General features: G+C 41.8%; 1 protein-coding gene across 1 annotated transcript; it reads right to left on the bottom strand.

The window, feature by feature from the left end:
* Nucleotides 1–15,723: 15,723 nt before the first annotated feature.
* n4bp1 (nedd4 binding protein 1) lies at nt 15,724–45,554 on the bottom strand. Its single transcript, XM_060923840.1, has 7 exons — nt 45,048–45,554; nt 38,599–40,061; nt 31,599–31,729; nt 18,007–18,103; nt 17,675–17,782; nt 17,454–17,555; nt 15,724–17,334 (listed from the first exon to the last, which is right to left on the bottom strand). Exons 1-7 carry the CDS (start codon nt 45,357–45,359, stop codon nt 17,037–17,039), a joined length of 2,511 nt encoding a protein of 836 aa, XP_060779823.1. The 5' UTR covers nt 45,360–45,554; the 3' UTR covers nt 15,724–17,036.
* Nucleotides 45,555–72,089: the final 26,535 nt, after the last annotated feature.

The following is a 72,089-nucleotide window of genomic DNA, read 5'->3' as shown; positions in this document are numbered from 1 at the left end:
CAGTGTTCCTAAGCTCATGCAATGATTTCCACGCTGGAATCAGGTCTGTTTTTAATGCAGTGTCTCCTGAGGTTGTTTTTTCAGCTTTGACCCTTGTGTACAGCAATTTCTCTGGATTCTCTCAATCTGTTAATGATATTATGTACCATAGATGATGTGATCCCAAAATTCTTTGCAATTTTACACTGAGGAATGTTATTCTTAAATTACTGCACTATTTGTCCACACAGTCTTTCACAGAGTGGTGATCCCTCCCCGTCTTTACTTCTGAGCAACTCAGCCTCTCATTTTACTGACCTGTTGCCAGTTAATCTATTTAGTTTTTTCTTTTAATGTTCCATAACTTTTCCAGTCTTTTGCTGCCGTTGTTCCAACTCTTTTGAAACATTGTTGCTGGAACTACATTCAAAATGAGCATATATATTTTTTAAAACAATAATATTTCTCAGTTCCAACAGTTGATATGTTGTCTTTGTACTATTTTCAGTGAAATATAGGGTTTTCATGAATTGCAAATTATAGCATTTTTAAAAATTTACATTTCACACAGTGTCCCAATATTTTTGGAAACAGGGGTATCTCTCTCTATTATATATATATGATGTTTTTTTGAAGGTGTGAATGGTTGTCTGTGTCTATGTGTCAGCCCTGTGATGACCTGGCAACTTGTCCAGGGTGTACCCCGCCTTTCGCCCGTAGTCAGCTGGGATAGGCTCCAGTTTGCCTGCGACCCTGTAGAACAGGATAAAGTGGCTAGAGATAATGAGATGAGATGAGATGAGATGATGTTTTTGACTTCATATGAGTAGTGAGACCAGCTGTGATGTATGGATTGGAGACCGTACCCTTAACGAAGAGACTGGAGGCAAAGTTGGAGGTGGCAGAGTTGAGGATGTTAAGGTTTGTGATGGGAGTGACAAGGTTGGACAGGATAAGGAACGAGCACATCAGAGGGACAGCACATGTGGAGAGCTTGGGAATTAAGCTAAGAGGAGATGAGACTTGATTTACCTTGATTTACCTTGATCCTCCTCTTCTACGTCTTACGGCGATGTAGTTGAGGAGATGACGGGGAAGAGAGTCATCTTCTCACTCGTATAATCCCCCACTCGGTGCTTGAGGAACCTGTCCAGATGCCCCTTGAACTGGTTGATATCTTCTGACATCACTGCTTCTGTAGGAAGTCTGTTCCAGTCGTTGACAATTCTTCTGGCAAAGAAGTATTTCCTTACATCCAGTCTGGAATGCAACTTAGCTATTTTGTAGGGATGGCCTCTTGTTGTCCTACTGTGTTCGATAGTAAATATTTCTTTGGGATCTATACATTCCATTCCTTTAAATATTTTAAACACCTCTAGAAGATCCGCCCGTGCTCACCTTGTCTCCAGTGTGGTAAGATTTACTGCCTTAAGTCTAGACGGATAGTCTAAATGTCCAATTCCAGGGATCATTCGGGTGGCTCTACGCTGTACACTCTCCAGAAGGTTGACATCTTTCTGCTGCCATGGATGCCATGCTTGAATCACATAGTCCAGGTGGGGCCTTACAAGTGTTTTGTACAAAGATATCACCATAGCTTTGGTTTTGTACTTGATGGACCTTGCTATCATACCCAAGATGGAGTTGGCTTTCTTTGCTGCTCTGGCGCAGTGGGAAGCTACATCCAGTTTGTCGTTGATGAAAACACCTAAATCCTTCTCTTCGTGAGAAGTTCCAATTGGTTCATCTCCCATAAAGTAGTCATATTGTGGGTTGTTGTAACCATAATGCACACATTTACATTTATCAGCGTTAAATAGCATCATCCACTCCTTACTCCACTGGAATAACTTCCTCAGGTCCGCCTGTAGTTTTTCAGCATCACGGTATGTTGCAATGTACTTGAATATCTTAGTGTCGTCTGCAAACTTCAAGATTTCACTACAGATTCCTATATCAAGGTCATTAATGTATATAACAAAAAGAACTGGTCCTAGTACTGAACCCTGTGGTACTCCACTCCTCACTGGCATCCACCTTGAGTAAGAACCATTCAGCACTACTCTCTGCAGTCGCCCAGATAGCCATGATGATATCCACTGCTTCACTTGCCCTGTTATGCCGTGAGATTCCAACTTTAAGGCCAGTATCTTGTGGGGCACTCTGTCAAAGGCCTTACTAAAGTCTAAGTATATTGCATCAACTGGAAGTCCCTTGTCTACATAGTATGTTACTTTATCCAAGTACAGTAGTAAATTTGTGAGGCACGATCTGCCACACACGAACCCGTGTTGTGATGAGTAGATAAGTTTATGGGTCTCTAAGTGTGTGACTATGGCATCTCTTATTATAGATTCCATAATCTTGGATATCTGCGATGTCAAACTGACAGGTCTATAGTTGCTTGGTTGGGTCTTCTTCCCCTTCTTATATATGGGTGAGACATTTGCTCGTGTCCAGTCCTCTGGTACCTCCCCCTTGCACATGCTTTCTGTGAATATTATGCTCAGAGGTTCTGCTATTACTGGAGCTACTTCATGTAACACTGTAGAGTACAGATTATCCACCCCTGGCGCTTTATATGGTTTGAGATTCCCTAATTTCTTGTGAACAACTTCCACAGAAAAATTTACATTTTGTAGGCATTCTTCGACTGTTTTTTGAAATATCTTCACTGATTCTGGCAAGTTCTCTACATCTTCATCTGTGAATACTGAGCTAAAAATGTTGTTTAAAATACCAGCCTTCTTAGCCGGATCTGTGATAATATTTCCGTCCTTGTCTTCTAATGGCGCAATACCATCTTTTGTTTTGGTTTTTGACTGAGCGTAAGCATAGAACGACTTGGGATCCTTTTTAATATTGTCCGCTAGTTTCTTTTTAAAATTTCTCTATGCTCTTTTTATCTCATTCCTGGCTTTATTTAGTTGTTTCTTGTATATCTCATATTGTTGTCTGTCCCCAGTTTCTCTATATCGCTTCCACTTATGGTACATTTTGCGTCTTGCTGCCTCAGCATGACTTGTCATCCATCTTGGTTTCTTCTTTCTTCTTTAGGTCGCTACTGAGATGGTATGGACACATCCTGAGAAGAGATGCAGAGCATGTTGAGGATGGAGCTGCCAGGCACACGAAAATGAGGAAGGCCAAAGAGGAGATACATGGATGTGGTGAGAGAGGACATGAAAGTGGCAGGTGTGGTAGAGAAAGATGCGGAAGACAGGGAGCAATGGAGACAAAAGATCCGCTGTGGAGACCCCTAAATAAATAAATAAATATAATGTTTTTAGATTAATGTCACTGCTGTAGATGTTAAAGTTTGAACTAATTTTAATTACTTTATATACTGTTGGGTAGTTTAATCTACAGCAAAGCATCATATTCTATAAGATCATCATATGTTTATAGCATCGTTGTCCTATGGGAACCATGTACTGTATCTCTAAAAAGTCAGTTTTTCATGAGCTCAGAAAAACAGCCCTGTTTTCAGCTTTGTGGCACTTTATTTTCCAGAAAATACAAAAGGGTTTGAAAGGGTTTTATTTAGCTTAAGAAGGACAGTTTTCTCAACCCATAAATAAACACTTAATGATTCAGTTTATCACAAATGTTCAAAATTCCACTTTTGGAGATACATGGTTTTCACTGGACAGTGAAATTTATGAAAATTTATGATGTTACACAATTTTTCATACAATTTAGGAAAAATTGTAAGCTTAAAAGTAACTAGTAGCTAAATTTGTCAGAAATATAGTGGAGTAAAATGTATAATATTTGCCTCGGTGATATATTGAAGTAGAAGTATAAAGTTGCATAAAATGGAAATACTCAACTAAAGTACAAGTACCTCAAATTTGTACTTCAGTACAGTGCTTGAGTAAATGTATTTAGTTACATTCCACCACTGGACAGAAGCTACAAGATGGATTTTCAAAACCAAATCTATAAAAAAGAAACTCTTTTACAGGAAAAGGTCAAGACAGAATCTTAAAATGAGAGAGAAAAATGTAGCAGAAACATATTGCTGTTTTCAAACTGCACTCCGAGGTGTACAAGCTAGCGATAAAATCTTTAGGTGCAGCTATAAGACGAGTTGTGGCTCTGCACACTCTTAATATGTGTACATGTGGAACGAAGCACATATATTTCACCAAATGCCACTCTCTGCCCATAAACAGACCTACTGTGTACCAGCAGCATATATGAATGTGTGTGTGTGTGGTTTTTTTTTTTTAATGGATACCAAAAAGTCCATTAAAAAAAAAAATTTAATGGATACCAAAAAGTCCCCCATCCTAGAACTGCCACCTTATTGTGGTGGAGGGGTTTGTGTGCTTGAATGATCCTAGGAGCTATGTTGTCGGGGGCATTATGCCCCTGTCAGGGTTTCCCAAGGCAGACAGGTCCTAGGTGACAGGCCAGACCAAGAGCAGTTCACCAAAACCCTTATGGAGAAACAACCAAGGACCGTGACGTCGCCCGGTATGGCACAGCCGGGGCCCCACCCTGGAGCCAAGCCCGGGGTTGGGGCTCGCATGCGAGCGCTTGGTGGCCGGGCCTTTGCCCATGGGGCCCGGCCGGGCTCAGCCCGAAGAGGTGACGTGGGCCCAACCTCCTGTGGGTTCACCACCCACAGAGGTAGCAGTAGGGGGCTGGTGCAGTGTGGATTGGGTGGCAGTCGAAGGCAGGGGCCTCGACGACCTGATCCCTGGACACAGTGGCTAGCTGTTGGGACATGGAATGTCACTTCGCTGGGGGGGAAAGAGCCTGAGCTTGTGCGGGAGGTTGAGAGGTACCAGCTAGAGATAGTCGGGCTCACCTCCACGCACAGCTTGGGCTCTGGAACCCAGCTCCTCGAGAGGGGCTGGACTCTCCACTTCTCTGGAGTCGCCAGTGGTGAGTGGTGGCGGGCTGGTGTGGGCTTGCTTATAGCTCCCCAGCTCAGCCGCCATGTGTTGGAGTTTACCCCAGTGAACGAGAGGGTCGCCTCTCTGCGCCTTCGGATTGGGGAGATGGCTCTTGCTGTTGTTTGTGCCTACGGGCCGAATAGCAGTGTAGAGTATCTGGCCTTCTTGGAGTCCCTGGGAGAGGTACTGAGGGGTGCTCAGACTGGGGACTCCATTGTGCTACTGGCGGACTTCAATGCTCACATGGGCAACAACAGTGACACCTGGAGGGGCGTGGTTGGGAGGAATGGCCTCCCCGATCTGAACCTGAGTGGTGTTTTGTTATTGGACTTCTGTGCTAGTCACGGTTTGTCTATAACAAACACCATGTTCGAGCATAGGGGTGTCCATAAGTGCACATGGCACCAGGACACCTTAGGTTGGACGTCGATGATAGACTTTGTTATCATTTCATCTGATTTCCGGCCCTATGTCTTGGACACTCGGGTGAAGAGAGGGGCTGAGCTGTCAACTGATCACCACCTGGTGGTGAGTTGGATCCGCTGGCGGAGGAGGAAGCTGGACAGACCTGGCAGGCCCAAACGTATGGTGAGGGTCTGCTGGGAACGTCTGGCTGAGCACTCTGTTGGGGAGGTCTTTAACTCCCACCTCCGGGAGAGCTTTTCCCAGCTTCCAAGGGAGATGGGGGACACTGAGTCTGAGTGGACCATGTTCTCTACCTCCATTGTGGACGCAGCTGTTCGGAGCTGTGGCCGCAATCCCTGAACCCGGTGGTGGACACCGGAAGTAAGGGATGCCGTCAAGCTGAAGAAGGAGTCCTATTGGGCCATGTTGACCTCTGGGACTCCTGAGGCAGCTGACGGGTATCGGCAGGCCAGGGGTGCTGCAGCTCGGGCAGTTGCGGAGGCAAAAACTCAGAACTGGGAGGAATTCGGGGAGGCCATGGAGAAGGACTATCGGTCGGCCTCGAAGAAATTCTGGCAAACCGTCTGGCACCTCAGGAGGGGGAAGCAGTACTCTGCCAACACTGTTTACAGTGCGGGTGGGGAGCTGTTGACCTCGACTGGGGACATTGTCGGGCGGTGGATAGAATACTTTGAGGATCTCCTCAATCCCACTGTCATGTCTTCCATTGAGGAGACTGAGGCTGATGACTCAGAGGTGGACTCGTCCATTACCCAAGTCGAAGTCACTGAGGTGGTTTGCAAGCTCCTCGGTGGCAAGGTGGATGAGATCCGCCCTGAGTATCTCAAGTCTCTGGATGTTGTGGGGCTGTCTTGGTTGACACACCTCTACAACATCGCGTGGCGGTCGGGAACAGTGCCTCTGGAGTGGCAGACTGGGGTGGTGGTCCCTCTTTTTAAGAAAGGGGACCGGAGAGTGTGCTCCAATCACACTTCTCAGCCTCCCAGGGAAGGTTTACTCCAGGGTACTGGAGAGGAGAATTCGACTGATAGTCGAACCTCGGATCCAGGAGGAACAATGCGGTTTTCGTCCTGGTCGCGGAACACTGGACCAGCTCTATACCCTTCATAGGGTGCTCGAGGGTTCATGGGAGTTTGCCCAACCAGTCCACATGTGCTTTGTGGATCTGGAGAAGGCATTTGACCGTGTCCCCCGTGGTATTCTGTGGGGGGTGCTTCGGGAGTATGGGGTTCGAGGCTCTTTGCTAAGGGCTGTCCGGTCCCTGTACGAACGGAGCAAGAGTCTGGTTCGCATTGCCGGCAGTAAGTCAGACCTGTTCCCAGTGCATGTTGGACTCCGGCAGGGCTGCCCTTTGTCACCGGTTCTGTTCAGAATTTCTAGGCCCAGCCAGGGGCCTGAAGGAATCCTGTTTGGGAACCACTGGATTTCATCTCTGCTTTTTGCGGATGATGTTGTCCTGTTGGCTTCTTCAAACCAGGACCTCCAGCTTGCACTGTGGCGGTTTGCAGTCGAGTGTGAAGCGGCTGGGATGAGAATCAGCACCTCCAAGTCCGAGGCCATGGTTCTCGACCGGAAAAGGGTGGCTTGCCCTCTTCAGGTTGGTGGAAAAGTCCTGCCTCAAGTGGAGGAGTTTAAGTATCTCGGGATCTTGTTCATGAGTGAGGGAAGGATGGAGCGTGAGATCGACAGGCGGATCAGTGCAGCCTCCGCAGTGATGCGGTCGCTTTACTGGTCCGTCGTGGTGAAGAAGGAGCTGAGCCAAAAGGCGAAGCTCTCAATTTACTGGTCGATCTACGTTCCAACTCTCACCTATGGTCATGAGCTTTGGGTAATGACCGAAAGAACAAGATCACGGATACAAGCGGCCGAAATGAGTTTCCTTCGCAGGGTGGCTGGGCGCTCCCTTAGAGATAGGGTGAGAAGCACAGTCACTCGGGAGGAGCTCGGAGTAGAGCCGCTGCTCCTCCACATTGAGAGGAATCAGCTGAGGTGGCTCGGGCATCTTTTTCGGATGCCTCCTGGACGCCTCCCTGGGGAGGTGTTCCAGGCATGTCCCCCCGGGAGGAGGCCCTGCGGAAGACCTAGGACATGCTGGAGGGACTATGTCTCTCGGCTGGCCTGGGAACGCCTCGGTGTTCTTCCCGAGGAGCTGGCCGAGGTGTCTGGGGAAAGGGAAGTTTGGGCTTCCATGCTTAGACTGCTGCCTCCGTGACCCGGTCCCGGATAAAGCGGAAGAAGATGAGACGAGACCAAAAAGTCCTTGTGAACAAGGCCTTGGACCTCCAACCCAGAACCACATGAAGGAGCTTCAAGTGAAGGAGTGTGCTAAAATTAAATGAGTGAAAAGTAATTGAACAACATGGAACTCCATTATGAAGGGTATACCCCAATCAGCCATAACATTATGACCACTGACAGGTGAAATGAATAACATTGATTATCTCATTACAGTGGCACCTGTCAAGGGGTGGGATATATGAGGCAGCCAAAGATACAAGTCAGTTCTTGAAATTGATGTGTCGGAAGCAGGAAAAATGGGCACGCGTAAGGATCTGAGTGAGTTTGACAAGGGCCAAATTGTGATGGCTAGATGACTGGGCCTGAGCGTCTCCAAAATGGCACATCTTGTAGGGTGTTCCTGGCATGCAGTGGTTAGTACCTACCAAAAGTGATTGAAGGAGGGGCAACCGGTGAACCGGCGACAGGGTCATGGGTATCAAAGGCTCATTGATTTGCATGGGGCATGAAGGCTAGCCCATATAGTCCAATCCCACAGAAGAGCTACTGTAGTACAAACTGCTGAAAAAGTTAATGCTGGCTAAAACAGAAAGGTGTCAGCATTAACTTTTTCAGCAGTTTGTGCTACAGTAGCTCTTCTGTGGAACTCACCTTCAAGAACTGACTGTTCTCTTGCTGCCTTATATTTTCCACCCCTTGACAGGTACCATTGTAATGAGATAATCAATGTTATACATAGGGCGGCACAGTGGTGTAGTGGTTAGCATGGTCTCCTCACAGCAAGAAGGTCCTGGGTTTGAGCCCAGTGGCCAGCGAGGGCCTTTCTGTGTGGAGTTTGCATGTTCTCCCCGTGTCCGTGTGGGTTTCCTCCGGGTGCTCCGTTTTCCCCCACAGTCCAAAGACATGCAGGTTAGGCTAATTGGTGGCTCTAAATTGACTGTAGATGTGAATGTGAGTGTGAATGGTTGTTTGTCTCTGTGTGTCACCCCTGCGATAACCTGGCGACTTGTCTAGGGTGTACCCCGCCTCTCACCCATAGTCAGCTGGGATAGGCTCCAGCTTGCCTGCGACCCTGTAGAACAGGATAAGCGACTAGAGATAATGGATGGATGGATGTTATTCACATCACCTCTCAGTGGTTTTAATGTTATAACTGATTGGTGTAAATCTTTGTTGAAATTTAGAATGCAGCAGTTGTAGTAGAGGACCTGGGTTCGATATGTATGCACATACTGTAATTTAGAAGAGGATAACTCAACTGTTATAGGCTAATTTGAACCCATGGAACAACTTGGGATGTGTGCCAAAATCGCTATCCGAAGCGAACAGGCCGAAAATTACCAATCCAAGATGGCTGCCGGTAGCCATATTGAAAATATAAATTTTGGAACCACTCACCACAGAAGTATGTGCAGTACCTCATTTTATGGGTTTTTGGGTATGGGGAATCCATTAGTGACATCCTTTTCATGATTGAAGGAAAAGGGAACAAGCTATGGTCAAGGGCAAGGTAAAAAAAAAAAAATTGGCTAAAATGGCAGTTTCACAGAAAACATGAGAAAAACAGAATAACCCTACCTCAAACATGAAATCATGGAATTGGGAGACCTATGCACATAATTTAGGAAAGTATAAGAAAGCAAGCATTTGATTAATATAAAGAAATTGTATTTTCAATCATACTATTATGATCAATGAAATGTCAACTTAAAGTGAAAATTACAAAACAAAACTTATTACTTCAGTAGGAGCCTAAATGTTTAACAGCCAACAATACAACTTTTAACATCATATTATTACCGTTTATGTGTCACTTAAACCAGGGTCAGGAACACGAAGAGTAACACAATAATAATACCGTAATACCGGCAGCCATCTTGGATTGGTAATTTTCAGGCTGTTCGCCCTGGATAGCGATTTTGGCACACATCCCAAGTTATTCCTTGGGGTCAAATTAGCCTATAACAGTTGCGTTATCATCTCCTAAATTATGTGCATACACGTCTAAGCCAGGTCCGAGACTATTCAGGAGTAGCGCTTTGTGGCCTGTGTGCTCATTGCTCACGTGTGTACGTGTGTGTTCACTGCTTCAGATGGGTTAAATGCAGAGAGGAATTTCATAAGTGTGTGATGTATAAAGTTGTGCTTTCTCAGGATAAACCCTGGATCCATCCATCGCCACTCCAACTAGGATAAAGCAATTACATACTGAAAATGAATGAGTTCTGGACAAGACAGTGACAAAGTAATGAGAGAGGAAAGAGAAGATGGATAGATGAGAGAGGAAGAAGATAAGATAAGAAAAGAAGAAAGAGAGAACTTGGTGAGATTGTTAGAAAAGGTAACAGGATATAGAAATAAGAGAAGAAAGATATTTATTAGCATGAGGTCATTTTGTCTGCACACATAAAAGTAATCATTGTACAATATAAACATTATAGTCGAAAAAAAAAACGTTTAGGCTATATTCTGCTAAAACGTTTCAAGCTGCACAAAAAGGCTGATGTATTCCAGAAATTGATGAATAAAGATTTTTTTGTTCTGTAAAAAAAACATACACGTCTTGTAGACTCTCTCACAGGACCAATTACAAACATAACTTTCTGCCAGGCGTGGTTCCCCTGCAGTTTTAAAACTCACATTTTTTCCACCTCTGCCCCTGCTGTCAGACTCCGATGCATGCAAATAGTGTTTAACCAGCCTGACTCTCAGTTAAAATGAATAGGTGCATTTGAAAAACGCAAACTTTATGTGCAGATGTGGCACATGCATGCCAACATTTTAGGATCAGGCAAATCTGAACTAAAAAAAAAAAAAAAAATTCATAACAGTATGAGACATTTTATCTCACCATGGGTCACAAATACAGTACAAACTCCTGATCTTGTCATAGTATCGTTCCCTCCTTCGAAAGGGAACACTATGCAAATGCTGTGAGGGTGCAGCACTTTGTGTAGACTTGTTCCAGCAAATCTATGCATGAGTGAATGAGGTGAGTGCTTGGATTATACAGCCACAAAAAATGAGCAGCCTTTCATAGCAAAGCAGCCCTGCTTTCTTTCCAGCTTCCAAAGTTGCCAGCTCAGCCCTGGTGAGGAAATGACATCATTGTTTGCGGCTCTACAGCAGATGGAGGGAAGGAGCAGCCCCTCCCTGAGCCAAACCAGAGTGCCACATGATGGAGTTAAAACAGTGTGTTAATTTAACACACAGCCTTGTCGACGTTCTCCTTACATAGCCTGCAGAATAGTCACAGGATCTCCCCACTCTCCATGACAGCTGTCTCTACTGTATCAATTGCTTCATCAGCAAACTCATGAATGCACCCATTCACTCGTCTAAATTGTCCACATAATACCTCAGCGTTAGTGTGTATGTGTAAGGCTGTGGAGTGGGGAATGTTCATAGGTACAAATTTGTGCTGTTTCATAGTAAAGATTCTTGAAGAAGGAAGATTCTTAAGGGAGGCTGGTTCTGATTTTTATTCTTTCCTAAATGTGAGGTGAATTGGTGAAATCCACACATCATCCAACGCCTGTGCTCTTAATACTTGCCCGGGAACTTGTTTCATTCGTAAATCCTGCCTGCCCCTGGTCCCATCCTGATAATATGTGAAAACACTGAGTCTATTCACTAAACTCTACACAGTAACATGCTTGCTTATGAAGCCATGTGTCTGATTAGTCACAGTGCTTTCTGTGTAGACTTTAAACCACTTGTGGTTCAGTCTCTGATTTCTGTGCATGCTGCAAAATATATTGCATCTCCGCAGGAATGTTCTTGATTAAAGAATAAAGATGGCTATTACGTCCACCCTTGTTAATGTCAGTAGATGTGAGTTTTAAATCAAACAGAGAGCCTGGTATTTGATTACTATGAGAGAGAAAGAGAAGGTAAGAGATCTGGGGTAGAATCGCAGAGGGAGGAGGTCTTGGGAATGCAACACTCCTGAGAATGTTGAGCTGTTATGGAATGTTCACGGTATTTGAACCTTCCTCCCAGAACAGTTCGCCATTTTTCTTTGCCATACTGGGTAAAGACGAGAAAGGAAAAGTTGATGATTTCTTCAGGATCTTGCTCTCTCTTTGACCAAGATACTGCCTTCTCATTTAGAACATTTTTATTGCAGTCTCGACTAGCATTAAGTCAACTTTATTTTCATTGTCCTATATAGAATTACATAATGAAATAGTTATAGGTTCTCTGACTCTGTGTACACAGAAACAGAATTAAAAAAAAAATGATTATAGCAATGCATGATGCAGTTATGACCTGATCCCTATCAGTTTTGCCCATAAACACTCAGAAATAAAGGTTCCCAACTGCAACGTTCCTTGCCACTGAGGTGTTACCATCAAGAGTACATCTTTTGCACTCTCACAAAGCTTTTAAAGGTACATTTCAGTCTATTACTTCTTTTCAAATCAACACAACTTGAGTAACTTTGAGAATTTGACATTTTTGTGCATTTTGATTCCGAGGGGAACGACCGAAGGGAACGCATCCTAGGTGACAAACAGGATACACCGTGTATGTATGTGGGATTTAATGTGTCAACACAGGGAAATGTTGAAATAAGTTCATTTCCTTTGAGCTGCCAGTTTCATAAGACATAATTTATTTCTACCTCACAAGAGGAGCTCATTAGAATTATTCCGCCCCCTCATCCGAGTATCTCCACTCATGCCTTGAAAACTGCCTTTGTGAATGAATATTCATAAGGAAAGTGCTACCTAATTGGCCAGATGTATATGGGGGTGGGGTGAGCAGTGGCTCATTATCATTTAAAGGAACAGGCACTCAAATCGGCTGTTTTGAGCAAGGCTGTTCAGACAGGGCGAGAAAGGAGCTGTGGGGCTTCATCCTCGTGGTGTTTTGACCAAAACACGTCACAGACCTCAGGAAACTGTGTCAACCTGTGGAAAAGGGGGTATAACTGATAATTAGCTACTGCATCTCATCTCATTATCTGTAGCCGCTTTATCCTGTTCTACAGGGTTGCAGGCAAGCTGGAGCCTATCCCAGCTGACTACGGGCAAAAGGCGGGGTACACCCTGGACAAATCGCCAGGTCATCACAGGGCTGACACATAGACACAGACAACCATTCACACTCACATTCACACCTACGGTCAATTTAGAGTCACCAGTTAACCTAACCTGCATGTCTTTGGACTGTGGGGGAAACCGGAGCACCCGGAGGAAACCCACACGGACACAGGGAGAACATGCAAACTCCACACAGAAAGGCCCTCGCCGGCCACGGGGCTCGAACCCGGACCGTCTTGCTGTGAGGCAACAGCGCTAACCACTACACCACCGTGCTGCCTAGCTACTGCATAACACAACAATTGCAGCCCTTGGTGGTGTTTTCAAGGTGGTAGTGCCATCATATGAGAATAAAACTTCATTAACATGTATCCCTAAGAGTTCAGTCTAAGAGTAAATAAGATAATGGAGTGATGTGGTTTATGTTTCTGCCTGATTGTAATGCAAGAATTATAATTAGAGTTTTTAAGTTTGAGATACCATCCTAAATTTAAGACAGACAATCTCTATTGGAGCAGAGTTTTAAATCAGAATCTAGAAAGTATAAGGCAAACAAGTTTTAAATAAATGTAAAAGAGATGATCATTACTAAGGGATGGACAAATAAAGCAAAAGGAACTAAAAACTTGATGTTTAAACTGGAGGGCCATACTATAAACTGCATCATTTACAAGTTATGACTTAAAAATCTTTAAAGATTTCATTTATTGACATGGAACAAGGAAATGCACCAATACTGTGATGGTATCATAGTGCATTCTGTCTTAATGATCTCATTCTAGTCATTATACCTGGTTAGTTCCAGTCCCAAAAGGTAGGGCTTTTTTTTTTTTTTAACTTCGTAGCACAAAGCAGCTGTTTTGCATAGTAAAGTTTCAGGGATAATCTTTTACACGATTTTTGAAAACCTATGCACAGATTAAAGCAGGGACAACCCCCACAGCCAAAGTGACAAAACCAATTTTCCACTCAAGCTTTAAGCCACCCACATTTAAAGAATGAGCAAACTGAAGGCTAAACAATCCATTCACTCATATTATTGAAAACAGTATGGCAAAAATAAAACGATTTATAGTTGTTCCATATCTGTAAAGGAAGTCCATGGTAGCAAATCATGGTAGATTTTTCCTACTGTAATAGAGAGAACAAAAATGAAGGCGGCAACATCTCAATGTGCAGTGGATATCTCAGACACCTCATCAACTACCAACAAATATCTCACTTTTTTCTTTCTAAAATACTTGAACACCTGATAGACAATCAACTCTCTTTATTATCCAGAAGGACATCCAAAATCCTAACCAGTTTGGCCACTAGATCAGCCAAACTATGGTTAGTCCTTATTGTCTTTGACCTTTCAGCAGCCTTTGACATAATCACAAGACTCTCCTGTACATACCAACAAGCCTTAGAAACATTGGTCCATCATGGCAGTGGTTCTTTTGACCTGCTTCTTACCTTGGGTGTTGGTCATATCAGGTGACATGGAGATCCAAATTTGCTCCATGCACTCTCCACTGGGGTCCCACCAAGCTCAGTCCTGGGCCCTCTTCTATTCTTCCTCATACTCTTTCTTTCTGTGATGCAATATCCTCACACAAGTTTTCATACCATTGCTATACCGATGACTCAACTCATCCTCTATTTCTTTCCCTTAGACACTCATTTTTACATGGCTCTTAGCATGTCTGGCAGGCATCTAATCACAAATAGCAGCTCATTACTTCAAACTAAATCAGAGCAATACTGCACTGTTGTACGAATCCCTAGAGATTTATTCCCACATCAAGCTCTGGAGAACCCTCAGGATCATACCATTTGACAGTGCACACATCCTTGGAGTAGTTCTGGACAACCAAGTATTCAGTTATGCTCACATTGTTAACCTGACTCCATCATGCAAATTGTTTTTTACCAACATTAGGATCTGGCCAGGGCGGCATGGTGGTGTAGTGGTTAGCGCTGTCGCCTCACAGCAAGAAGGTCCGGGTTTGAGCCCCGTGGCCGGTGAGGGCCTTTCTGTGCGGAGTTTGCATGTTCTCCCCGTGTGTTTCCTCCGGGTGCTCCGGTTTCCCCCACAGTCCAAAGACATGCAGGTTAGGTTAACTGGTGACTCTAAAATGACCGTAGGTGTGAATGTGAATGGTTGTCTATGTGTCAGCCCTGTGATGACCTGGCGACTTGTCCAGGGTGTACCCCGCCTTTCGCCCGTAGTCAGCTGAGATAGGCTCCAGCTTGCCTGCGACCCTGTAGAACAGGATAAAGCGGCTAGAGATAATGAGATGAGATGAGATGAGGATCTGGCCATTTATCTCTACAGAGGCCACTCAGGTCATCCCCTTGTTTGCCATTCAACCCCTGAACCTATCCAGAATGCAGCTGCTTGACTTGCGTTCAACCCATCCAAGATCTCCCATTTCTACATTCCTTCCACTGGCTTCCTGTAGGTGCCACATCAGATTTCAAATAGTAATTCTTGCCTTCAAAGCCAATAAATGGACCAACACCCACCTAGATGAAGATATGTATTACATGCATCTACGCACCATGCTCCCTTTGAGTCTCTAGCATGGCTCGACTTGATGATACAAGGAAGATTGTACTCATTGTACTTACTCCTTTCTAACACTTAGTTTGATAGGCTTTTTAGACCCTGATCTATTCATTCTAGCATGCTAGCTTTTTGAGGGGAATTACAAAAGCACTACACTCTACATGAAGGTATCTACCAAATGCTGCAAATGTAAATCCTTTGTCTCCATATAGTACTGAAGGGGCTGTTCTAAGAAGGGGTTATGCAAGTCATTCACGTCTAAGCCAAAGTCAGCTGAGAGCATACGTCAAGAAACAGCAATGTCGCCCCCTACTGATGAAAAACACATTCTGATTACTAGCAGAAGCATCTACCAACATGATTTAAATATGATTTTGCAGATTAAGCTCCACTGACCTCATGGTTTTTCTTAGACAATTGATGCAATTTATCAGATTATGAGATTCTGAGCAAAGACAAAGAGTGTATTGCTCCCATGTCAGGGATTAATGATCATTGCTCTCCAAGGGCCTGCTTTTCTTCAACATGTATAAAAGCAAAAAGGGCAAAAAACCAAAAACAACTCATTCACTTTGTACATGATGAACACATAAATGGCCTTTATTAACACTGCCTTCCGCTGAAGAAAACAGCAGTCTGAACAGCTGCACTGTGAGATACCCACAGCTCATCTGAATAATGGGTTGTTTTGCACAGGTGTTCTCCTTTGTGAGTTCAGAGGAATCTCAGAAGTCACAAGATCATATACAAATATGCAAATTATAACCCACTGTCGCACACAGTCAACACAAGATGGAAGCAAAGCCACCGATGTGCAACATTTCCATTGTGGCTCCAATTTATGTCTAAAAGTTATTTTTCCCCCCTAAATCTGTACAGGAATTTACTCTCATCAGAGAGCGCAGAAAAGCTGGTTTAAACTTCTTAGATTCATCCATTCATTTACTGGTCAGCCACATAGTTTCATGTTTTAATTCACTGCCTGTTGAGTTGGTGCATTATGCAGTTGAGAAATGGCAAGGCACTGCCAGAGGATTGAGTAATGTGAATTTTTCTAAGAATTATGTACAGACTGCATAAAAGACAGTCATTTAGGTTTGGATAGCCAAACAGATTTACAACTGAATTAGAATAGGTAAAAGTTGAATACTATATGTGTAGGAAGCCACTAATTTAAGAGAATTTGAAATTTTGAATTGCCAAATTCCAAACTCACCCAAAAATTTAAATTCATGCTTCAAAAATTTAATAATTACTTTAATAGTAATAAAATTAAGTCAGTTGCCATAATTGCATTAAAACTGAGGATTTATTTTTAACTCCCCTAACCATAACCCATAATAACTAGTTGCAAACAACATGGGCACTTTATTGCATCTTCAGTTTGACTCAAATGGGTCAATGTGCCCAAAATCTTTGTTAATGAAACTGACAGCAAAAACAAGCATCTGTCCTTCAGGAGCCATTGCAGCAAAACCAGTTTAAACACACTGTGCGGCTAAAACACCTTTTAAAACAAAGATTTTTTTTTTCAAATGATAAATTATGAGAGGAAGAGTTGTAATAAATATGTACATCAAATATATGCCACATGGACTTTACATTTCAATGTTCATTTAACGCAAGTCCAAAACGAAGTGTATCAATTGTGCTTGTAACTACGTGGGAGGGATTCTGTAATCTTGAATGCAAAGTAGTAGCAAGAACAAGATTCCCCAAAATAAACAACCCACTTGTAGCAGTCATTAGATCACAAAGTATTTATTAAAAAAAAATAAAATAAAAAAATAAAAAAATTTAAAGTTATGTTCACCATTGTTCTGTAGTCACATTGACATGAAACACAGCTTTGTGTTTGTGCATGTGGTCTCAACAGTGATGTGTTCAGCCCAGTAAGAGGCCTGAGAGAGCATTCAGGTCCCTCATGTAAGGGTTGTCATTGAGGATGCGGTCAATGCGCTGCTTTTGGTCAGGGAAAATGTCGTACAACTTCCTCTTTAGCTCTGTAGTTTCTGAGGATGAGCGCTGTGGAGGAGGAGAAGGGGACGGACGAGGCGGATGCCAGTCGGGTGGGCCGGAATGGGGCCAGTGTGATGCTGATCTGGACTGAGTGGGTAATGGGGCACGTGTTTGGGCCTGCAGGTCCATCCTGAGTGGGGGCATGAGAGGACTTGCAGTGGATCTGGACAGAGGATGAATGAGGTCATAACGTTTTCAAGCACATTTGCTAAGGATTAGATTAGTTTGTCATTGTAACTGTAAGCCATCAGTGTGTGTGTGGATAATTTTGGGGCAACTCACCGGCTGTCTTTGCGCAGGAATTGGTCCAAGACAGGCCCATGTCTTCCCAAAGGATCATCTGGGATCATGAAATGATCCTCTACGAAGGTGAACTGCAAGAGTCTGAATGCAGAAAACAATTCATATCTAGCTTTGTCATTTATGTCTCACTTAAGCCTTTGCTGGCTGCTAATACACACATGAATATGGAGACCGATTTCCAAAATAAAGGAAACTTCTACCTCTCCTGTATGATCTTTCTCCAAGCCTCAGACTGTGTAACAAAATCTCTCAGGTTGTCATTAGTGACAATGATGCCCCCTGTCTTCTCTGCCAAATGAAGCAAGAACCTGGAGAGAGCAGGGAACAAAACACCATCAACAGATGCTGCAATTTAAGTTCAGCTTTCAGCAAGTTAATCAATCATTCTTTGAAAGGATGAACATGGTTAGCATTCTTCTGTGGTATTCTCTGTAAAGATGCATCTAATGGGATGATTCTGTGAGGATCACCTGAAAAAAAATGAATGGAAATTTAGATAGCATTAAGATTGACCCCTTTCAGGAGCTTATACCTGTCGTCATGCGAAGTTATCCTTTGCCCACAGACCTCTCTAGAGGGAGTGAAAGACAGCAACCGCAAGTCCTCCAGCTGATTAAGGAAGTGTTGTTCTATAAGGAGTAAGGAAAAGTATAATTAAAATCTTTCAACCAGAAAACCCACACTGGAGTTAACTCGAGCACTGCAAAATGTGAAAATACATATTTAATAACAAACGTTAAACAGGCTACATGTATGAAAATTGTTATATTTATTCATTTAAACGTGCAGGCAGCTTTCCAACAGTGGAGAGACCTGTGACAGTTGAAAGACATTAAAAAGGAGGTGGGGGGGGCGTCGTGGCTCAGGTGGATAAGGCGCCATACCATAAATCCGGGGACCCGGGTTCGATTCCAGCCTGAGGTCATTTCCCGATCCCTCCCCGTCTCTCTCTCCCGCTCATTTCCTGTCTCTACACTGATCCAATAATAAAGGTGAAAAAAGCCCCCAAAAAATCTCATCTCATCTCATTATCTCTAGCCGCTTTATCCTTCTACAGGGTCGCAGGCAAGCTGGAGCCTATCCCAGCTGACTACGGGCAAAAGGCGGGGTACACCCTGGACAAGTCGCCAGGTCATCACAGGGCTGACACATAGACACAGACAACCATTCACACTCACATTCACACCTACGGTCAATTTAGAGTCACCAGTTAACCTAACCTGCATGTCTTTGGACTGTGGGGGAAACCGGAGCACCCGGAGGAAACCCACGCGGACACGGGGAGAACATGCAAACTCCACACAGAAAGGCCCTCGCCGGCCCCGGGGCTCGAACCCAGGACCTTCTTGCTGTGAGGCGACAGCGCTAACCACTACACCACCGTGCCGCCCTCAAAAAAATCTTTAAAAAAAAAAAAAAAGGAGGTGGAGGCTGCTCCGTTTCTGCTTGACAGATGGGTAACATTAATTTTGCCATGTTTCACAAAACCAGTAGGTCAGTATTGTTTTGTCCTGTTTGCTAATGCCAGTGATAGCCAATCCCAGCTGGTTTGCTAGCGGTCTGTCAAGTAACATTAAATTACCTGCCAAGGGGCATTCAACTTAATTTCTAGTTTGCCAAGATATGCTGCTGTTATGTTAGCTATAGTAGCAGGAGAGTTGTGAGGATCACAGTCTGGAGCTGGTGTGCTAGCTCTGGGAAAGTGTCTCGTCCTCGTTGCATGTTCGTGCAACTGTAGCGACAGTTTGCTAGCCCACAATCTAACTGTCGTTAGTTACATTAATTGCTATGTCACTGTTCGCTCTATATCATGGTGTTTGTCTGTACAATGTTTGCAAAGACCTAAAACCACAAAATTTGCTTGCACAATGGGATTGATGCATAATTCAAAATGCTACGCTAGGTAATATGACCTTCCTTGTTAGCTTAGCTACAAACCTACAGTCCTCTGGAGTCACTATTTTTGTAAGCAATCTAAACAACTGACTAATTTTTACTCCATTGTATTTTGAATGCTGCGTTTGTGTGCTTTCATGTTGTTCATGTCATTTTATATTATAATGTTTGTTTTGCTTCAGCTACGAGAAACAGAAATCCACTTCCATGCTGCATAAGGCTGGAATGTCTAGACCATCTCTACCGTCTGCGTCGAGCACTGGCGCTCAGTCTTTGCCTGAAAGGTGGGGTAAATGGTTTTAAATTTATGGAAGACAATGGATTAAGCCATATCTCTCTCTTGGCCAGCTATCCCAGTTTTTTTTAACACGTTAACACAGATTTTTGTTAACACTTAAGAGTGTTAATTAAATTCTACAGTGTAGAATCTGATTAACACTCCTAATGGCTCTTTCCATTCTGGGTCTTGCATTCTGCTTAATCATCATCTTGTGCTCAATGATGCATACTGATAGGCATCCGATTGCCATCTACTGGTGAGAAGCAGCTTTACTGCTCAAACATGATAAAGGGGCAGACAAAGTACTGAAAAGTTACCCCTGAACAATATTTAAAAATTTGTAAGAGACCTTATAGATTTGTTATGTTGAATGGTTGGAGGCAGGTAATAGTACGTTTTATCAAAAAATAAAAAAAGGGGGGGGGGGGGACGACAAGAAATGTCTTGTTTAGGCTTTCCATTACTTCTGGCACGCTCCCTGTAGCTCAATGTTTCTCATTTTTCTTTCGATTGCTGTAATATTATACAGTGGTGCTTGAAAGTTTGTGAACCCTTTAGAATTTTCTATATTTCTGCATAAATATGACCTAAAAAACATCAGATTTTCACACAAGTCCTAAAAGTAGATAAAGAGAACCCAATTAAATAAATGAGACAAAATTATAATACTTGGTCATTTATTTATTGAGGAAAATGATCCAATATTACATATCTGTGAGTGGCAAAAGTATTAGACCAGTGGCGAGGAGCTGAAAATAAAGGGTATACCCCTCCAGGCGGTAGAACAAAGCGGGACCTGTTTTATTTGAAGGGTATGGGTGTCTACTTCATAAAAAACATGGTTGTACAAAATTAATATTGTAACAACATATGGTCCTTATTTGCCGGACCATCTGCAAAATTTTGTATCGCTAAACCAGAGGCATTTCCTCTGCAATGAATGCACATATTGATGTGTGGGCATCAATATACTGCATCATTTAGGTCCATGATATGCTAATGCAACCTTTCTGGGCTTTTAATTTGATTTTCATCAATTTATGGGTGTACTAACCTCTTAGAATCCAAATATTTTTGAGTTTTTTTCAGGTTGTTCGTTGAATATTTCAATTATAAATGATTAATTGTCAGGAAAATAAGGGAAAACTTATATCATTCTATAGTTTTAGATGTCTTTTATTCAAAAATACCAGTTTGAATTGTTCAGAATGGGTACAACACTGCCAATTAACCCTTTGTTTGCGACTGCGCATAAACCCGGATTTAACATTGAAATCACAATTTGAGAAAATGAAGCCGATATTTTCTCTATGGATGAGTTGTACATTACTAAGGAGAGAAATCATTATTTCAAAGATGCAAATGTAGTCTGAGACATGTTTTCAAGCAATTTAACCCCTTCCTAGCGAATGCAGGTTGATCGGGTCATTGGTCATACAAAACATTGCCGACATCTTTGATCGTGAAATTAGGTTTGCTAGCATAAGATATTTTTGAAAAGCACTCTCTTACTAAACATCTGCTTCCTCTTCTATAAAAACCTGTTGATGTTTTTGTATTGAAACAATACACACACATTATTTGGATGATGTGTACAACACGAAAACGAATAGAATATATTTTGTTCATTTTGTGCAGATCTGGGGATTCTTTTGTGCTGTTAACCCTGAACAGTTACTAGTAAATAATAGGCCTTCATTTCGATCAAACATGACTTTCAATAATTATAACCCTTTTTATTCTCAGGTTGAAATCTAGTTCACTCATTATGTCAAGGGGTGGTCAAGTAGAGATTCATGTAGAAAATGCCATGCTGTACGTCATTCACATCTCTGCCAATGTCTCCTGATCATGGGGGACATTCGGACAGGAAACACACTCACAAATGTCAATGCAGAAGAGCCCTGCCGACACACAAACACACTTGGTACCTTCTGAGCAGTTACCGTCCGTACAGTAGAGGTGAGTGATATCACGGACTTCGGCTGGTGCTGATTCTTTCGTGTACAGAACCTGATGCAATCCTGGGATAGTGACCAGACTGAGGTTTGGTGGCCACAGCAATTACATAATCCAGCGTTGGCTGCCCATAGAAACACAGAGTTCCATTCATTGTACATGAAGCTGTACATGGATCTGGCGTTGGAGAGGTAGAGGCTTAGCAGTGGAGATTTGAGTAGCTGTTTTCTGAGCTTAGTCAACAGGCCGGCTCTGCAGCCTCGCTTTCGCTTCCGGCGCCGCCTCCTTTGCTTTGCTTCCGATAACAATCCACGGAGACCCCGCTGGTCTCGCTATCTCGTCCGGAATGTTTTTTTTTTTCTCCTCCGGAATGTTGTGCATGCGATGGAAATCGCTACAAACCGTCATTTTCTGCTGGAAACCAATGTCCAGTAAGTCCATACGGTTGTAGTGGATATTGAAGTCCGGTACAGACGAACAACACGCAAAAATACACACAAAAACAAACATGCACAGGTAGCGAGAGCTTGTAGCCGCAGCCGTTGTAGTAGAATTGTATATAGTAGGGTTTTCCAGAAGAAAAGGTAGAAGTAAAAGCAGAAGTAGAACCAGAAGTAGGAATATGACGTTTGACCGACAAGATGGCGTCTGTCACAATCTGGATCGGCTGTGACGTCACATGCAAGTGCTCCATTGGATTAGGTCAGGACTTTGACTTGGCCATTCCAAAACATTAACTTTATTCTTCTTTAACCATTCTTTGGTAGAATGTGTGTGCTTAGGGTTGTTGTCTTGCTACATGACTCACCTTCTCTTGAGATTCAGTTCATGGACAGATATCCTGACATTTTCCTTTAGAATTCACTGGTACAATTCAGAATTCATTGTGCCAGCAATGATGGCAAGCCGTCCTGGCCCAGATGCAGCAAAACAGGCCCAAACCATGATACTACCACCACCATGTTTCACAGATGGGATAAGGTTCTTATGCTGGAATGCAGTGTTTTCCTTTCTCCAAACATAACGCTTCTCATTTAAACCAAAAAGTTCTATTTTGGTCTCACCCATCCACAAAACATTTTTCCAATAGCCTTCTGGCTTGTCCACGTGATCTTTAGCAAACTGCAGATGAGCAGCAATGTTCTTTTTGGAGAGCAGTGGCTTTCTCCTTGCAACCCTGCCATGCACACCATTGTTGTTCAGTGTTCTCCTGATGGTGGACTCATGAACGTTAACATTAGCCAGTGTGAGAGAGGCCTTCAGTTGCTTAGAAGTTACATGCCTTACTCTTGGCGTGATCTCTGTTGGTCAACCACTCCTGGGGAGAGTAACAATGGTCTTGAATTTCCTCCATTTGTACACAATCTGTCTGACTGTGGATTGGTGGAGTCCAAACTCTTTAGAGATGGTGTTGTAACCTTTTCCAGCCTGATGAGCAACAACAACACTTTTTCTGAGGTCCTCAGAAATCTCCTTTGTTCGTGCCATGATACACTTCCACAAACATGTGTTGTGAAGATCAGACTTTGATAGATCCCTGTTCTTTAAATAAAACAGGGTGCCCACTCCCACCTGATTGTCATCCCATTGATTGAAAACACTTGGATCTAATCTCGCCTTTAAATTAACTGCTAATCCTAGAGGTTCACATACTTTTGCCACTCACAGATATGCAATATTGGATCATTTTCCTCAATAAATAAATGACCAAGTATAATATTTTGTCTCATTTGTTTAACTGGGTTCTCTTTATCTACTTTTAGGACTTGTGTGAAAATCTGATGATGTTTTAGGTCATATTTATGCAGAAATATAGAAAATTCTAAAGGGTTCACAAACTTTCAAGCACCACTGTATACTTAAGCCTGGTTAGTAACTAGTTAAGACAACTTAAAGTACAAGTACATCTATGCTTTGTTAGTAGTTACAGTTCTATCCTGAGGTCACATTTATATTTAATGCTGTTTAAATGTAGGATATTTACTCAAACTGGTTAAAACCATCATTTTCTTTGGGGGCGGGGGGGGGGGGGATAATTGGTCATTTTTCATACAATTCAATGTATGAAAAATGACACTTATTGACATTACCTGCTAGTCACAGTTGCAGCTTAGGCTATTGTTTCCCTATTAATATTGATGATAATTTAAAAGTATAATCAGATTTTGGTAGAAATTGAATATTGTGGTGAACTGAATTAATCAGATTTGAACCTCAAAGTACAAAGAAATGCCTTCATTATTCCTGGCCCACAACACATACTTGTGTTAGCTGAGGCTAAACACCTGATTTCTCATAAAACAGGATCATTGACGCTAATGTGAAGAGAAACAAATACTGATTTAAAAAAACAAAACAAAAAAAACCCTTTACCCTTCAGACCTAAATATGATTATTCAAACCCAAATCACATTAGTCGTATTGAGAGTAGGAAACCAATTAGAAACTTGCTATGAACAGAACTGATAAGGAAAACATTATGATAATAGACTAATAGATAAGGTATGACTACGATAGCACAACAGTGACTGTCTGCCAGTCCCTAATGTCCTGGAAAATCTGAGTAATAGTGCGAGAGATTTTAATTTTGACATTTACATTTTGAGCAGAAAATATACAGTTTTATCAGCTCTACTCAGTACACTACACCAGAAATTCACATTTACCACCCATGTGACCTGAAAAAGATTTGGATCACTGTTCTTTATAACTAGTTGGAGATTACAGCTGGTAAATGGAATTATGAAAAGTCTAATCAATATTCAGCATTAGGAGATGAACTCAATCATGTTCCTACTGTACAATCTACATCAGGGGTATTTAAACATCTGTAACAGTTTAGTTACATAAAACTCTTTGCATACGCAAGGTCTGGATAAATATCTAAAATGACGACAACTGTTACAGAGGCATTTAACCATCATCTCCATCCCCCAAAAAATAAACTAAAAATCAGTAGTGTGGGATGAGTCTGGATATCCCAAAAAACAAACATGGGGCTTTCCTCGAGGACGGATATGAGCAATTCCAGCGTTATGGACGTGACACTTGAACTCAAAATGGCAACAAATGACCCAGTGCATGTTTTATTGTCTCCCAGTATTTAAACAGGTGTTGCATATTTTAAGGCTGTACCATACTGGAGAAGTGATAGAACAAGAACAATTCCCATAGTACATCTAGGGCATGCCAGAAAACGCCAATAAAAGATGCGTTATGGATGTGACAGAAAAAGTATCACTTTTCTTGGGTGACTGTACATTTTTATCAAACTCTGTGAAATTGTAAACCTAATGTCGAAATGGAGATATCCATTTGATAGAGGGGTCCAAGGTGAATATTAAAAAATCTTTGTTTAAAATATTTTGTATTTCATGCAGAGTTTCGGAAGGAAAAGTCAGCGTTATGGATGCGACGAAATTCCGTTATGGATGTGACGCGTCTGAAATAGACATGGCATATGTTTAGAAAATCAGCAATTTAACCACCATAACCCTTTGAAAAACTCTCCAAATATCAGCTAAAACTATCAAAGTTCTTAAATAATATTTAGGATGGCTATTGTTTTGCTGTTTTGTGGATTTTAGCATACATTTCTGTGGCTTGTGGGAATAATATAGAATTGTACATGATCAAAGTTGATTTTAGCTTGGGTTTTACATTATAAGAAAGACTGACAGTGACATTAGGTTGGTTACAAATTGGTTCAACTTATTCACATCTGTAAAATACAGGCCTAGGTGATATCTCTGGGAGTGGTTTTGATGTATTACATGATGCTTTATTTTTGCATGGTGAGGTTGACATTTACATGGAATTGCCCCAATTCAGTTGGCAGAAATGTGGACGCAAAGTGGCTGCCAAAGGAGGAAACATCAAACATTTTCAACAACAACATCCCTCTATGCAGATCAAAGTATGTGTCCCGTTTACAACTTTAATCCCTAACAACGCCCCCCCCCCAAAAAAAAAAAAAAAAACATGCGGATATTTAAATGCCAATCATAAAATGTGCCATCAAAATAATTTTCCACATCCTGGCTCCCGGTTACATCTGCCTGGTCTGTCGGCTTGGTATCCTTGGACTTACACACAAACACTGATCCCGATCCAATCCCAGAAAGAAACACAAACAAAACACACACGCTTTCTTGGCACGAGGGGCTGACATAAGTGTGTGTGTGCGCATGCGCGTGAGTGAGTTAAAGGTACAAACAGGATCAGTCTAACTGTGCTGTCACGCACCAACAGTAAATTGGTAACTATTTTGATAATCATTTAGAGCACTTGTGATTGCATTTCTCACTATTTTCAGAATTTTTACAAACCAATGAATTAAGCAATCGAATAATAGAGAAAATAATCAGCAGATTATTCCATAATGAAAATCACTAGTTGCAGTTGGACAGAAAATAGTTCAAAACACCCCCACCAACAACAGAAAAATCCTACTTGTACTTTAATGCATGAGGAATAATAATCTAATGATAAGACTTTTCCCTCCCTTTTTACACATACTTGCTTTAAAAAAACAAAAAAACAAAAAAACCCCCAACTTAAATATTTCAAGTTTCAACTATAATAGTGTTTGTTCAACCAAAAAAAAACCCCCTTCGGTTTTCATTCGGTTTTCAAGGGTCATTGTAACTGAATAATCTCATCTCATATCTCATTATCTGTAGCCGCTTTATCCTGTTCTACAGGGTCGCAGGCAAGCTGGAGCCTAACCCAGCTGACTACGGGCGAAAGGCGGGGTACACCCTGGACAAGTCGCCAGGTCATCACAGGGCTGACACATAGACACAGACAACCATTCACACTCACATTCACACCTACGGTCAATTTAGAGTCACCAGTTAACCTAACCTGCATGTCTTTGGACTGTGGGGGAAACCGGAGCACCCGGAGGAAACCCACGCAGACACGGGGAGAACATGCAAACTCCGCACAGAAAGGCCCTCGCCGGCCACGGGGCTCGAACCCGGACCTTCTTGCTGTGAGGCGACAGCGCTAACCACTACACCACCGTGCCGCCACTGAATAATAATAATAATAATAATAATAAATATACTAGACAGTTATTATACTGTGAAACTCTCATACCGTTGCAACCCTATTACATACCTGCACAATGAAGAAAAAAAAAAACTCAATAAATTATAAATTATTGTTGCCCAGATCCTTAAATGTTTTACAGTGCTGGGATGCTGGTTTTGTTGTGTCTATTGGCTGCCCATTTTCATCAGAAAACTAAGCAAATCTGTGTGGCAGTCTGGGAAAACCATTCACCTGGTCAGATTCTGACATTCTGTATTACACTATACATCCAAAAGTAAGTGGATAGCTGACCATCACACCTACAGTACTGTGCAAAAGTCTTAGGCACCCCATTTTATTTTTTCCCATACAAACTTTGTCGTAGATTTCAACATTATCGAGTCAGTACAAACACATTTTAGAGTTCCAAACGTTCGTTTTCCAGCACAAAATTAAATATTACAGAAAAAAAAAAAAGAAGTGTTTGTATCTGAGCAGCATATTACAGAAGAGACCACTTTTCAGATTAAAAAACAAAACAACAAACCTATAATGAAGGTTATTGGGTTTTGGTGCAAAATTAAGAAGCGTGTCAGTCAAAGTGTCCAGAAGAACTGTGGCTGGTTCTGCTCAGTAAAACCTACAGCTCATTTCCTTATAAAACTGCACTCATTGTACCGGAGACTACTTAAAAAAAACAAAAAAAAAACGCAAAGGGTCGTCTCACACAACATACTGATTTGTTTCATTTATTATGGCTTACTGCTGTTTATAGTATTTTTAATGTTGAAACATTTCACTTCATTACTTTTTTGAAGCCATTTTTGGTCTACAACATTTCTTCACATGTGCCTAACACTTTTGCACAGGACTGTGTTTCTGGGCCTTTCCCAAACAGTTGTCACAAAGTTTATAGCACTCAATTATACATAACGTATGCTGTAGCATTACAGTTTCCCTTCATAGGACCTAAAAGCCCTGGACAAAGCAAGATCTACGAAGACTTGTTTTATCAAGCCCGAAGTGGAAGAACTCAAGTTGCCTGCATAGAACCCTGACCTCTACACCAGTGTTTCTCAACCACTGTGCCGTAGTGGGCCACAAATTTTTTTCAAGTTGAAGTTCATTTTTTACTCGTAGTAGGGTACAATTGCTGGGGTGCATCCGACGTCATATCCGCCTCATTAAGCTACGGTCACACTGCAGCTCGCGATGGCTTATCAATGAAAATGAGCCATTTTGGTGCCGATATACACATGAGCTAAAAGTTGTGGTCACACAGCAGGTGAACACTTGACTGTCACACCTTTGCGCGCTTGAGTCTGGCGCAGCTCGAGTGGCCGCGCGCACTCAGAGCGCATTGTGCGCACGCGCTTGGGACCTGATCGTTATGGGAAACACCTGATACTGATTTGAGTGCAATCAGCAGACAGGGACGCTGTTTTCACAAAGGCTTTGCGAAGCATTATCACGGTCATGTTTGTTTCTAGCTATGTTTATAACGCTGTTTAAATATTCTGCTTTTGTATATATCATGCCTGCTAATAAACACACTTCCTACATTTAGATCCATCTACCTTGTAGTGTCTTGATCCCCAGATCTTTAACCCAGCCACATAAGAAGTTGTACACCTCCAGGTTTTCATCCGTTTGTCCGTGTAGAACGATGTCTGCAGCACCAGGTAGTCTGAGATGTCGGGAAACTCAACGGATGGATAAATTTTCCAACTCATTGGAAAAATCCTTCTTTGTTAACGTGTATGGATCTAATCCCATTGAGTGGTTTCATATCCACTTCTTTTGAGTGTACTTCTTGGTTTTAATAACTTGCTTGTTTGCTGAACACAAACATGGCAATAAGTTCTTGTGTTACTGGACCAGACTCCACTTTTGGATCATTAATCCCTTCTGACTGAGAATGACCCGCATGCATGGTTTTATGTTGGCTTCTGGCACAGCCATACAGTTTTAAATACAAACACCTACAATTAAACACAGTTTTTTGTTGCGTTTATTTAATTACTGGGCTCCAGTTTGTAGCAGAGAGTGATGTTGCATTCCGTTAATACACTTTACAGTAGATTATTAGATTCTAATAGAATAGATAAGCCAAAATGATTGCGGATGTTTTTAATGGGCCCTGACTCGTTACAAGTATGAATAAGTGGGCCTCAAAGCAGAAAAAAAAAAAAAAAAAAAAAAAAGAAGTTGAGGACCCCTGCTCTACACCACTGAACAGCTTTGAGATGAACTGGAAATGCTGACTGCACCCCAGGCCTCCTCACCCAACATCAGTGCCCAACCTCACTAATACTTGTGGCTGAATAGGCAGAATTCTCCAGAGCCACACTTCAAAATCTAATGGAGACCCTTCCCAGAAGAGTGCATGCTTCTGCATGTCTCTCAACTACAAAGTTCTAACATTTTAAAATCTGATTACTTACAAAAGTGAAAAGGGAGAAAACTGATTTCATTTCAATTCCACCGAAATACATTCCACCTACCAGGTCTTGTGATCGAGTCATACTTTCATGCATAATTTCATTCACTATAGCCAGAACACAACATCAGCTTAGTTTTCACCTATGTAAGCGCAGCATAGACGATACCAACAGTCATAGGGATGAACTGTTTACCATGCTATAGCATGGATGTGTATGAAACATTTAATACATTTTAATATGGTTAACACAAAATTCCAGACCCATACTTGTTACACATTAACACGAGCAGGTATCTTGATCTGTACAGCCATGAGTATATGGACTTGGAAGAAGGATTTGGCTGTATTGTATTTGTTAAGGGAACTTACTATAGCAAATCTTATTCTATTTGGAAATTTACAGTTAGGATTGGCACATTTTCAAGCCTTCTTTCTCTCATCCGTTTGAGTTCATTTTGATCTTGGTGGCGCCCTTCTAACACTCTTCCCGTAGCTCTTTTGGAGTTAGTTTTGAGCTGTGGATAATTGTAGTCGAGTTGCACTTGACTGCATGGTTTGCAAGTGAGACAGAAGCACAAAACTGTTTGTGGCACCTAACATTGCTCCATGGTAATCCTGGGAAATTAAATTCACAACCTCTTGGCCACTTAGAAACATTACTAAGCTACAGCTGCTCCCATGGTTATATCACGGCACAAAGTTTTAGTTATTTAAAAGGGGAACTGAAGGCAAATTTATCAAAATTCTATTTCTCATTTTATAAAATGTAGGAATGCATTTCTGACAGCTATTTTGTCACTGCTATAGCAAGTTTTTGAAATACACTATGTAATATGTCAAAGCAATGGCTGTAAACGAGATTCGCTGAGACCTGTGCGAGACATCGTAAAACGGAAATAAAACGTACAGCGGAAATCAAAGTGACCAACATCTGCCAACGTTGTCAAAAGACGCACGTGCACCCTCCTTCGAATGCTGACGTAATCAAGCCGGAAGTTTTCCCTGCGTCCGAAATCGCTCCCTACTCACTATATAGGGCAGTATATAGTGGGGGCGCCATTTTGTAGTGCTGTCCGAAACCTTAGCGAGAATTATGTAGGAAATGCCTCGTCTCGTCTCGTCTTCTTCCGCTCATCCGGGTCGCGGAGGCAGCAGTCTGAGCATGGAAGCCCAAACTTCCCTTTCCCCAGACACCTCGGCCAGCTCCTCGGGAAGAACACCGAGGCGTTCCCAGGCCAGCCGAGAGACATAGTCCCTCCAGCGTGTCCTGGGTCTTCCCCGGGGCCTCCTCCCGGGGGGACATGCCTGGAACACCTCCCCAGGGAGACGTCCAGGAGGCATCCGAAAGAGATGCCCGAGCCACCTCAGCTGGTTCCTCTTGATGTGGAGGAGCAGCGGCTCTACTCCGAGCTCCTCCCAAGTGACTGTGCTTCTCACCCTATCTCTAAGGGAGATTACCACAGGATTTCGTCTCTGCTTTTCGCAGATGTTGTCCTTTTGGCTTCTTCAAACCAGGACCTTCAGCATGCACTGGGGCGGTTTGCAGTCGAGTGTGAAGCAGCTGGGATGAGAATCAGCACCTCCAAGTCCGAGGCCATGGTTCTCGACTGGAAAAGGGTGGCTTGCCCTCTCCAGGTTGGTGGAGAAGTCCTGCCTCAAGTGGAGGAGTTCAAGTATCTCGGGATCTTGTTCATGAGTGAGGGAAGGATAGAGCGTGAGATTGACAGGCGGATTGGTGCAGCCTCCGCAGCGATGTGGTCGCTTTACCAGTCCGTTGTGGTGAAGGAGCTGAGACAAAAGGCGAAGCTCTCGATTTACCGGTCGATCTACATTCCGACTCTCACCTATGGGTCATGAGCTTTGGGTAATGACCGAAAGAACAAGATCGCGGATACAAGCGGCCGAAATGAGTTTCCTTCGCAGGGTGGATGTGGGAAATGCGCTCAACATAATATGTAATTATTTTGAAAACCCACCAGCCGCCTGATCTGGCATGTTTTAATTGTGCGACAGTAATGACGTAAATCCCAGCGCGACGGACTAGTCCTGATCCTGTCGTCTTTCCAACTCTTCTCTACTCCACATTGGTTCGAAGTCGTATGGAATAATCTCCATCACTGATGAAGCTGGCAAATATTGAAATTAATCTAAATTGGAATGATATGGCGATCTGGCCGCTGTGTAAACAGCTTTCAAAATGGCGGTGCTGACACTTCACGTTTGAAGTCTCGCACAAGTCTCGTGAAGATCGCGCGGATAAGCGACGCCTGCCGTGGACCAAACGAACTACGTTCAACATGGCTAAAAACCGAAAAAGCGTAACATAATATGCCAATACGAGTCATGATATAAGGTTAATAAAACCGAAACATAATTGAATAACACGTGAATTAAGAAATAAAGCAAGTTTAAAAATGACTTCAGTTCCCCTTTAAAGAAAGCTTAATTTACGAATCAGTTTTAAGACTCTTGACCAACCCTGAAGTGAAGGAATCTACTGAGCTCTTACCAGTGATGTTGGGATCTTTTTTCTGCCTCCACTGGGGTACAAAGACAGTGATCTCTCGATGTCCCCTTCTCCAGAAAGCTTCCACAGCAATGGCAATCCCGCGACAAGAGAAGATTCGATGGAGTCCATGTCTGGAAAGAAATAATTATAATATTAATGTAATTGACACAGGGGATTAATGCACAAGGAACATCTTAAATTGACCCAGAAGCAGACTTTGAAATTGTAACAGAATAGGGGTTTTATTAAATAAAAAGAGAACAGAAACAAACACACACTACGGGTTTGTTTTAAGACCTTTTGGTTTGAGACACTGTCTCTATGATATTCCATAAATAAATGGGGAAAGAAATGTCTGCCTCTCTGGTGAGTACCGGTTCAGACTACCAGAATTAACAGTACAAGTTCAAGCATCTGTATTTTTTTCTAAGAACAAAGTTAAGACCCATCACAGACACACACCCCCCTCTGAGGGAACTTCCCTCTATGAGAGAAAGTGAAGTTGAACAGGAAGTGTTACTAAATCCACCACAGCTGACATATACAGTAAAATAACCTTGTCATCTGGAAATGTAAATTGACAAATATGCAAAAAACCCATTCACTTCTCCCGTGGTATATCTACCAAGAAATAACCACTAAAAAAACCCTCGTAATTTTAACAGAGATCCACATCATCAACTGCATCACTTGCTCTGCTAACCCGTTATCTTGTAGTACTGCACATGAAGCAATCATGGGTCCATAATTTTAAAGTTACATTATGTTAAAACAACAATAATATCCTGAATCAGTATTTCATCACACAGTCACTTATTAAAATCACCACAGTGGAAGAAGAATCACCAAAACTGAACATGTTCACTGTTAACTCTAATAGTGTTGTAAAATAATCAGGTACAGTATTAGAACACCTCAAATAGCCTATTGTTTTTCTACAGCCGTTTAGCAAGCAAGGGGGGAAAAAAAAAAAAAAAAAAGGTAAATACGAACATTGGGCCTAACTGATAGAACAAGATATGAACAAATTTATTTGTAAATCATCTAACGGAGCATTTACAATAGAAATCTAAGAGTCATGAAAATCTAGCCATTTCAGAAAAACGTTTACATCCAATGAAAGCTCTTTATATATAAGGACACTCGCTAATGTAAACCTCTACTGATAGGCCTCAAACTGTATAAGCCCAAGTTTACATTAGACCGTATCTGTCTCGTTTTCTTCGCGGATGCACTGTCTGTTCACATTAAAATGCCGGGAAACAGGAATCCGCCAGGGTCCACGTATTCAACCCAGATCGTGTCTGGTCCGGTGCTGTGTAAACATTGAGAATACGCGGATACGCTGTGCTGAGCTCTAGCTGACGTCGTCATTGGACAACGTCACTGTGACATCCACCTTCCTGATTCGCTGGTGTTGGTCATGTGACGCGACTGCTGAAAAACGGCGCAGACTTCCGCCTTGTATCACCTTTCATTAAAGAGTATAAAAGTATGAAAATACTGCAAATACTGATGCAAATACTGCCCATTGTGTAGTTATGATTGTCTTTAGGCTTGCCATCCTTCCACTTGCAAGTGGTGAGTGACTTGCGCATGCCCGATATGCACTGGGATCACACACACAGCGGCTCAGTCCCGAATCACTGCTCGTGCGCTTCACTCGCGCGCTCTGAGCTGCGCAGGGCCGGAGTGCGCACCCTCCAGAGGGCACTTGCTGTTCTGGGCGGAGTTATTTGGAGCGCAGGATGCCTGCGGAGCCGAGCGGCTGAGGAGAAATTTACACATTACAACTTACGTGCCATCTAATTAGTCATGTGATTAGCGTATCCGTGTATTGGCGTTGCTGTGTGCACGCGAATCGTGTATTGGCGTTGCTGTGTGCACGCTAATCGTTTTTAAAAACGTTAATCTGATGATCTGCTGATACGGTCTAATGTAAACCCCACCTAAGTATCATGAATTACTGCAATTTTAATATACATATTGGCTCAGCATTTGACTGAAGCCTATAGAGGTCAGGTCAGGGTTGAGGACCCTACTACTGGTAGCAGTGTAACCCAGTACAATCTGCCACATGGACAGGTGGTCAGCGTCTAAATCGGCTCCCCCACCAGTGTATACTGGTGAGGAGAGGGGCATGTCACCCTGTTAGGACTAAAAACAAGACGTGGCAAAGGGCAGAAGAGCTCCTCGCGAGCCAACGGCCGACATGCAAATTTGGTATCCGCTGGTAACCATACCATCAAAGGGCTCTTTTCCATTATGGATTATGAAGAACTAACCAACTGCACTCTCTGATGGTGTGGCGCGTGCTCATTACCCTGGGACCCGTTGACCAAGCTGGTAGGAAGGAGAGAGCATCGTTGGGCCAGCACAATCCACCTATGCTTTTTTTTTTTGTGTACAGGCTGTTTTGTAGCCAAAATAGAGGCACCTGCCTGTATGTTTAACTGAATTCGAGTGTGTTTAAGAATGTAATTGGCGTGCCAGCCTCAGGCAGCGATTCCATAGTCGCGGAATAGTGCCACTGAGTACTGACTATGTAAGTGCAACGTCGGTTCGAATCCTGGTGTCGACGTATTTCTGAGCAGGCTATTTTTTCTATTTATGTACCGTAGCTTGTATCTCCCAATCAGACAAAGGCTGAGCTCAGGCCTGTACTTAAAATGTAAAGTTTAAATATATTTATTTAAATTGCTCACAAATTGCTCACTTCTCCAATTTCATTTTTTTTCGTTTCCGTTTGAGAGTACGTTGTGCGCGTTCTGGCTGCCGCTTCTCACCGGAGCTCTTATTTTATTTCTTTTTCTATTTTTTTTTCTTTCCTGTGTGTTTGGTGTTTGAGTGTTTTGTCCGCCGGTGGTGGTGTAGCTCCGGACCCAGTTTTGGGTGTCGGTTCCCTCCAGGCCTTGGTTCGCCGTGGGTGATGCCTGTGCTCCCAGCTGTGGACTGCAGTGAGCCTGTTGCTCAATTTACATCGTGGTTGTCCAGCGCTCTGCGCTTTAATGCTTGGCGTGATGTTCCGAGCGATGTTGCTCGGTGGCGTTGCGGCGGCTGTGCAGGCGGTTTGGGACACACCAGTGCTCTGCGTGGTGGAGCTTCTCTGCTCGCTGTCTGGATCCACGGCGTGGTGCTCGAGCGATGTTGCTGACGTCGTCATGGCGGCGGTGCTGGAGACGTGGGACTTGTTTTTGTGCGCCTTTTGGTGGGACTGTGGCTGCAACACCACGGGAATTACATCCTGACCCCTACTTGGTGGACTTTTTACTTTTTTTTTTTAATTATATTTTTATTTAATTATTATTATTTTTTTTTTTCTTTCCTTGTCTATAATTGTAAAGCGTCCTTGGGTTTTTTGAAAGGCGCTATATAAATTTAACTTATTATTATTATTTAAATGGTAATGAAACTTTTGCCAATCCTAGTTGTTTTATGACCTGAAAGAAAGCAATCCAAGATAAAACCATGAAATAGAATAAAACAAATAAAACTAACCATTCAACTGACGCACTAAAAAGACTGACCTGGCTTTACTAGATGACTTGGAGCATGCTACGCTTAAGAGGAGCTGACTGGCATTTATCAAGATACACACATCAAGTACGAAGAAAATCAACGTTAAAGGAACATTTGTAAATGTGGTAGGAATTTTTTGTTTGACTTGGCAAAGGTTCATAAATGAGGCCAAGTATTTCAAATATTTATTTTGAAAAATATCTATTTTCAAATATCACTTCCTCCTCCACAAAGAGGTCATTCCATCACAAGTAGCTTGTTCCTATGCAACAAATTCACAATACTGTTATTGTAGAAGCTCGGGAGAGCTTAATTAGCTGGTCCCACAGCATAACAGCTAGTACAGTTAGCATGCTTGGTAGAAGTAGAGCGGCTATGATCATTTTCTTTAAATGCTTTCCAACCCCGATGCCCTGTCCAAGGTGTACCCTGCCTCTCTCCTAGGTGGGGTTTACATTAGACCGCATCAGCGGATCATCAGATTAACGTTTTTTTAAAACGATTAGTGTGCACACAGCAACACCAATACACGATTCGCGTGCACACAGCAACACCAATACACGGATACGCTCGGCTCCGCAGGCATCCTGCGCTCCAAATCACTCCGCCCTGAACAGCGAGTGCCCTCTGGAGGGTGCGCACTTCGGCCCTGCGCAGCTCACAGAGCGCGCGAGTATAGCGCACGAGCAGTGATTCGGGACTGAGCCGCTGTGTGTGTGATCCCAGCGCATATCACTTACCGCTTGCAAGTGGAAGGATGGCAAGCCTAAAGACAATCATAACTACACAATGGGCAGTATTTGAATCAGTATTTGCAGTATTTTCATACTTTTATACTCTTTAATGAAAGGTGATACAAGGCGGAAGTCCGCGCCGTTTTTCAGCAGTCGCGTCACATGACCAACGCCAGCGAATCAGGAAGGTGGATGTCACAGTGACGTTGTCCAATGACGACGCCAGCTAGAGCTCAGCACAGCGTATCCGCGTATTCTCAATGTTTACACAGCACCGGACCAGACACGATCTGGATTGAATACGTGGACCCTGGCGGATTCCCGTTTCCCGGCGTTTCAATGTAAATGGACAGTGCATCCGCGAAGAAAACGAGACAGATACGGTCTAATGTAAACTTGGCCCTAGAGTCAAATGGGATTGGCTCCAGCTCATGGATAAGCAGTACAGATAATGGATAGTAGTTAAATAGTGAATGAGCTATTCATTATAATACCTTAAGCCCCGTCTACACGATCATACATTTGTCCAAAACATTATCATACAAATGTATGATGATGTTCAAGTTTGTATGATCATGTTGTGGATTTCTGTCCACACGATCATACATTTTGTATGTCACATGACAGGCAGTGTAGATCACATGACCCGAATTAACAATCTGATTGGTGGATGACCCAAAATGTTGTAAGATGTTGTGAACATTTGTTGGAAAGTAGAAACACGATTCTAAAAATTTGAACATCATCATACAACGTCATACAAGTTATGACGTTGTTCAAGTTTGTTGGGAAAACCGTCCACACGATTATACATTTGTCCATGAACATCATCATACATTTGTATGATGATGTCCATGGACAAATGTATGATCGTGTAGACGGGGCTTTAGTATTAATACAGTTGCAGGTCAGGCTACTGTTTTTATAATGGATCGTCATCTGTGATTCAACGATAACATTTCCAATAATATTTGAAACATCCCGGAGCAACGCAATACCACTACTGATGAGTGGAATGCTACAGATTACGTCACAGTTGCCAGGGCAACAAGTTATCCTCCAGTCACACATACAGTACCAGTTAAAAAGTATGGACACCCCTACTCTACTAATTCATAGGTTTTCATGTATTTTGACTATTTTCTACATTGTAGAACAATACTGAAGACATCAAAACTATGAAATAACATCTGGAACATATCTAGAATTATGTGGTAAACAATAAAGTGATAAAAAAACAATACGTTTCATATTTTAGATTCTTCAAAGTAGCCACCTTGATGACGCTTTGCTCGCTACTGGCATTATCGTAGTTACCTGGAATGCTTTTCAACTAACAGACGTGCTTTCTTTTTTAAACATTTCTGTAGGTTGCAAGCTGGGTGGTGCACTTCAGTATTTGGAGTCAATCATTATATCAAATACCGATTAATACTGTATGTGATTCTGAAACGTTCTTATCAAGGCGTAACCTGCAGTAGATATGCATCCACTTTACACAGCATTTCAATTAAAAAAAAAAAAAAAAACTGTGACGTGCATAAAATGCAAGCTCAAGAATCCTGCTGTATTTTTTTTTATACTCAAAATCAAGAAAGATTGACTCAAACTCCACTTACATGTTCTTCCACTTTCTGTACACTGTGAACTTGAAAATCATAGCACACGACAAAGTCAGATGTGAAATGCTTTTCACTTAACTGGTGTGTCTCGTCAAAAGTTAATTAGTGCAACTTCCTGCTTCTTAATGTGTTTGAGATCAAACAGGAAATAGTAAATAATAAAAACATAGAAAATAGCTCTATTCCACAACTGCAGTAATCCATATTATGTCAAGAAGCGCTCAACTAAGTAAAGAGAAACGACATCCATCATTACTTTAAGACATGACGTGGCTTTTAATTAATAAATATAAAGAAAATCCATTGAATTAGGAGGTGTGTCCAAACTTTTGGCTGGTACTGTAGGTTATCTATATGAATCATTAGCATACAGACAATGTGAGGCAAACTACGTACCATAGTACAGACATGTCTTATTATCTTGGTATCGTTTTTTGTATGTACAACTCTAACCCCCCCAAAAGAATTTTTGGACTGCTCACAAGAGAGTAATTTCTTTCACATTTTTATAGGTCAGGACATCCCATATTCCTTTTTCACTAGGAAGTGTCTCAAAACCTATTGCTCTGGGGATGTCAATGTGATGGGTTTTTTTTTTTTTTTGACCTCCCACTACTAGAACTACAACTACCACACATAAAATTTCACTGTTATTCAAATGTGTCCCTAGCGCAAGTCATCCTCCTACACCTAAATCATTAATCACACCTTGGTGCCCACTGCCACAGTTCTCATAACAAGAGGACCTTGCAGGAAACCACCTAGAGAATAGAAAAGAAATGCTGAAAAGCAACATTTGAAAAGAGATGACAGAAGAGGAAGTATGAAGATGCGTGGGCAGAGCCCACAGCCTGAACCAATACAGGTCACCCACTCATTTTTGTACCTTATCTTGGTTTGTGACACCCACTCTTTCACACACACATGCATGTACAAACCTGTGCTCAAAAACATTTACATTCGCACGACTTACTGGAAGTGACTTCTTAACCTTTAAATATTCTCTCACATTATATACACAACATCCCCATACCTCCACAACTACAGTGGGTTAACAACTTTTCACTTTGCTACTCAGTTAGTTAAACTACACGTTTGCAACCAATTAGCTACGCAAATACTTACGCCATGGCCACATTGCTGCCGTCTATGATGATGTGCCGGAGGTCTGGGTGTCCGGGTACATCCTGTAGGACCAGCCGGTAGGGGGTGCGCAGTGATTGCTGAAAGCGGGACATCCCTGTAAGAGGAATAGCCTTTGGCAGTGCTGGTGGCTCGGTGTGAGGCAGTGGTACTCGTGGACAGGTCTGGTAGGAGCAGCATGGCCGCGTTTCTGTAGCAGAACTGCGCAGTGCTGTCACGGTCTCCATCCGCATGGGCCCCACAGTCTGTGAGCCACCCCGTGACAGGCAGTCAAACCTGGAGTCCGATTTAAGATCCAGAGGCCCAACTGTCCTGCATTTTCTCCCAATCTCTATGACATCGTCATCATTGTCCAGTGATGCTGCACTGATTGTTTGGCTCTTCTGGTTCCAGCCATTAGTACTGCTGGGCACCTTGATATTCTCCTTTAGCTTGATCTCTGTTAGAGCTCGACCTTGCACCCGTTCCTTCTCCTTGAGCCGAGAGTAAGTGGAGTTAGCGGAGGAACACAGGTTGGCCATAGTGGAGGTCTCTTGGCCCTTTTGGCTCTCCTCCACAATGCGCTCCAGCAGCAGGAAGGTGTCTTCAGTTTGGCCCGTTTCACGTACAACCCGCTCTACCACATCCTGCTGATAGCCCATGGTTCTGAAGAAGTTCACCAGACACCGCAAGTTGGTCTCAGGGCTCACAGCTTCACCCTCATCAGATGTATCACCAGAGTCCAATGTCAGTGTTACCATCCTGCCAGGCGTCCTTGTCCGTGTCTGGCTGTCGTCACGGGCTTTCTCTCTGTCCTGGTCCTCGTCCCTTCTCTCCAGCGAGTACTGCCTTTTGGTGTCCCTTTGCTCACTCTCAGATGAGCGCCGCTTGTGAGTTGGCCGCCCGTTCAGTACCAGCACGTCAGGCGCGGGCAGAAGGCTGGACGCCTTGTCCTCAAAGGATGCCTTGTCCTTTGTGGATGACACTTCCTCAAAGGTTGCAACCAGGATTCGATTGGAGAGCTCAGTGACAGGAGTGCTGGTCTGCGAGCGGTCCTGCTCTGTGTCTACACCAACGCTAAGCTGTGTAGGGCTCTGCACCAGCCCCAGAAGCTCCTCTTTTAGGGCGCTGGGCAAAAGCAACAGTTCCATGGTGTATTTGTCTGCCCGTTCCTCCACAAAGTTCTTAAAGGTTCGCTTAACCGAAGGCTCTCGGTCAGCTGGTAAGCTACGTTTCTCTTGGAAGAGGGCAACAAACTGCTGCACACGGCTCTGTGCCATTACCACGGCTTCGGCACAACCTAACAGCCTCAGACGTCCCGGCTCCAGCACCTGCACCTCAGCGCTCGTGTCTCGCAGCAAATGGTCCAGAAAGAGGCCACTGGCACCAGCAAAGATGCAATGCATGTCCACGGGATATCGCTCTTCTTCCTGCAGCTCTGGGTCACAAAGGCCTTTCACATACTCCTGTAGAAAAACAATAGTATGGCTGCGTCAGTTATCACGCAATAAAGGTTGCGATCTGTTTGTCTTTATGATTTATAGAATGCGATTGTATATAGAAACTAGACTGTCTCCATGTATGCCATAATCCAAATACTGTGGTAGTCAAATGGCTGGCAAGCATGGAAGTATCTGATTAAAACTTGCAATGAAAAACTTTACAAAAATGTGATGCAGGTTTGTGCAATGCAATAATTTTGGGTTGGATTAGTAGAGTTGATAATGGAAAAATCAACCCATAATTACTTAAATGCCAACTCTTAGACCCAAGCACGTATCTATATTTTTTATGTCGTCATTATGGCGTACAGATGGTAAGCTACCAACAGAACTGCCTTTCATCTCATCTCATTATCTCTAGCCGCTTTATCCTTCTACAGGGTCGCAGGCAAGCTGGAGCCTATCCCAGCTGACTACGGGCGAAAGGCGGGGTACACCCTGGACAAGTCGCCAGGTCATCACAGGGCTGACACATAGACACAGACAACCATTCACACTCACATTCACACCTACGGTCAATTTAGAGTCGCCAGTTAACCTAACCTGCATGTCTTTGGACTGTGGGGGAAACCGGAGCACCCGGAGGAAACCCACGCGGACACGGGGAGAACATGCAAACTCCACACAGAAAGGCCCTCGCCAGCCCCGGGGCTCGAACCCAGGACCTTCTTGCTGTGAGGCGACAGCGCTAACCACTACACCACCGTGCCGCCCAGAACTGCCCTTTTTTTTTTTTAATTTATGACAGTATAGGTCAATTGATTTATACAATACCATATTAGGACTTTGAAAGAACTGTTTCAATGAGCCAACTGCATGGGTTTGATACTACTCCATTTATAAATATATTGCACAATGTTCCTTTGTAACTATTACAATATATTTGGCAATAACGGTCATGATTTGGGAGTTCAGTACAAGGTTTGGGAAGGTCAAATTTTGAGGTTTGGAACTGGAGTGGCTTGATTAACCACTGAGATAGTTGTTCATAGTAATCATCATCATCTCAAATATCACACTGCACATTAACATCACAGGTTTGAAACCCAAAACCAAGGGGTATTTCTATGTGACTAATAGATAACGCAGACCAGTCTAACCTACTGAATATGGCAATCACTCACTTTATGTTACATTAAAAAAATGGAAGGCATGTGATTGGGGATAATTACTGAATGCCTTGGCGTTTGAGTGGCCAAAAGGAGACTAAAATAACATAAGACATTGGATATGTGAATTTTCTTAACAGCTGACTCAGAAAGTAAGTATGTGGGTCTGCGATGGAATGACTGGTTTTCCACTCCTTCTCTGCAAGTATCATCATGACACAGGAACCCCCCGAGCGTAGACCATTACATCAACAAAAAGAAGTAGAGATTTTTTCTCTGTTTAGTTTGAATGAGTAGTCCATTTACCGAACATTACAGGCACAGATTACCAGTAATGACAAGGGACTGAAACTCACAGCTCTGAAGGACAGTGGAAACTGAACATGAAGAAGTATACAGTGGGGGCCCCCACTCTGACTTGGCAGAAACAAAAGTGTGACACAACTGATGTCATCACAGGATATGTGCCATGCGACACTGGAAAGGTGTAATACAGGCCACAAATGAAATGTATTAAAGACACTGGCCCATGATTAATGAATAAGTCACTGTCGCACAACAACAAGGCACTTCGGCAAGAATGTCAATCTATGACAACAGTGCAAAGCAGAAATCCTTTGCTTCCCCCCCCCCCTTTATGTTGTAGAGGAGTAATTCTGATCTCTAAAGCTAGTGTGGCGATTTCAGAGCTTTAAAGATTATGACTTGTCACCCTGTACAAGATGATCTCAGCAAAATTCTATGACAAACCATGTGACGCGTTCCCAATGTCAGATTATACAATAAAGATCCTCTGACGATAGACCTGTGTGAACCAGGGTTTCAGGAACTAAATAATACCTCATTGACTCTTAGACTGAAAACCACTATTAACTATTTAATCACTATTATGCTGTCATGGTGTGTGGGAATGGGAGCAAAATGCGTAGTCAAAATATTACTCTATCCCCTGGCAATCTAGGAACATTAAATGATAACCGTTTGCTCCAGTGGGAATTTGAATCGTTGAATTAACGTGTCATGAGCAGTCATGACATTGCCAGTGGCGACATAAATGATGATGCAGTGACAATGTGACAGAACTACTGACACCTACATAATCTGAATATTCATGCTGCTTCACTGTAAAGTGACCAGCAGCAAATTCAAAACAACAAAGAAAGAAACACTGGCAGATATGGCTGGAAACTGCAATTAATTAAACGCCATGTCAGGTCTTGTATGTTTCACATGTCTTGCAGAGTTTCACACACTACAGCATCCTGATAAATACAGTCAGGTGGGAATACATGACACCCATTATTTTACACTGAGTGGGAATGATAATTTATCTAGCCTATGTTCTTTTTACCTGATGTATTAATAGGTTTTGTATGTGAAAGGGGTTTAAGGGAAGAAGCTGGGCTATGTTGTGACCTCGAGAACGGCAACTGTGACATTTCTCTATAGGTCACTCGTGAAGACATTGATGAATTGCTCTGATAAATTCAGGTACTTTTTGTTTGTGAATGTGTTGATTAAAACAACAAACACCCCCATCACATCACACATTGGCTTGAACATATGAAGTTTTTCTTCGTGTTGAAAAATTCACAATTTCCATACGAAATACATCGTAAATCTGAGTGACATTTCCCAATATTTTCACTCTGACGACGTCACGCTCAGTGTTTTCTTGCTGACTGGATGCATGTAGTCAAAACAGTGAACCAGTTCAAAATAAAAATTGTTTAGATTTTATATATATGTATGTGTGTGTGGGGATGTGTCTATATAATACAAAGAACATTACATGGTTGTACGAAGAAATGAAGTTTATCTTCTTGTGTTGAAAATATTTTCACTGGTTCATTTGGCTCACTTGTGATCTCCATTCACCACTCAAAGATAAACTTCATATATTTGCGCAACCGTGTTTTTTTTCCCCCATCTCATTATCTGTAGCCGCTTTATCCTGTTCTACAGGGTCGCAGGCAAGCTGGAGCCCATCCCAGCTGACTACGGGCGAAAGGCGGGGTACACCCTGGACAAGTCGCCAGGTCATCACAGGGCTGACACATAGACACAGACAACCATTCACACTCACACTCACACCTACGGTCAATTTAGAGTCACCAGTTAACCTAACCTGCATGTCTTTGGACTGTGGGGGAAACCGGAGCACCCGGAGGAAACCCACGCGGACACAGGGAGAACATGCAAACTCCGCACAGAAAGACCCTCACCGGTCACAGGGCTTGAACCCGGACCTTCTTGCTGTGAGGCGACAGCGCTAACCACTACACCACCGTGCTGCCCCCATGTTTTTAAAAAAAAAAAAAACATATTTATTTGATTTATTAGCTTTTGCCATAGCAAGATCTATACATGTACATACTGTACATTATGGCTGGGAAACCATTACAGCTTGCACCAATTACAGTGGCCCCATTGTACAGTTACCCCCACATTGTGTACAGAGCATTTTTTTAAGGATTTCCCACTAGGAGACCAACTGGTCTGGGCAATACAATCACAGGCCCCAGAGTCCATGCGGCTGCACCGCTGCGGCAGATTCTGTGATGCAAAATGGTTCACCAATCACCATACAGACAAACACACTACAGTGACTACACAGCTATCAAGAGCAATTACCAAGCACAAAGACACTTACACAGTAATGACATCGGATTCTGACATCAGCCATCTCAGTAACCAAATTTCAGTTTTGTTTTTCTTAACCAACATGATCTTGCGTGTATATCTTATAACATAGATCTTCGTTTTCCTTGTTAAATGTATACTTACATGGTACTTGGTTAATTAATTGTAAGTGATTGAACCAAATGATAAGACATAACTTGGTTTAAAATTTGGTCTCCCAGTGAAGCTGGTCTGGCATTGACTAGGAGACCAAATTTGGCCACTGGGAGACCATTTGGTCTCCCAGTAACTATGTTAAAAAATGCTCCGATTATGTAGGGGAAACCAGGGCAGACACGGGGAGAACATGCAAACTCCACACAGAAAGGCCCTGCCAGCTGCGAGGTTCGAACTCGGAACCTTCTTGCTGTGAGGCGACAGCGATAACCATTACACCACTGTGCTGCCCATATCTCTCTCTCACACACACACACACACACCCCTAGACCCTGACTACAGTCTATCTAACAGGTTCAGAATTAGACTTGGTATATTTGTGTACAAAAACCTATGAATTTATCATCATATAACCCCAAATAACCTGATGGACACATGAAAAACCGGTTCAGTATAGCAGTATTAGAAGTAGTTGGTCCTGGGTTTTCCAGTCTCTCACTCATCAGTGTGGATATTCCACATTTCCCGGCAGCAGCACTTCTTACTTCCGCTTTGCAATTCAACGTAAACAATGTGGCGTCAGGAAAAACGAGTAACAAAGTCCACTCAATAGTGCATCATGTCAACTTCACAGCGTCCAGAGTTTATTTGGCTGTAGTAATATTACAGTAAACTTCAGGGACAAAAAGAGAGTTTATATGTAAAAAGCTCCTTGTTGTTAAGCCAAGTTATAGACAGTGACTTCATCTGAATTATGGTCAACTGAAGACTCTCACTGATACATACTGGACTGTTCAGAAGCAAAAACCAAGAGCAAGAGAACATCTCAGTTGTCTTATAATACAGACAAACCCAAGAATGAATAAACAAATAATTCTCGAAACCAATCCACATTCATCACTGACCTAAGAACATGCTAGCTAGTGTGTGATTAGCAATGCTACTATCATAAACAATAATAATGCCAGTACTTTAATATACGTACACACACATTTGTGATGCGATACCAAACATGGCTTTAAACACACTCCAGTTGTATTACCTTTGCTTTCGATACATCCTCCTTTTTCCCCTTCATCTGAAGCCAGATTTGCCTGGACGCCTTACTTCCGTGGGCTCCGACAGTGTGGTCCAACAGGCCAATAATTGTAAATGCTACCTGGAAAACTTGTTCGACTCGAGACTTAACGCATTTTAGCTCGTGTTCTTTGCCTTCGTGGACTGTAAACTCGTCGACAGTCCAGGCCTCTGGCAGCAGTTTGCTGGCGGCAGGAGAGCGGCTGCTCCCCGGCGCCACTGCGCAGGTTAGCTCGGTGATTCGCTTCATGCCTGGGAGGGGCCGCGTTGTTGACATTTTTCTTCTTCGCTTGCTGTTTATTCTGTATCTACTACGACGACGCTATATAATACACACACTGTAATACGACTCGCTTCCCCCCTTCATGATTTCAGGTGTATCATCTCTATCCGCGACCTCTGTAAGTGGCAAACCACCACTGTACCGTTTAACTTTTAGCTAGCGTAGCTTACTGCAGCCGACAACCCGGAAACCCCCATATGACGTCATCAACACGCGACTCTGGCTCCTTACTTCTTTTTTTTTTTTTTAAATAAATTTGTGTTTGTCGAAGAAAGATTAAATTTGTTGGCAAAAATTAAAACATAAGTACAGTAATACAGTTTCATAACAAAAGACATACATTACATGAAGACTCTGGCTCCTTACTTTTTTTAATTTGTATTTTTCGAAGATTAAATTTGTTGGCAAAAGTTAAAACATAGCTACAGCAATACAGTTTCATAACAAAAAACACATTACATGAAGACATGTAACATGTCTTTGTGTACATGTCTTCGTGTACAACATGCGACTCTGGTTCCTTTTTTATTTTTTGTATTTTTCGAAGATTAAATTTGTTGGCAAAAGTTAAAACATAGCTACAGCAATACAGCTTCATAACAAAAAACATACATTACATGAAGACATGTAACATGTCTTCGTGTACATGTCTTCAAGTTCAAGTCAACTTTATTGTCAATAATGCCATATATGCAGGGTATACAGAGAATTGAAATTGCGTTTCCCTCTTATCCGCGGTGCAAACAGTAATAAACATGAAATATAAAATATAGGTACAAGATATAAACTTAAAAAAAGGGGGGGGTATATTTACACACACAAGCTAAAGCTATCTAAGAAAAGACAGTGGCAATCCAGAAAGTAATACAGTTTCATCACAAAAAACATACGGTATACGAAGACATGCAACATGTCTTCGTGTACAACATGCGACTCTGGCTCCTTACTTTTTTATTTTTTGTATTTTTCAAAGATTAAATTTGTTGGCAAAAGTTAAAACATAGCTACAGCAATACAGTTTCATAACAAAAAACATACATTACATGAAGACATGTAACATGTCTTTGTGTACATGTCTTCAAGTTCAATTTCAAGTCAACTTTATCGTCAATAATGCCATATATGCAGGACATACAGAGAATTGAAATTGCGTTTCCCTCTTATCCGCGGTGCAAACAGTATCTCATTCTCATTATCTCTAGCCGCTTTATCCTGTTCTACAGGGTCGCAGGCAAGCTGGAGCCTATCCCAGCTGACTACGGGCGAAAGGCAGGGTACACCCTGGACAAGTCGCCAGGTCATCACAGGGCTGACACATAACACAGACAACCATTCGCACTCACATTCACACCTACGGTCAATTTAGAGTCACCAGTTAACCTAACCTGCATGTCTTTGGACTGTGGGGGAAACCGGAGCACCCGGAGGAAACCCACGCGGACACGGGGAGAACATGCAAACTCCGCAAAGAAAGGCCCTCGCCGGCCGCTGGGATCGAACCCAGGACCTTCTTGATATAAACTTTAATAAAAGGGGGGGGGGGGGGGGTATATTTACACACACAAGCTAAATCTATCTAAGAAAAGACAGTGGCAATCCAGAAAGTAATACAGTTTCATCACAAAAAACTTACATGTATACGAAGACATGTAACATGTCTTCGTGTACAACATGCGACCCTGGCTCCTTTTTTATTTTTTGTATTTTACAAAGATTAAATTTGTTGGCAAAAATTAAAACATAGGTACAGTAATACAGTTTCATAACAAAAACATACATGTACATGAAGACACAAAAATAAAAACAAAAACGTTCACACAAGGATAGCAAATCATTATTTGCTATCCTTGTGTGAACGTTTTTGTTTCAGAGGGACAACACATGTGGAGAGCTTGGGAATTAAGCTAAGAGAGATGAGCCTGAGATGGTATGGGCACATCCTGAGAAGAGATGCAGAGCATGTTGGAAGGAGAATGTTGAGGATGGAGCTGCCAGGCACATGAAAACGAGGAAGGCCAAAGAGGAGATACATGGATGTGGTGAGAGAGGACATGAAAGTGGCAGGTGTGGTAGAGAAAGATGTGGAAGACAGGGAGCAATGGAGACGAAAAATCCGCTGTGGTGACCCCTAATCGGGAGCAGCCAAAAGAAGAAGACGAAGAAGAAACTCATAGTAGTGTAGTGGTTAGCGCTGTCGCCTCACAACAAGAAGGTCCTGGGTTTGAGCCCAACGGCCGGTGAGGGCCTTTCTGTGTGGAGTTTGCATGTTCTCCCTGTGTCCGTGTGGGTTTCCTCCGGGTGCTCCAGTTTCCCCCACAGTCCAAAGACATGCAGGTTAGGTTAATTGGTGGCTCTAAATTGACCGTAGGCGTGAATGTGAATAATTGTTTGTCTCTATCTCAGCCCTGCAATAACCTGGCAACTTGTCCAGGGTGTACCCCGCCTCTCACCCATAGTCAGCTGGGATAGGCTCCAGCTTGCCTGTGACCCTGTAGAACAAGTTAAGCTGCTACAGATAATGGATGGATGGATTAAGGTGATTAAAGAGGTGACAGTTTAGATCAGTTAAAATATTTTTGTCTTCTCATATTAAAAATGTACCAGGGTTTCCACCATGTAACCACAAAAAGAACATTTGTTATCTCTGTTCTTATATTTATATAAGACAGCATTCACATGATATATCTTGTGGAAAATCTTAAAATGAATCTCCTTGGCTTTATTTCAAATGCAGTACTTACTGTACTGGGCAGAACCCAGGTTTTCTGCCAGTCAATGTATAAGGGGAAGCCATGGCCTATAGATTAGAGAAGCAGCTTTGGGACCAAGAGATCACCACTTTGATTCCCTGGACCAGCAGGAATGGCTGAAGTGCCCTTGAGCAAGGCACCTAACCCCCAACTGCTCCCCAAGCTGCTCTGGGTATGTTGTACGTCACTCTGGATGAGTGTCTGCTAAATGCCTGTAATGTAATGTCTTTGGATATATGATACCAATAGAATTTCCCCTTAAAGGGATCCTCCAGCGGATTTATTCTCAAACTTATTTTATGTAAAATTAGTTGTAGATTTCAAAAATCAAACTTTCATTTTCAGAGACCGAATAGTGTTCGAGAAAAATGAATTTTCTTTAAAATGTCAGATGGGCTTCCCGCGGTGGTGACGTATGCGATGACATCAGGTAGTGGTCACTTGGAGCAACTCAGCTGTTTATAGTCTCTGTTTACATCATAGTTTTGCTAGTTTTACAAGTATTTTTACCGAATTTATCAGTTTTTAAATAAGTATGCCTCATTGTGTAGCATATAAATGCCACAATGATGCTAAAAAGAAAGCACAAGCTGGAACTAGACCGCATTTCCACAGAGAAAATGCAAAAAGTGTGCTTGCTCAGCTGTGGTAGTGCGTCACAGACAGAAACTGGATCAGACATGAGACTTCACGCTGCAAAATCATTTTTACTGATGACTGTAAAGTTAGATTATATGAACCCAGTAGTGGATTGACTAAAAATAGCTTTATGTTATATTCAGTGAGTAATGGTGGCCAATTGCACCTTTAAGTAAAAGCCACAATATCACACTGTGAAAACACTCCACTACAAGTAAAAGTTCAGCATTCAAAACTGTACTTAAGTAAAAGTATGTAAGTATTACCAGCAAAATTTTCTTAAAGTATCAAAAGTAAAAATACTCATTCTGAAAAAAAGGGGGTCCCTGTCAGTGTTTTACTGTTATATATGATGTTTTTGGATTAATATTACTGCTGCATTAATGTGTGTGTTGCATTTTATTGCTGTAGATGTTAAAAGTTGAGCTAATTTTAATTACTTTATATACTATTGGGTAGTTTAATCTACAGTAATGAATATGGGGGCAGCCATGGCCAAAGGTTAGAGAAGCAGCCTTGGGCCCAGAGGGTTGCTGGTTCTATTCCCAGGACCAGCAGGAAAAATGTGAGGGGAGTTGAGTGAATGGACAGCACTTTCCCTTTCCTCTGTATCATGGCTGACATGCCCTTAAGCAAGGCACCTTTAACCCCCGACTGCTCCCCGGACACTGTAGAATAGCTGCCCACTGCTCTGGGTATGTGTGTGTTCACTGGGTTAAATGCAGAGGAGGAATTTTGCTGTGCTTAAGTGTACTTATGACAAAAATAAAGGCTTCTTCTTCATATTCTCTAAGCTCATATGTTTATAGTGTTGCTGTTCTGTGACAACCATGTATCTGAGCAATTCCAGCGTTATGGACGTGACACTTGAACTCAAAATGGCAACAAATGACCCAGTGCATGTTTTATTGTCTCCCAGTATTTAAACAGGTGTTGCATATTTTAAGGCTGTACCATACTGGAGAAGTGATAGAACAAGAACAATTCCCATAGTACATCTAGGGCATGCCAGAAAACGCCAATAAAAGATGCGTTATGGACGTGACAGAAAAAGTATCACTTTTCTTGGGTGACTGTACATTTTTATCAAACTCTGTGAAATTGTAAACCTAATGTCGAAATGGAGATATCCGTTTGATAGAGGGGTCCAAGGTGAATATTAAAAAATCTTTGTTTAAAATATTTTGTATTTCATGCAGAGTTTCGGAAGGAAAAGTCAGAGTTATGGATGTGACGAAATTCCGTTATGGATGTGACGCGTCTGAAATAGACATGGCATATGTTTAGAAAATCAGCAATTTAACCACCATAACCCTTTGAAAAACTCTCTAAATATCAGCTAAAACTATCAAAGTTCTTAAATAATATTTAGGATGGCTATTGTTTTGCTGTTTTGTGGATTTTAGCATACATTTCTGTGGCTTGTGGCAATAATATAGAATTGTACATGATCAAAGTTGATTTTAGCTTGGGTTTTACATTATAAGAAAGAAAGACTGACAGTGACATATTAGGTTGGTTACAAATTGGTTCAACTTATTCACATCTGTAAAATACAGGCCTAGGTGATATCTCTGGGAGTGGTTTTGATGTATTACATGTTGCTTTATTTTTGCATGGTGAGGTTGACATTTACATGGAATTGCCCATCTCTAAAAAGTCAACTTTTCATAAGCTCAGGAAAACAGCCCTGTTTTCAGCTTTTTGACAGTGCATTTTCTAGCTAATCCAAGAGGGTTATTAAATTGCCTTATTAACCCCGCCGACAGTAGTCGGAGGGGTTATTATTTTCACCTGCGTCAGTCTGTGTGTGTGTTTTTCACCTGCGTCAGTCTGTGTGTGTGTATCTGTCTGTCTGTCTGTGTGTCTGCAAGATATCTCAAGAACCAATGGATCGATTTGGACCAAATTTTGTACATGTGTTGCCAATCACCCAGGAAGGAAACCATTAAATTTTGGAGGTCAAAGGTCAAAAGTCAAGGTCATGGCAGAACTTTGAAATTTTCGCCCAATGTATTTTAATAGGGAAAAGGCGGGGTTTGCACTCGTTAGAGTGTCCCTGTCTAGTTTTTGTATTACACTACCTATTTTGCACTACATTTACCTTTATTTTGTACTATACTGGGTGGTTTTTTTTTTGCTTTTATTTTGCACTATATTGCCTTTACTTTGTATTATTTGTTCCACCTATTTATTTGTAATTGGCATTCATGGTGGACAGCAAACTAAGAATTTCATTGTGCAAGAGGACATGTCCTTACTGTGCATATGACAATAAACACTTTGAACTTGAACTAAACAGTCAGTGGCGGATCCAGGAAAATGAGGGGGAATCAACCCAGTAAGGCTGGGGGTCTGGGGGCTGCCAGAGGCCCCTGGAAGCGCTGCAGTTTTTAAATTCCCAGAGATGCATTTTGAGCAGTTAGAGACATGTTGTAAATGAAATCCCTTAAAGAAAATTACCATATGAAAAATATGTTTTTAAAAGTAGGAACTTTCAAAACCATTTTATTCGTCACTGAAAATGATATTGTCAGAGTTGCAGGTATATGTGTAGAACATAATTACAACTGATATATGGTAATGTTTATGAATGTTGCATTGTCATTATGGCAGCGGAGGCGTGGTCAAGTGTAGTTTTTGAATGGAGGGCAGGGTCAGGGAAGATGAGTGGCAAAGCCAGTACATCTGTTGTCAATTAATGCTGTGTCTGTGTGTGTTTTGCAGTGAGGATGGAAGGTAGAAAAGGAGGGAGAGAGCGACAGGAGAGGATCTGTCCTGACCAGAGTACGTGTGTGTGTGGGGTGTACCTGCATGCGTGTGTGTGTGAATGAACAAAGTAGAGCAGAAAAGCTACAAAGAAAGTGAAAATAAAGTTGTGTGTTAACATCATCTCCCGCCTGCTGCACTTCAGTATTCCTAAGCTTTTTTTTTTTTTGCAAATATGAAAAATACTGATTAAAAAGTCAGGGGAAAAAGTTCTATAATATGATGTTCTTGAATTGCTGTGTGTTGCCTTAGCCATCCTGTAATAGTAAATCATATGTCAGCTCAGACACATAAAATGTTATCACACCCTAGTTTCAGGCACAAATGACTTACAGCTCCATAGTGACAGGCAAGAGCCTCAGAAAATCATTGGAGAGAGAGTGACACAGATAAATTTGTAATACTAACAGTTGCAAGGGGGGCGGCACGATGGTGTAGTGGTTAGCGCTGTTGCCTCACAGCAAGAAGGTCCGGGTTCGAGCCCCGTGGCTGGCAAGGGCCCTTCTGTGTGGAGTTTGCATGTTGTCCGTGTGGGTTTCCTCCGGGTGCTCCGGTTTCCCCTACAGTTCAAAGACATGCAGGTTAGGTTAACTGGTGACTCTAAATTGACCATGAGTGTGAATGGTTGTCTATGTGTCAGCCCTGTGATGACCTGGCGACTTGTCCAGGGTGTACCCCGCCTTTCGCCCGTAGTCAGCTGGGATAGGCTCCAGCTTGCCTGCGACCCTGTAGAAGGATAAAGCGGCTAGAGATAATGAGATGAGATAACAGTTGCAAGGCTGTTTTAGGAGAAATTATAGTCAAGTCCCTCACATGCCAGGACCTGGTCTTCTCAGACAGTCTCCAATTCCAGTACTAACCAGTCTTTTGAGGCGCACTGGGCAGCACCGATCTCCGTTTCCATTGCCCTCGGCCTCTCGCCTATCATATAGCTAGGGTTACAGTGGGGGGCTAGTCCTCTGGTAACTGCAAGAGTTTGACTCCCTATACGCATCTGTATTGCAGCATGCCTTGCCAAATGGCCACAGGTACCATTATTATGATGGTCTTTGGTATGGCCCGACCGCAAGGAGAACTCATGATCTCCCAGTCGAGAGGTGGACATGCTAACCACTAGGCCAACTCAAGATCGAAGTTAGAGACAACTATTAAATAACTTTTAAATTCGTTGTTTCTGTGTATTTGAAACTTTTAAGGTAATCTTGCCATCATTGTTTTCCATTCCATGAGCTGTGTCTTATGGCTAGATGTAGTTTTTTTTTCTCCACTCTGTATTTTAGTCAATTTGTTAGTGGTAGTTCAGAGCATTTTTTAACATAGTTACTGGGAGACCAAATGGTCTCCCAGTGGCCAGATTTGGTCTCCTAGTCAATGCCAAACCAGCTTCACTGGGAGACCAAATTTTAAACCAAGTTATGTCTTATCATTTGGTTCAATCAGTTGCAATTAATTAACCAAGTACCATGTAAGTATACATTTAACAAGGAAAACGAAGATCTGTGTTATAAGATATACACACAAGATCATGTTGGTTTAATAAGAAAAACAAAACTAAAATTTGGTTGCTGAGATGGCTGATGTCAGAATCCGATGTCATTACTGTGTAACTATGAGTGTCTTTGACATAACATTTGTGCTTGGTAATTGCTCTTGATAGCTGTGTAGTCACTGTAGTGTGTTTGTCTGTATGGTGATTGGTGAACCATTTTGCATCACAGAATCTGCCGCAGCGGTGCAGCCGCATGGACTCTGGGGCCTGTGATTGTATTGCCCAGACCAGTTGGTCTCCTAGTGGAAAATCCTTAAAAAATGCTCTGTGGTAGTTGACTAGTTTAATACAATATGCCTCTGAGATGAGCATAGGTTTGGGAAAATCCCCTATATTCACCTTGCAGTGCAGCATCCAGCAGTGTGCTATAAGATTACAAAGCCACATATGTAATGTATGTCATGTACATATTCCATCCTGCTGATTAACAGGTGCATTATTGTATAATTTAGTCAAGGCTACATTATACCAGTAATACAACCAGTAACACGATACAAATAAGCAACTCACCAAGAACAACCAGCTTTTAATAGTTTACAATTAAAGCATAAAAAATCTCATCTTACCTCTATTTGAATGAGTTGGAGTGTTTTGTTCTTTGAAGAGTTGAACCTCCTGAGATGTCCGTTCCATTCTGCTCAGAATTTTCTGTTCAAGTTCCTCTCAAAGGCCAGCTGGATTAGATTGGCTTTTTGTTTACGCAACATGCTATGTCTATGCAAAGAAAATATGTTGTTCAACGTGGAGAAATAACTTTTGCACATAGCAGTTCAGGCTTCAAATATCAGTATGTGCTTGAACACAGTCCGTACCATGGGCATGGCATCAAAAATGCCAGAGTGGCTTGAGTTTATCCAAACTCACTGTCTTGCTGTCCTGACCCATATATGCTGTCAGACCAAATTTTTGCAAATTCAGCATCAGATCTTTAACTTGCAAGGCAATCAGAAGCACTTTGAATGAGCTGCACAATAGTGATGAGATCAATTTTTATCAACTTGAAGCATCTAATTGGGTGGGCGCATCAGGCCCCACACTTTATGCAAGAAATTTGAAAGCTGATTCTGTTATGGCTTTGTGTTGAAGTCCAACAGCTTCAGTTCACATCAACACTGTTTGTTCTTGTTGTTCCAATTTTTGTCAGGACCTTCACAAGCATGGCATGTGATTTAAGCACCACAGACACTGTGTCCAGTATTCAGTCCATTGGTGATCCAGTGACCCTTTCATCCTCTCTCCATTATACTGTACAGCTACAGTAGGCTTTCTCAGAAACTTATAAAATGATTTGCGCATTAAAAAAAAAATCTCCAGATGCACACTCTGATGAAATAGCATGTAGAATTTCTTGAAATTGTACTGAAATCCTGCCTTAGTTCTTGTTTTGTCTCAATATGTAATCAAATAAATACAGAAAAAGTCCATTGCCTACTTAATCTCAGCTATCAACTGGCGCCCTCCAGTGGTAGATACTTTGAGACAAGAAACGCAATTATTGGTGGCACGGTGGTGTAGTGGTTAGCGCTGTCGCCTCACAGCAAGAAGGTCCAGGTTTGAGCCCCGTGGCCGGTGAGGGCCTTTCTGTGTGGAGTTTGCATGCTCTCCCCGTGTCCGCGTGGGTTTCCTCCGGGTGCTCCGGTTTCCCCCACAGTCCAAAGACATGCAGGTTAGGTTAACTGGTGGCTCTAAATTGACCGTAGGTGTGAATGTGAGTGTGAATGGTTGTCTGTGTCTATGTGTCAGCCCTGTGATGACCTGGCGACTTGTCCAGGGTGTACCCCGCCTTTCGCCCATAGTCAGCTGGGATAGACTCCAGCTTGCCTGCGACCCTGTAGAACAGGATAAAGCGGCTAGAGATAATGAGATGAGATGAGATCAAAGGCATGCATAGTTGGTTTTGAGAAAGCTGGACTGAATTAACCAGGGTTGAAATTTCCTTGCTGGTGGAACTTTGCAATTGTGGCTCTTTCCTCATAGCCACACATTTGTGTTGCTCTTTACTATAGGTGAGTTGTGTCTGATGTCACATCCGCCTCATTAGATATGCAAGACATGAAGTGGTGGTCAGCTAAGCTCACTGTTCACACAGTGTTACTATCACTGGGGCGCCTTGCTGGTTGTTAAAATGCCCTACACTTGTGTTGTTTTGGGCTGTTTGAATCAAGCAAACCATAAAACTGGTAAAAGTTTCTTCTGGGTTTCCTGTGACATGATAAAGGGTGAAAGAGTAAAGGATTTTACCAAAAGACGATGAGAAAGATGGCTCTTGAACCTTTCGCTGGGATGGAGGGGAGCAGAGTTGAAATGCGCTCAAGTTTGCAGTGATCACTTTGTGAAAGGTTTGTAAATTCCTCTGATTTGTTTCATTTGGATTCACAAATCACTTTTCTTGCCATTTTCCGTTATTTCATGATGTTTTGAAGTTTAGGAGACACTTAAGTCCTCAGATGTGTTTTTGTTTACTGTTTGATCGTGGTCGCCATATTGTAAACAAACGTATATTGTACGTTGTCATTTTATTTATCAGGCTGCCCTAGCAATCTTTACAAGGACAATGATGTAAACTGGGCTCCTATACTGAAATACAGTTAGGTCCGTATATATTTAGACACTGACACAAATTTTGTTTTTTTACCTGTTTACTGAAACATATTCAAGTTATAGTTATATAATGGACATGGACATAAAGTCCAGACTTTCAGCTTTCATTTGAGGGTATCCACGTTAAAATTGGATGAAGGGTTTAGAAGTTTCAGTTCCTTAACATGTGCCACCCTGTTTTTAAAGGGACCAAAAGTAATTGGACAGTTGACTCAAAGGCTATTTCATGGGCAGGTGTGGGCAATTCCTTCGTTATGTCATTCTCAATTAAGCAGATAAAAGGCCTGGAGTTGATTTGAGGTGTGGTGCTTGCATTTGGAAAGTTTTGCTGTGAAGAAAACATGCGGTCAAAGGAGCTCTCCATGCAGGTGAAACAAGCCATCCTTAAGCTGCGAAAACAGAAAAAAAAAACCATCTGAGAAATTGCTACAATATTAAAAGTGGCAAAATCTACAGTTTGGTACATCCTGAGAAAGAAAGAAAGAAAGAAAGAAAGAAAGCAAGCACTGGTGAACTCATCAATGCAAAAAGACCTGGACGCCCACAGAAGACAACAGTGGTGGATGATCGCAGAATAATTTCCATGGTGAAGAGAAACCCCTTCACAACAGCCAACCAAGTGAACAACACTCTCCAGGAGGTAGGCGTATCAATATCCAAATCTACCATAAAGAGAAGACTGTATGAAAGTAAATACAGAGAGTTCACTGCACGGTGCAAGCCACTCATAAGCCTCAAGAATAAAAAGGCTAGACTGGACTTTGCTAAAAAACATCTAAAAAAGCCAGCACAGTTCTGGAAGAACATTCTTTGGACAGATGAAACCAAGATCAACCTCTACCAGAATGATGGAAAGAAAAAAGTATGGCAAAGGTGTGGTACAGCTCATGATCCAAAGCATACCACATCATCTGTAAAACATGGCAAAGACAGTGTGATGGCCTGGGCATGCATGGCTGCCAGTGGCACTGGGTCACTAGTGTTTATTGATGATGTGACACAGGACAGAAGCAGCCGGATGAATTCTGAGGTATTCAGAGACATACTGTATGCTCAAATCCAGGCAAATGCAGCCAAACTGATTGGTCGGCATTTCATAATACAGATGGACAATGACCCAAAACATAAAACCAAAGCAACCCAGGAGTTTATTAAAGCAAAGATGTGGAATATTCTTGAATGGCCAAGTCAGTCACCTGATCTCAACCCAATTGAGCATGCATTTCACTTGTTAAAGACTAAACTTCAGACAGAAAGGGCCACAAACAAACAGCAACTGAAAACCGCTGCAGTAAAGGCCTGGCAGAGCATTAAAAAGGAGGAAACACAGCGTCTGGTGATGTCCATGAGTTCAAGACTTCAGGCAGTCATTGCCAACAAAGGGTTTTCAACCAAGTATTAGAAATGAACATTTTATTTACAGTTATTTAATTTGTCCAATTACTTTTGAGCCCCTGAAATGAAGGGATTGTGTTTAAAAAATGCTTTAGTTCCTCACATTTTTATGCAATCATTTTGTTCAACCCACTGAATTAAAGCTGAAAGTCTGAACTTCAACTGCATCTGAATTGTTTTGTTCAAAATTCATTGCGGTAATGTACAGAACCAAAATTAGAAAAATGTTGTCTCTGTCCAAATATCTATGGACCTAACTGTAGATAGATAAGATAATCAAAACAATCTACGTAAACACAAAAGCAGAGCTTATGAGTTAACAGCACGAAACTGCTTCCCTGGTCATGCAGTCACAGTGAGCCGTGGTAACTTCTCCATCCTGTTTCACCAATAGCCAAGTCATTAAGAGGATTTCTGTAGATCTTTGTGAATGATTTACCCAGAAGAGAAGAGCAGGGAGGATTGAGAATTGAGTGTCTGTGGTTTGTTTACACCCAATACTAAAACTTGTAGTGTCCTAGCAACCATCGCAAAGACACATACATAAAGCCCAAAAATTCCTACTTGCCTGGGCATAAACGATACAGGATTTATCTTGTAGTGTTTTGATCCCCAGATCTTTAACCCAGCCACATATAAGAAGTTGTATACCTCCATGCTCTTCCAGGTTTTCATCTGTTTGTCCGTGTAGAATGATGTCTGCAGCACCAGGTAGCTTGAGATGTCAGGGAAATCAATGGATGGATAATTTTCCAAATCATAGAAAAAATCCTTCTTTACTCGTGTGTCAGGATCTATCCCATTGCAAAGAGTAACTTTCTGAAGGTATCTTGACTGTGCATTGGCCTCTAAACTGCAAAAATAGTCAGAGATGGTTTCACTCGCTCTCTGCATAACGGCAGCCAAATTGATTTGCCTGACCACCACTTCATTCACCAGAAATAAACTCGCAAGCAAAAGTCACGTGACTGAATACAATCTATTAGCGCACCTGCTAAATCCTTTAGCATTGTCAGTGCCATGCGTCCAGTTTCTAAACCCATTGCTTGTAAAAAACTGAACCATTCTCTCCAAATTCCTAACATGGAAAACAAAAATCTGCTTAAAATGAGTATTCAAGCCAGTCTCTCTCTTTGTATGAACTGGCTAAACACAATCAGTTGCAGTCATTCTTGTATAGCTGTTTGTTACCTAAACAAAGTCCATCATGGCCCCTGTTTATGTTCAAGCTGGATCACCCAACTCCTTCTTTGGTGAGGTGGTTTCCTTGGAGGTAGGAGCCAGGGCTGTGGTATCCCAGCAGGAAGGTGATCCCCTGTTCCTGTTGATTTCTACATGGATGCGAGCAAAAGAAGTGCAACAATATTAAGGTTGAAGATAGGAAGTGACTTTAAGGGCTGGTGGAGTCTGAGAGACTGGCAGGAGTTTGAAAATATGGCTGGAGACTTACAACTATGACAGACATTGACCCAAATACTGACTTGTAAATTGGCACAAAAACTAAATGGAACAAAAATAAATAGCAAGAATGAATCTTACCTAGGCAAGAGAATCTTCTTCTTTCACCTGCTTCCATTAGAGGTTATCGCAGCGGATCTGTTCCACATATTTGATTTGGCATAGGTTTTACACCGGATGCCCTTCCTGATGCAATCCTCCCCAGTCTATCCGGGCTTGGGACCAGCACTAAGTGTGCACTGGCTTGTGAAACCCCAGTGGCTGGGTATTTTTACCATGGCTATACCAAAGTTAGGGAAGCAGCTTTGAGACCAAAAGGCCACCAGTTCGATTTCCTGGACCAGCAGGAATGGCTGGAGTGCCACTGAACAAGGCACCTAACCCTCAACTGCTCCCCAGGTATGTTATACATCACTCTGGATAAGCGCGTCTGCTAAATGCCTGTAATGTAATGTAACCTGCATGTCTTTGAGCTGTGGGGGAAACCGGAGCACCTGGAAGAAACCCACGCAGGCATAAGGAGAACATGCAAACTCCACACAGAAAGGCCTCCATTGGCCATAAGGTTCAAACCTGGAACCTTCTTGCTGTGAGGCGACAGTGCTAACCACTGCATCACCATGCCACCCTTACCTAGGCAAGAGAATAAATGGTACCAAAGGAAGCAACATAAAACAAAACTACAATAGCCTATAATTTATGTACATGTGTTTTTTGGCTGTGCTGTCTGGATGGGGGGGGGGATGATGTAGTCTCTATCCCCTATCAGTCACAGTGACACCACGAACCAATCATGAGCATCTGTGAGCTCATGCATGTGGAAGGGGTGAATAGTTATGCCACCCTATAAGGTGTAGAGAGGATGCATGTCATAGTCTTTACCCTTCTGGGTTGGTATGATAAGGGAGAGTTGGTTGGTTGGTGGGTGGGAATTAGCCAACATTAAATTAGGGAGTAAATTGGTGGGGGAAAAGAAAGGTTTGTAGGTTTGTATACAGTGATGGCAAGAATTGGAAGTCCTATTTGTTGACTACCCCATGCATGCCTCCATGGGGATTTCCCCTTTAGAATTATTACATGATGTGTAGGACATAATTAAAGAAAACTGTGAGGAAACAACACTGTTTGAACACCCAGTAAATTTTCAGCACATCCTGGACCTGTGAGCAAAAGCCCAATTGGAAGTCACTCTTCAAAGTCACATGCTGGGTCAGAGAGGTATGACGAATGAGCTGATCCCACTTGGAGACCATCTCTTCATCCCAGAGAGCAGAAGTTGCCATGTTGCCAGCCTACAATCTCTGACCTGTTTTATCCCCTGCCTGGGCGCACTAAACTCATAGAACAGCAAATTGATGCATTTGAAGAGTTTGGTTCCAGTGGCGGCTCCTGAATTTTTTTTCGGGGGGGGCAATTTTCCCCCGTTATGTCTACACGGACCATAAATGTCCACAGGATGGAAGTAAATTGACCTAGGTAGCAAGTCAACTGTTCTACAGAATGTTCTGTAAATAGATTTTGTACTTCAAACTCCATGACCAGCAAGAATTTTACAGACTGTGCAACTTAAGGACAAACAGGAAAGTGCACTTACTGTAACAAAACATTGTAAATAGTTGACTAACATAACAATAGCAGTTGAATAAACAGATGAGTGGATCTTTAGATCTTGCAATTACTGGTATTTACCAAGGATATTACCAAAGTGCTAACTCTCAGAGCAAAGTGTGGCAAATATAAAAATGCACATTGAAAACATCAAAAGTGAACTGATTCTGTGACTGTGTGTGTCACGAAGTCAACCAAACCCAGAAAAACACCACGGTGACTGGAGCCCTCAGTTTCGTCTTTGCCTTGTAGAGCTAACTCGAACACTCCACAAAATTTCACGCATTGGATGAGCCGGTTTAATATGTGCCTGTTCTTGCTCACCTCATCGTTGTGGCGGCGAACTGCTAGCCTGTAGCCCTCATCCAGCTGTGTAGCAATGTTCACTCTCCCAAAAGCCGAAAATTTCAGGCAGCTGCCCATGTGAATCTTTGATGACTCATGTTTTTTTATTTTCTCCGACAAATGATGCATGTCCAAAACTCCAGTGACCGTCCAAGCAGTGTTGTCCGTGGAGCCACCTCCAGGGTGGAAAAGTAAGCAGGGGAAGCAGAAAACCACTGAGGCGTCCTCGCTAGCCTGGGCCTGCCCATCCTAAGTGTGACGCAACACGGGGGACATGCTACATGCTCGCAGAGCTTTGAAGTTGCGTTAGCCAGACTACGTCCTCACAGCCAGCTCGCCAGGATTTGCGCTGGGACCATGTTGAAGTAAAACCTCGAGTATATGATTCCCCCCCCCTTGTCGAAATTTGTTTTATGTTTAGATTTGGTCGAGGGGGGGTCCAGCTTGTTTTGTTGCCAATTTAGCTCGATTTGATCGCTGACTAAATGGAACTTCTTTTAAGGACCGCACTGAATCGCTTTCCACATCCATCTCACCTCAGAAACTGAGCGGATCGAATGCAACTTTGCCGCGCTTCGCAGTGACGTAAGCACGTTAGGGCAAGCCCCCCCGGAACCCATAGGGATTACATTGAAGTGTCAGTCAGAAGAAAAAAAAAATATTAACATGGGACCATAGACATCCTATTATTACGTAGACGGAGCATCCAACGTAAATTCTAAAAGCGCTGACGAGACGCGGGGCCGCCATCTTGGAGTGGTGATACGCTGCACTCAGTGTAATGCGCTGTCTCGCATTTTTTTGTCATACATGTAGCTATGATAAAGGATAGCGGTGGGGTTATTATTCATAGTTGGCTTCACGTTAATAGAATATCCTGATATTAAGTGAACAGACGTCGGAGATTGTTGAAGTTGAGGAAACGGTGATTAATATCCTACAAAAAATGTGTGAATACTAAATACATTAGATATAAACAGCTTAATGTTTTTCTATCGGCTACAACCACCAATCTGTTGCAATGGATAGGGTAAATTCAGGTAAAGTGGGACACTTTTTTAAATAAAATGCGGTTTTAGCAATCTAAATCCATTATAATGATTCAAAGGTGTGTATGTTTTCTTTAAATAGATTGTTAAGAACATATCAAAGGGGAAATTAATCTAGTCAGTGAATTTATAAGAGCCTTTTACATCCTTCAACACAATCTTTGTATCTTTTTAACTGTCAAACAATAACCGTTTATTGCAACACGCCTCATCTGTTATAAATAGTTGTGTATGAGGAACAATTTGTTCACTCACTTCTCTCGAAAAGATCATGGAATGAGATGGCGAAGTGTAATCTTGTAGCATTTCCTCTACTGTTATTTACAGGTTACTTTAACCGACAAACTTTTTTTTTTGAAACCGAGAAAAATTTGACAGGTTAAAGGAACAGTCCACTGTACTTCCATAATGAAATATGTTCTTTTCTGAATTGAGACGAGCTTATCCGTACCTCTCCGAGCTTTGCGCGACCTCGCAGTCAGTCAGATGCGCTGTCACTCCTGTTTACTCCTGTTAGCAATGTAGCTAGGCTCAGTATGGCCAACGGTATTTTTTGGGGCTGTAGTTAGATGCGACCAAACTCTTCCACGTTTTTCCTGTTTACATAGGTTTATATGACCAGTGACATGAAACAAAGTTCAGTTAAAACAATTGAAACGTGGCGATTTTCTATGCTATGGAAAGTCCGCACTATAATGACAGGCGTACTAACACCTTCTGCGCGCTTCGACAGCGCATTGATATTGATTTGTAAAGGCTTTACCCCATTTAAAACAAAACAAAAAACAAACAAACAACAAAGAAAAAAACTCTCATATATACTAACCCTGATTAACCTGTATACCCTGTATGCCCCCACATTTTGTATGCTGCTGAATCTGTCCTTTTTTCAGTAGCTTTGTATAAACAATAACTGCTAAATGTAATGCAATGTTATGTAAGGTGATCGCCTAGGCATTCTCATTGTGAAAAGTAAGTCACATGTACATGGACTGGCATTTAATGTTGTATTTGTTTCTTTCTATTTGTTTTTTGTCTGTTCATATTCTTTTTGGGGGAGCAAAGTCAGTTTAAAAATGCTGTTAAATGCATAGGCCTATAGGCCAAGTTTAATGACCTTGAGGTTATCAGAGGTCATATGTCATTTTACAAATGAAAAATGAATTCAGCACCCAAACATTTAACAAACAAGGCCATTTGCTAACTTCATTAATCATTTTAGTACATTTCATTCCTTAGAAAGCTGAGAAACTGGGTTCAGCTGAGATGTTTACAGGCCCAAAGTTCAATGACCTCTAGAGGTCAACAGAGGTCAGATAGAGCTCGGCATATTGCAGATTTGAATTCGGCACACCCAAATTGACAAAATAAGACTGCCGACTTTGTCTCAAAAATGCCTTTGGGTGTCACAAATCTGGATTTTGGTACCAGTCTAAAGGGTTATAGAGTGCTTCGAGGTCAGCGCGAACCCAGCGGCGGCCATATTGGAAGTCAAAGGTCGCCTGGGTCAGGCTGTGTCAGTGCATTGTTGTTGTTCAGCGAAGCAAAAAGGGGTGACAATGCCGAATATGTGTGTCATTGTTGGCTGTAGTAGCCGGGGGGAAAAGGGTGGCAAAAGCTTCTACAGACTCCCTAAAGTCGTGACTAACCAGGGAATTGCAGCACAGGAGAAAAGCGAGGGGAGGAGACGACAGTGACTGGCTGCCATTAACCGATCAAATTTAGGACAACTTGACTGTATCCGGATTTGTTCTGATCACTTTGTGACAGGTAGGTTAAATTGTCTTGAATTTCATAGTTACTAAAATAAATGTGATACAAACTATTATCTTTTCTATGTACTTTCAGCAATGATTAATGGATATATTTGTCACATTAGGTAGCTTATGTCTACTGCAGTGCATTGTTGCATCAAATGGCATTAAAATCTATCGTATGCTTCCATACTACTTGTAGTTCTGGAAATCCTTTAGTTCACAAAATGGACTTGGGTGAAACACTAGATAGTTCACAAGATCGATGTATGTCACATGCGGCAACAAGCTGGGGTGAGCTTTCCATTCCTTCTCACTAACAGTGTATGGATCTACATTCCCAATGAAACGTACCTTCTCAGCATAACGCTCCCGTGCCTGCTTATCCAAACTTTCACAGTAGTGCTCCATCACTTCAGATGTCTAAATTCTTAAAAAATCCAAGCTTCTAAGCCCTCTAATGCGGAAACGAATCGGTGAATGTAAATAGCTGATGTGTACTCTATGAGCGCTCTGGAACGAGTGACTTCCAAGATGGCCTCGCAGACCGCAGTGTTACTATTTTTAGCATCATCTCGGAGCACTCTATTAGCAGATTCCATTGACAAAGTCCATGGCAAAATGACTTTCTACACCCTGTTTGGTTTACACCAATTTGTCAATCTTACATGTGGGCTTTTCAGAGCTCCAGCTACATCTCAGTGTCCAAATGGCTGCATGCTATGACCCCATTGTACATATTATGCCACTATGGATTTACATAATAATTATAATTAGCAGTGCCATACTCAGGATCTGAGGGTAGTTCTAAAATTCTTTGACATGAACTGACCTCAAAACAAACCTTGCAAAGTGTGTGATTGGATGGGTTATGATATCTGCACTTTCACTTTTCATAGGTAGATGTGCCCCCAAATTAATAAGACTGGTGTGATGATGGTCTGATTGCAAACCAAGATCAAAAAGGGAGTGAGAAAGTTCCTGGGGCTGGTGGGATATTATCATAAGCTTGTACTTAATTATTTGGATCTGTGTGTGGTATGTTGGGGTGTGATTTAGCATGGGTTTGCATTGGGAGGAGGGTATTTGGGGACAAGCTAGAGGGGTAATGATTAATGTGGCACATCTGAGCCATTGAGCAATGAGCTGAGCTGTGTTGCCAGCTGTTGGCAAAGCAAAGCAGGAAACAGCAATCAAACTGTAAAGCTACAACATATATTTATTTGGCAGATTTTTTTAGATTATTGTCTGATAACAAATCAAAAAGTTCACATGCCCTCTTTCTTTTGGTCTGATGTGTTTTCTGAGTGACTTACTGGAGAGTTTGTTACACTCAACAGGTCCATCCCTATCATCAGAATTAATTACTGTTGCACATTACAAATATTTAAGTACGGTTGAAGTGATATATTTCTGTATTTCTGTGAACTGAAGAAGCCTTTCGGATGAGAGGTGAAACGTCTTCAAAGATTTCAAGCAAGTCCAGTTGCCTTCTTTAGCACATATGGATTATGATGACCTGGATGACTGAGAACCTTCATAGATGTAAGGAGGGCATCATTAGTGCCTCAGAAAATTATAGTTGTAATTCATGGTAAAGGAACCCTAACCAAGTATTGAGTGTATAAATTAACATACTTTTCAGAAGTTGGACATTTCTGTATTGTAAATCCTTTTTTGATTGATCTTAAGAAATATTCTAATAATCTGAGATACTGGATTTCTGATTTTCATGAGCTATAATCATAATAATCAAAAATCATCAAAATAAAAAAAGCTTGAAATAAGGAAACTTTACATGTAATGAATATAGAATATATGAAAGTTTACCTTTTTGAATTAAATTATGAAAAAATGAACTTTTTCATGATATTCTAATTGTTTGAAATGCACAAAATTGGCTTTAAATATAAATCTTGTCAGTTGAAGATGAAAAGGAAGAAGAGACACCAATTTTACTGGAAGCATCTTTAACGGGAATGCACAAATCAGTGTGAGCTAGCTAGTGAGCTTGCTGATGTGCTATAAAGTGAGTGTGGCTTCTTTGGGATCTATTTCTACCAGCAGAGCAAATATAAACTGAACATTTAGCCATATTGTGTCTGAAATGTCACTTACTCTGTATTAATTTCTTGTTGTATACACTGTAAAAAAAAAAGTAACCATCTCAACTTAAATTTTCTAGGCAATATGATGCAAGAGAATTTTGTGTTGAGATGGTCAACAACAAAAGGTAAGTTGGTTGAACTCAAATTTAAACACGAAAATCCTTCTTAAGTCAACAAAGATCCTTGTTAAGTCAACAAGGATTTCTGAGTTGAAATTTGAGTTCAACCAACGTACTATTTGTTGTTGACCATCTCAACTCAAAATTCTCTTGCATCATGTTGCCTAGAAAATTCTAGTTTACTCAACCTGTCTCAATTGCTGTTGACCTAACAAGGATTTCTGAGTTTAAATTTGAGTTCAGCCAACGTACTATTTGTTGTTGACCATCTCAACTCAAAATTCTCTTGCATCATGTTGCCTAGAAAATTCTAGTTTACTCAACCTGTCTCAATTGCTGTTGGCCTAACAAGGATTTCTGAGTTTAAATTTGAGTTCAGCCAACGTACTATTTGTTGTTGACCATCTCAACTCAAAATTCTCTTGCATCATGTTGCCTAGAAAATTTAAGTTGAGATGGTCACTTTTTTTTACAGTGTAGAAGAACACGATGACGAGCACAACCCGTCTTCTAAAACAAGCAAACATACACTACTCACCATGAAAGACAACCAATATTCCCAGCAAGGCGAAGTTCTTCAGAACAAGCACGTTCCTCCTTGATGTGATTTGCCCCTGCGCAGAGGTAAGGAAACCCTATACAGCATGTGTATATATGCGTCATTGGTTCTACCAACAAGGATACCAACATGCAGCGTTGCAACAGGTTGCAGCTAGTTCTATCAACAAGGATATCTTTGATATTTGGATGTTAAAATTCTTGATAGCTCAACATGATATCACAATGAGAGAAAGTGTATTAGGCCAACCTGGTTTAGTTGGTTGTAAGTGAAAATGACATTTCTGAGTCAAATGATATGTAAAATCTATGTTCAATCAACACCCGCCCGTAAAATTTTTTATAGTGAATACAATGTCGCACTTACAATTGTGTGTTATAGTGTGATTACCTATGTCACTCTGCCTGTGGGCTCATATCTGCAGCCAAATCACAGCCATGCCAATATTTGGTATAACTTTAATCTTGCTCATGTGCTATTGCTTAATGAAATTCTGATTCTGTCATTGGAGGTATGGCAGTACCTTTCAAGCTTCCTTTAAAATAAAATTTACCAAAATAATTGATTTCACAGTATAATTATTGATGTCGGTGTGATTAACAATCTATGTTTAAACCAATCTGGGAAACTACATCTTTATTGAATATTTGTCACTGGTGTTACTGTCAGAGGTGTAACAGCATGCACTTTTGACACCAGTGATGTAAACTCCAGTGATGGAAAGTAGCATATGGAATATTATATCCAAAAATACTTTTATTACAGTAACAATTTCCAAATAGAATATGAAAACATAATTCAGAATTTGAACATTTTTGGGTCAGAAGGTCTCCATATTTTGAGAATGATACATACATGACTATGCTGTATGTAAAATGGACTCAATTAATTGGTGGTGAGAAGGGAGGGATGTGTATTTTTCCATTACTCATTTAAAACATGAACTATGAAAAGAATGTCAAACCCAAGCTACTTGAGTGTTGTTTTTTTATTTTAAACCTCATATTTTTTCTGGGGGCGGCACGGTGGTGTAGTGGTTAGCGCTGTCGCCTCACAGCAAGAAGGTCCTGGGTTCGAGCCCCGGGGCCGGCGAGGGCCTTTCTGTGCGGAGTTTGCATGTTCTCCCCGTGTCCGCGTGGGTTTCCTCCGGGTGCTCCGGTTTCCCCCACAGTCCAAAGACATGCAGGTTAGGTTAACTGGTGGCTCTAAATTGACCGTAGGTGTGAATGTGAGTGTGAATGGTTGTTTGTGTCTATGTGTCAGCCTTGTGATGACCTGGCGACTTGTCCAGGGTGTACCCCGCCTTTCGCCCGTAGTCAGCTGGGATAGGCTCCAGCTTGCCTGCGACCCTGTAGAAGGATAAAGCGGCTAGAGATAACGTGATGTGTGATGTGATGTTTTTTCTGCATGGAGACCCAGAGGCAAGGTGTGTGTGTGTGTGTGTGTGTGTGTATTGACATGAGTGGGAACTGGGAATAAAGGACTTGACATTTGTTAAATTGTGAGACCTTGGCATAATTCAACACAAAACACAACAGCAACCAATTTATCCACTTATGTACTGAAGGTTATTTCAGAGCATAGGCTGCTACAAGAGGGAAAAAAACCCCAACAACAGCCAAGGCAAATTTCATTCACACAAATTGGTACAAACCCACACATAAATGCTACGGTATGAAAATGTTGGCGTCTCAGACCAGCCCATATGGAGGCACAGCATTTCTGATCATCTAACTCTGTAGTGATCTTGTCCCCTCTTCATTTTTCTTTCACTCTTGGTTCAGAGTCACACCAATATACTAAGTGTCTCTTGACACACACATACACAGACATTATATTAACTTCAAAATTTAGCTAAAAACCTGATGGGTTTGTGCTCTTCTTTACAGTGTTTCTTTATGGGATCACTAGATGGTGCTCTTGCTATGTCTGAAATCTCTCCCTCACTTGTTCACTATTTACTGTATACACTTGTATTTTTAGCACAATATGTGTGGTGATAGAAATGGAGACAACAGACAGAATTCAGACAACACTGACTAGTGAGTGCTGAAAGAACATTTTTGACCCAGCATTATATTTGAATTTTAACTTTATAAATTATGTAATATCCTAAAAACAAAAACACAGAAGTATTATAAAAGACCTTACATGTTAAGCAGAAAGTAATCATTATAGTAAGTGCTCAAGTAGCTTGCATAAGATTTATGCCGCACTATGGATTATAATATAATGCATTCTCCAGGAAATAACTGTCCACTGAGAATTCAGACAAGTCAAAATGGCTGCAACTCAAATAGTGCGCTATTTAGTGAATAGGGAATGAATTCAGCCACAGTTTCACTCTTTCTTCTCTGCCTTCCCTTGCTTCCAGTCGCACTGGGTATTGAGCAAGATGCAATTCTCAGATCAATATGTTTCATTATTAGAAGTCCAGACGTACAGGACAGGGGAATACAGTCTTTATTAAAGTTTACTGAGAGGAGATGTTGTGATGAACAGTACAAGAAAGAATACTCTGTGTTCATTGGTACATATAGTGATCATACACTAAAAAGCACAGAGACCAAGATTTAAAAAAATTATCTTCTCTTCAGCATCATACAAATCACATCTGCATACTTGATTATGGTTCATGGGTTATTACTACTATTACAATTATCAACAAGAACAGCAACAACAGCAATAATAATAATAATAATAATAATAATGTCACTAATTAAGTGACTCTACATGTATGAAAATGAACTAAAGTGAAACAGAGGGAAAATAAAATAATAAAAGATCCAGGAAGTACAATGTAAAAAAAAAACACACACGCACACACACAAAAAACCCTTCTCACAGCTGAGATGTGAATGATCCACAGGATTACCAGTAGGCAGTACCTCAGGAAGATACCACACACACTCACAGACGAACACACACCCCTTTAATGAGAAACAGATCTCTTCTGCACAGATGGAGCATGCACTACGCAAATGAGAAGACAAAGGATTGTTGCAGGACGATGTGTGTAATGTCCCCTGTGTGTCCCCTATGTGTCTTCGTCTGTGTGTGTGTGTGTGTGTGTGTGTGTGTGTGTGTGTGTGTGTGTGTGTGTGAGACTCAAGTGATGGACAGCCCACCAAGTCCCAACTTGGCGCACCATCCCGTGGAGAGGGGAATAAATATAACACCACATAAAAGGCAGATCATGAATAATAAAACAGCCATAAATTCCATAATCTGGCTGGATGATTTATGAATTTATAGTGTGATATGGCCCTGGCTACACTGTAAATATTCATGTGACAAGCACTAAGCTCTATTTAATTGTGATTAATGGTAATGCATCGAAGCAGGCCTCATAACTGCCAGCTTTTATTACAGGCAGCTGGCTGAATGCAAATGTTATTCCATGTAAGATTAGGGAGACAAATTGGGCCTTTCCGCTGGCTTCTGGCTCATAGGACAGACACAGGATCTCAGCATGCATCCCAGCCAGAATGTGCCCACTTGGAAGGTCCATCAGTGCGTCATCCACACAGCCTGTGAATGCAGATGAAGAATTACAACGAAGTCATTGATAAATGCACAATATTGGACAGGAGATGAGTGTCCCAGTCACACCTGGTGAAATATTTTACCAGGTTTCATACTGTGAACAGCCAGAGTACCGCCAAAAACTTTTGACAAACAAAGCCCAGTACATTTCTCTCTAGTCTGAGAGATAATATATTCTCTTATCATCATTCCTAAGACATTGAAAATGTGTGTCTGGGAGGACTACTCATATTTAAAGCAACCTTTTAGGTGACGCTTCTGTAACTACTCAGAAAAAAGGCTAAAATATATCACTTTTTGTGCTCTAATGGACTTTCTACCTGTCTTTCCTCCAACCTTCCATTAACTTGTGGCTTATGTCAATGTCATTTTGCGCATTGTCCATTTCCTAAGGCCTTTCTATAGTTGTCAGCTTATTAGCTATAGTCAATTTGCAATTTTTTTAAATCTTATGGCTATTGTGTGCCTTGACAGGTTCAGTTTTCTTAGGATGACTCAGCCCCTTTGATAAGATTCAGTAGGAAAGAACTAATCTGGCCTGAGTTTTCCAAAAACATTGCAGCACAAAGATCATCGTTAAATGGTAGAGCGAGCAGCATAATGAACGCTCTCTCACCTAGTTAAGATGCTTTTAGTGTTAAGAAGCTTTTGGGAAACCCACCCCTGTTCTTTTTGGTGATCTGCAGTATTTGTTGTGAGAAGTGATGGGTTAGGCAAGAAAAAAACATTCTAATGCATGTAATGCAATTATATGTATTTAAAGGAAATAAATATAATGGATATATTGTATGTGAAGGAGAGAGTTGATATGTAAAAGGCATATTTGAATTATGATGGAACAGTTGTGCCGCCCCAGTTGTATGTGCAAGAGTTTCATAATTATATTCATTCATAGGTACACATGAGCTGTGTGAAAATGAAACGTGTATGTAAAAGAATCCTTAGGAATGAACCAAGGTCAATAGAGTTACAACAGTCAGTTGGCCGGGTTCAATACTCAAACTGATAAACCGCATCATCAGTTTTTCTTTGGCTAATCAGACACAGGGTACACCACCCTTGCCGGAGCGGTTGGGGGTTAGGCGCCTTGCTCAAGGGCACTTAAGCCAGTCCTGCTGGTCCAGGGAATTGAACCAGTAACCTTTTGGTCCCAAAGCTGTTTCTCTAAACATTAGGCTATAGCTTCCCTGAGAGTTACAACAGTAACATGTAAACGATTCAGAAAGCTGGGTACAGAGGTCACAGTGACAGCAACATGATTCATAACCTCAAGTTTGTCACATTTCTTTCTTCTTACTTCCTTTCATAATCTAAAAGCCAATTATATTTTTTAACGATTTTTTTTTCTTAAACTAAAATCTTTCAAACAAATTAATTCAGTTAAACTCCACCTCCATCCTCATTCTTCCCTGTTTGTCTGCACTTTTCCATTACAACACACACACACGGTCCTAAACTCAAGTATGTACAAAGGTGGGAGCCAAGAAATCAATATAGCCTGATGAGCTTCTGCTGAATCTTGCTGTGACATTTAGGCAAAGAGCTCAGTAATGAGCCACCATTCTGGTCCCATAAACCAGAAATTACATGCATGTGTTAAACATCCTTGATCCTCTAGTTGACTGCTAAAATTGCAACCCACTGCTTAAGGCCAAGCAATTTAATAAAACAATCATTGAGCAAAGATGGCACCTGGTATACAAAAGAAGAAGAAGCACCATATCACAGGACAAAAGACAAGATCAGGAACAGACACTTACCCTGTGTCCGAAATCGCTCCCTACTCACTATATAGGGCAGGGACGCCATTTTGTAGTGCTGTCTGAAACCTTAATGAGGATTATTACACCCTATATAGTGCACTCAAAGTATCCCACAATGCATCACAACCAAAAATAGTGTACAACCAATGGTCACTAACCAAAGCAATAACTCCCATCATGCATTGCGGTCATGCTGAAAGAAATCAAATTAAAAGTCTCAAATTTGATTTAATAAAAGGCAGTGGCAAAGAAGAAAGTATTCAGCCTTGATTTAAAAAAAAACTGAAAGATGCAGGTACTTTGTATTGATTAATGTGGGAAATGCGCTCAGTGTAATATGTATTTATCACAAAAATACATGCACATATTCATTTTTGAAAACCCACCAGCCGAATGATCTGGCTCGTTTTAATTGTGCGACAGTAATGACGTAAATACCAGTGTGATGGGCTATTGTCTGAAAGCATTTTTTTCATTTTACCAATGAGCTCACTATATAGTCCTCTATATAGTAATTCCCTATATAGGGAGTTGGGAGTAGTGAACGAGTGAGCGATTTTGGACACAGGGTTAGTCACAGCAAGACTCCACTCCATAAAAGGTTTCCTATCATTCAAGATAAAAAAAGATACGTGATAGATTTAGCTTTAGGTTGCCCTACAATCTCCAACTGATGCGGGACTGCATATTCATTTCAAGAAAACTGAGAGAT

Source organism: Neoarius graeffei, chromosome 6 (assembly GCF_027579695.1).
Source record: "Neoarius graeffei isolate fNeoGra1 chromosome 6, fNeoGra1.pri, whole genome shotgun sequence".
Taxonomy (NCBI): domain Eukaryota; kingdom Metazoa; phylum Chordata; class Actinopteri; order Siluriformes; family Ariidae; genus Neoarius; species Neoarius graeffei.
The sequence above is the reverse complement of the archived record's forward strand: the minus strand, read 5'-3'. Positions and strand labels throughout refer to the sequence as shown.

Excerpts from the sequence above, each read along its gene's own strand:
- n4bp1 (XM_060923840.1), bottom strand. The coding sequence starts at position 45,359 with ATGTCAACAACGCGGCCCCTCCCAGGCATGAAGCGAATCACCGAGCTA. Across the intron at positions 17,783-18,006 it reads ATAACTTCGCATGACGACAG|GTTCTTGCTTCATTTGGCAG; the intron begins GTATAAGCTCCT and ends TGCTCTCTCCAG. Across the intron at positions 17,335-17,453 it reads TTCCTGCGCAAAGACAGCCG|ATCCACTGCAAGTCCTCTCA; the intron begins GTGAGTTGCCCC and ends TCCTCTGTCCAG.